Source organism: Vicugna pacos, chromosome X (assembly GCF_048564905.1).
Source record: "Vicugna pacos chromosome X, VicPac4, whole genome shotgun sequence".
NCBI lineage: Eukaryota > Metazoa > Chordata > Mammalia > Artiodactyla > Camelidae > Vicugna > Vicugna pacos.
The window spans coordinates 47,046,464-47,118,552 of record NC_133023.1 but is presented as its reverse complement, the minus strand read 5'-3'; the positions used below and the strand labels follow the sequence as shown (position 1 = coordinate 47,118,552).

The 72,089-nt window shown below is 46.4% G+C and overlaps 1 protein-coding gene across 4 annotated transcripts; it reads right to left on the bottom strand.

Annotated features, from left to right (window-relative positions):
• Nucleotides 1-21,376: 21,376 nt before the first annotated feature.
• On the bottom strand, nt 21,377-46,778 carry LOC140691968 (GDP-fucose protein O-fucosyltransferase 2-like). Of its 4 annotated transcripts, XR_012067574.1 has the most exons (4): nt 46,675-46,778; nt 44,996-45,246; nt 44,641-44,848; nt 41,898-42,506 (listed from the first exon to the last, which is right to left on the bottom strand). XR_012067574.1 is itself a non-coding variant. In XM_072956543.1 (3 exons), the coding sequence occupies exons 1-3, from the start codon at nt 46,710-46,712 to the stop codon at nt 21,392-21,394; spliced, it is 339 nt and encodes a 112-aa protein (XP_072812644.1). In that variant the 5' UTR covers nt 46,713-46,778; the 3' UTR covers nt 21,377-21,391. The 4 variants fall into 4 exon arrangements, 3 of the variants coding, with proteins under 3 accessions (XP_072812644.1, XP_072812645.1, XP_072812647.1); XM_072956543.1 differs by lacking the exons at nt 41,898-42,506; nt 44,641-44,848 and adding an exon at nt 21,377-21,441; XM_072956544.1 differs by lacking the exon at nt 44,641-44,848.
• Between the last annotated feature and the right edge of the window lie 25,311 nt (nt 46,779-72,089).

Below are 72,089 nucleotides of genomic sequence, written 5' to 3'. Positions count from 1 at the left end.
GTATTATTATCCCCATTTTATTGATGAGGAACTTGATAAACACAGAGGCTTAATAACTTTCACAAGGTCTACAGCGAGAAAACAGCACAGGTGTTCCAGCCTGAGTCTAAGCTCTTGGCCACTTTCCTGTTTTTTTTTTTTTTTTTTTGGTGGCGGGGAGATAATAAGCTAAATCTGGTGGGGTGTGGGGAGGTAATTAGGGTTATTTGTCTATTTTAGAGGAGGTGTTGGGGGCTGAACCCAGGACCTTATGCGTGCTAAGCGGGCACCCCATCACTTGAGATGTACCCTTCCATCTCGAGTCTATGCTCTTAGCTGCTAATCCGCACTGCCCCACATGGTAACTCTGGGGGAACTACAGTTCATTCATTCACTCACTCATTTAAACTCGGCCTTCTCGGTGCCTGGGATTCAGCAGTGAACACGACAACATGGTTCCAGCCCTAAATGAGCTTGTCGCCTCCTGACATTTCATTTCTTCATTTCACCCAGGAAGAAACAAGGTCAAGAAAATTAGCCCTTTCCTGTTAATACTAGAGGATACATGAGGTGCTTTATTTCATTTTGGCCATTTGATTTACACCATGGGGAGGGAAAGCTGCCTTGCAGATCCCAGAGCTCACAAGGCTGTTAATCCTGAATTTTTTAACACTGTCCCTTACTTGATACTTGATCTGAGAAAGGATAAAGTAAACCTAAAAAGATTCTAAAAGAGACTGTGTGTAGTTTATACAGGGTAACTAACCAGCCACTATTTACTATCCTAACAGGAATCTGTAGGCATATTTCTTTTCTTTCTCTTTTTTCATTTTTATGGGCAGCTTTTAAAAACCAAACCAAACCAACCAAACCAAATCACTGATAATTCAACAGCAGGTTCTGAATCACCCCCAAGACAGCAGCTAAACTCGGTTTAGACTTACAATGCGGCTTCTGGTGGCTGGATTGAAGAATGTATCTCTATCATGAATATAAAAGTCATTCACGCAGCTCTTCTCAAATAGGGCAGTGAAAAACTCTTGCTCTGGGTTGATGATACTTTCATCCACTTGGAGGACTTTCATAAAACAGCTGAAATTATCAAAGGCTGAGGACCTGGTTTTCAGATCATTGGGCTTCAGAGGCAATTTTATGTGCAGTATCTCAGCGTATGTACACAGCACCTCCCACAGGCTGTGTACTTTAGCAAATACAAGCTTGTCATCCAAAACCTATATTGGGAGAATGAAAACACAAACCAGGAAACTATCTTCACTTTTTTTAGTACACAGATTTTTCTTACATTGCTGGTAGTGAAAGCACGTGTGCAAACACAGACACATATGACACTGGTAAAAGTGAAGATATAATAAAAATAGATTTGCAAACCATCATACATTTTTGCCTTAAAGATAATTTCTTTGTTGAAATTACTAAAGTTATTTAAAATCCTTACAGTTCATTCATAAAATGACCAATGTTTTAGATGAAGAAAAGCAAACTTGTTAATTTTTAGTCCAAATTAGTAACTAAAAATAAAAACACTAAAATATTCTTTGCAGTGGTATTGTAATGACAATTTTTTAAATTTCTCAAACGTAGGACTATTTACATATTGGTTCAATATAGTGTTAAACAGCCTTTAAAAAGGATTTAAAAGAATTATTTTTATTGATGTGGAATATCTAATAAAAAGAAAAAGCAATAAAATGTGAAATAATAATTTCCATTTTGGAAAGGAAAAATATCCACATTTGGTCAAAAAAAGAGTTTAGAAGAATTTTAAGTGTCTTTATGGATAATTAAGGCATAGATGACTTTTAATTCCACTATTCTTACATTTTCAATTTTAGGGGTAAATTTTTATAATAAAAAATCTTTAAAAAGGTTCTTGCAGAAACACATTAATAGATATATTTATGACTACATTCTCTGGCTATTAAAAAAGATCTCCTAGCTTTGAATCTGAAACATACATTCCATAATGCAGATTCTGACTGACTCCCCTTCCAGCCCACAGAGAATGTGTGGCTGGGGTGACATGTTCCAAATGTCATTCCAGGTAACATGCAGGCTCCCAGTCAATGGCTGCAAAGGGACTGACACTGATCTGGTTGCTCCCAGCTGCAGACCATCACAGATGAAGTTAGATTCATAGGCTCATGTTTCTCTCTGTCAAAAGAAATCAGAAAATGTTAGGCTTTTAAATTTCACCAAGGGAACAAGAAGTGGTTTGATATTTTTTATGCAAAAAAATAACAACAAACCAATTTGAACCTGATGAAAAGACATTTGCTCAAAACAGCACAGTAGCAATGAATGTGCTCTGGCTGGCAGGGACGTGTTGGATCCCTGTGGGTGCTGGATTTCTCACATGGAATTCCCTTGGCACTCCAGAAGGCCTGTGGTTGTCCCCATGGGTTTGTGGCCATTTTTGTTGCACAAAAGTCTCTGGCTTTCCCACAATTTCAAAGCCTTTATTGACTTATGAAAGGTTTTGCACTCAAATGGAGTTTTCTTGAGTCCCACTCACTGATGTCATTTTCCAGAGTTATAGTCCAGATCTGACATTCTAGACTTTTAAAATCTTGCAGACATTCAAATAGTTCAGGTTTGGATGTGTATTCACCTCTGCAGGCCTGGACCAAATTCGATAAAACCACCCAGACAAGTTAAGCAAAATGCAAATAAATTTTTCTCTCTGCAAGACTGAAATGTTTGTGAAGCTATAAAAATTTCTACATCTACAAATATAGGGAACCAACTCATCAGTAACATATCTATCCATATTGCATGGCCATTTAAAAAAATACTGTATTTACTGCTATTAAATTCTATCTGGCTTTTGCCAAATTGTGTCCTAAACTGTAAGGAAAGTATATAAAGGTAGAGACTTTTTGACCTTTTAAGAGAAAAAGGAACCCTCCTACACGGTTGGTGGGAATGAAAATTGGTGCAGCCAATATGGAGGACAGTATAGAGATTCCTTAAAAAACTAAAAATAGACTTCCGTTTGATCCAGCAATCCCATTCGTGGACATATGCCTGGAGAAAATTATAATTCAAAAAGACACATGCACCCCAATGTTCATAGCAGCACTATTTACAATAGCCAAGACAGAGATACAACCCAAATGTTCACTGACAGATGACTGGATAAAGATGGTGTGGTATATTTTATTTATATATACATATATATATATATATATATATATATATATATATATATATACATACACACACACACACACATATAAACACATGCAAACACACACAATGGAAAACTGCTCAGCCACAAAAAATAAAATAATGCCATTTGCAATAACATGAATGGACCTACAGTATATTATGCTAAGTGAAGTAAGTCAGAGAAAGAAAAACAAATATTCTATGTATTAACTTATATGTATATCTAAAAAGTCAAATTAATAACTATAACAAAACAGATATAGACTCACAGGTACACAGAACAGACTAGCGGTTACCAATGAGGAGAAGGAGGAGAGGGGAGGCACGATGGGGGTAGGGGATTGAGAGGTAAAAAGTACTGCGTATAAAATGGATAGGTTACAGGGATGTATCGTACAGCACAGGGAAATATAGCCATTATTTTATAGTGACTTTAAATGGAATATAATCTGTAAAAATGTTGAGCCTCTGTGTTGTACACCTGAAACTAATATGATGTAAATCAACTATTCGATTACAAAATTTTTAATCAAAGTTTTCTTTTCATATTATTTGCAATAAGTTAGAAGCCAGCACTGTCCAATAGAAATATAATGCATCTCACAATTTTCCAGTAATCCCATTTATAAAATAGAAAGGAACAAGTGAATTTAATTCCAGTATTAATTATATTTATCCCAAAATATCCAATAAACTATCATTTCAAAAGTGTGATTAACACTTTTAAAACTTATTAATAAATATTTTACATTATTTTTGTTGTATGAAGTCTTGAAAATCTATTATGTATTTTCCACTTATAGAACATCTCAATTCACAATAGCCACATGTGGCTGGTGGCTACCATACTAGACACAGCAGATTACACCATTCACACTTCTGACAAATTACCTGCTCTTGCTTATTTAAAAAACTTGCAGAAAAGGCTTTAGATATTCCCTATATCAAACAAGACAACCTTCATGGGTGGGGAATATCTTCATTATAAAATGAAAAATAAAGGTAAGAGAGCCATGGTTACATGCATGTTAAAGTAAAAATACCTGTTAATTCCTTCAGGACTTTATAATATTTCTTCATATGCCAAGGATTTACTGTCACTGGGCAATGTTTTTCAGTATTATCATCTTTGGAACTGAGAGGCTTCTGATGACCCTTCTTTGTGCATCTGTACATAAAAGAAAATAACAAAACAGAGAAAAAGACCTTATTAAAGATAATTTAGTGGGGAGGGTATAGCTCAAGTGAAAGAGCATATTCTTAGCATGCACAAGGGCCTGGGTTCAATCCCCAGTACTTCTTCTAAAAATAAGATAAATAAATAAAAACCTAATTACCACCCCCTGCAAAAAAATAATTAAATTACTTTAATTAAAAGTTAAAAAAAGATAATTTAGTGCAGGCTTATCAGGCTACAAGAGCTACAATGAGTGTCCCTCCCCCATTCATTTAGAGGATTGTCTCACAGTATATCCCAACATAAAGGCTAAAATATAACTCAACAATTTCTGATGGTCAGCATGATTTTAACATAAAAGTAGATAATTAACTCCCTGGTGTCAAAGCTGTCAGAGATGGGCACAGAAAATTTAGTAAAAATGGCTTTGCAACTACCTTTGAAAGAAATGCTGAGAAATGATCTTTTCTGTTGGAAATTAACCTGCTTTTACATTCTGCAGTACGCATACATATTTACAAACCAGGAAGGAACTGGATCGTATTTTATACATACTTTAGAAATTTAGAAAGTGATTTGGATTTTGCTTTCTACCTGCAAGGCTGTTATTTAGGTAATAACATAAGCTGGCCACTATACTAAATTATGTTTCCCTGTTTGCTTAATCCTCACAACAACTCTGTAAGCTGCTTTTATTACCCCCATATAACAGATAAAGAGCTTGAGGCACAAAATAATTTGGGTAACTGGGTAAATGGTGGAGCTGGGTACAAATGCCGCCAGCCTGACACTCAAGTCCATTCTTCTCACCAATGTCTAATACATTCAGCAATGACAGTTGATTTCATATTTAAGTGTGTCATTTCTAAAAGTGCAAAGCTATATTAGTACTGCTGTGTAAATTATTCTTTTGAGATGTGGTTGTCAAAAAAAAAAAACAAATAAAATCAGGGTGCCACTGAGGGGAGGGCTAACTGCATACGGACAGACACAACGGGACGTTTTGAGGACACAGTTACACAACTCTAGAAGTAGCTAAAATGACAGACTTGTACAATTATAATGTGTGAATTTTATGGCCTGTAAATTATACCTTAATACAACTATTAAATTAAGAAACTGGGATACCAAATTAAGCCTAAAGAAACATATATATATCACAAAAAGAACAACAGGCAAATATCATTATTTACTGCACCATTTTCCTTCATGCAGCTTCCTTTCCTCACCCGTTCCTGAAAGGATGATTCATTTTTAAAATAGTCTTTTAATTTATTCAGCAAATAATTTTTGACTGCCTACTATGTACCCAGGACTGGTCTAGGCACTTGGAATAGATCAATAAACAAAACAAAAGTCCTGTCCTCATGGAGCTTGGCTGGAGTCTGGCTGGGGCTGGGGGTGGAGGTTACAATTCACACAACAGAGCAGCAGAGGAGGTGGCAAGTTAGGAAAGAGGAACCATGGAAAAAAGAAAAAAGGGCAAGGTAAAGAGAGTTGAGAGTATGGGATGAGGGTGATGTTGTATTAAATATCAGAGCAGGCCAACCTGAGGACTGAGGTTAGAACTAGGACTAAGAGGTGAGAAGGCCCAGGAGGACTGAATAACCAACACCAAGGCCAGCATGCACCTCGCATGTTCCAGGATGGGTGCAGGGCTAGGGCTGCGGGGAGGGGGCAGTGCAGATCCTGTACGGCCTTGAAGGACATTGTAAGGACTGTGGCTTTTACCAGGAGTGAAATGGGGAGGCTCAGCAGAAGGATGACACAATCTAACTTAGGTTTTCAAAGGCTCACTTGACTGCCGGGTGAGAATAGTCCATACAGGTCAGATATGAAAGGAGGGAAGCCTCTGAGAAGGGCTGTGCAGGAGGAGAGGACAGTGGCTCAGGGCAGGGAAGCATCAGTGGAGGCAGGAGCCATGGTGAGAAGTGGCTGGGTTCTGGATATGTTTTAAAGTCAGTGTTAAACCAGATCTGTTGACAGAATGCATGGTTTATGTCAGTGAGAGTCAGAATAACCCCAGGTTTTTTGACCCAAGCAGCTGGAAGGGTTAAGTTTCCACTAACTGAATGGGGGAGGCTGCAGAAAGGACCAGTTTAGGGGGTAGGAGGACCAAGAGCTCAGTTTTCACACATGTTGGTTTTAAGATATCAGAGTTTCAAGTGAAGATGTCAAATCAGCAGAAGATTTTAAGAGTCCAGAGTTGGAGAGAAAAAGTCTAGAGGGAGACGGAAATGTGGGAATAATGGGTCACACAGGTGGTAGAGGAAGACATGAAACCCAAGTACTCAAATATTAAGATAACCTGACATTAAGCATAGAAGTTAACCTTGCTCATGTCCCCAGGCCCAGAATCAACACTAATTGAGAGACACCTGATCCCTTGAGGGCCTGCCTACTCATTGTGGATATCAGCCCAGTTTCCCAACCACTGGAGTTTTTAAAGGGAACTTACAAATGAATTAGTGCAAGACATTGCCTCCAGTGGGTAGGTCCAGAGCTGGAGTGGGAGAAATGGATGGTACACGCTACTCCTTACGGCCGTGTGTGTGTGTGTGTGTGTGTGTGTGTGTGTGTGCGCGCGTGCACAGGGGGATGAGTTACACCTGGCTGAAGAAAAAGAGCTAGTAAGTCTAGAAGCCGAAAGATGAAAGAACATCCAGATCTGGTAGAGTTAACAGGGGAAACACTGTGTACTGTAAGACATATCCCCATAATGCCATTTCCCACCATCCTTTCATCAGGAACACAGTTGGAAAGGGGGGAATTATGTAGATACGTGTGATGTACACAAACTTTCTGACTATGTAACACTGAATATCTACATAAGTAGCAAGTTAATGATATTTATATCTGCTTCAAGTTTAATAAGTTAAGTTCACAACAGAGGGAAAATAAAATATTGAGGACTGGTAGAACTATCATAGAGGGCCTTTCAATGCTCAGAATGGAAGCAAAAGCAGCTCTGCCCTACAAAGAATGTCATTAAGTGTCAAGAATGTTTATATTTGCTTAAGAAATTGAGAGCTACAACTTCTGGCTTTAACGAATTAACTTTAAGACACATACCATACAATAAGCAACGTCTATACTGGTGCTTTCTTAAAGCTATTATTAGTTCCTGCTTTTTCTTATGTACTCCAGAAACTCTGCAAAGAAAAGCTTCTATTCAAAAGCTTAAAGGAATAAAGAAGAAATAACACTGCATTCTTTTAAGTGTTCTCTGTACTGAGTCACTTGCAAATGCAGCACCCTGCCACAGGTCTACATTTTTAACAATAAACCCCTTTGTATAATTTTTCAATTGCTATGTGAGTTTGTGTCAGTCTCAGTCAGAAGCAGAATGGAGTACCAGAAAATGACACAACACGTCTAAAACTACAGATGTGGAAAATGAACATACACCAGGAAACACCCAAGTGGGGGGTAAGGTTTAACTTTTAAGTTACCGTAAGTGAAGTTACACCTTCTCCCTGCTTCCCCTGTGAAGAGTTTGTCTTATGTAGAAAAGCTCTCATTCTAAGAACTGTTTTCTTTAAAGTATTTGGAGATTCTTTATTAATATTTTTATTTATTTATTATTGCATTATTTAATTATTTTTACTTTGGCAGGGCATAGGTAATTAAGTTTATTTTTGGAGGAGGTACTGGGGGTTGAACCCAGGACCTTGTGCATGCTAAGCATCAGCTCTACCAATTGAACTATACCCTCCCCAGGAGATTCTTTTTTGAAGTTCTTTTACTTTTAAGTCTTTCCCAACTCTACATCCCATAATCAGTATTAAAATTATCCAATAGCCTATTGTTACAGAACATACTCTACAAGAGCTGAGGTTTCCCAGGGTTTGGATCCCAGAACTCTGCTACCAGATAATCCTAAAGCCTTCCTTCCATAATCGACTCCTGCCAATTCCCAGCTGCAGGCAAGGTCGGCTTCTCAGACCAGGTAACTTTGTAACTCTGCCTAAGAACACTCTACTGCCAGTAATGGAACTCTCAAACAGGAAGCAAATAAAGCCCTTAATGAGGGCTGCCTCCTTCAAACAATCAAGATGCCATCACCAAGCAAAGATTTAAACCTACTGCAAAACTTCTGAGGACACCTTAGAAATAACATAGTTTCTTTAGATGCATACTATTTGCTTTGGAATAGTGATTTCCAATGGAAGGAACAAAGGGCCACATGACCCAAGCAATTTTTTAAAACTACACATAACCATCCCTCTTCATGTGAGGATTCAGGAAAGCCCTTTTTACAGGTCTAGGTATAACTGAATGACAGCACCCCTAGGAGTAAGGTGAAAAGCAGCTAGATAGACTTTTAGTGAAAGTGGGTGATGTAATAGGCCCCATTATCCACTTACCTCCTACCACAGGACAATCATCTCAGATCAAGAACAAACATTTTAGGAAACAGAGGTTTTTATTTTTTTTTTTGGTTTTCAGGTGGAAATAATGCCCTGAGTCATGTGAAGTTGTGGCTGCAAAATTGAACAGGGGACCAGACATTTTCACATTCAGAACACAAATACTCAGCTCCCAGGTGGCCACCATATCTGCTCTCCCCTTTGCCTGTTCACCCCAAAATCTGCAGGTCTCCCCTGCTTGCAATGAGTCACCCACCACTTCTCACAAATTCCTACCAAGTTCATGTCAGTAGCTGGTGGTGTCAAAGTCACCATTGTACTGCTATGAAGTCCCTCCATTACTTTATATCCCTTCTATTTTCTCTGTTGTCTTCCTAGCTACACTTGCATTCAGAAGCTGGTTATCGCACTAACATTGCCTCTGTAATCAGTCCAGGATATAGGAAGTAGAGATTCAACTGTAACCAGTCCCAGAATACTTGTCATGCCACTCTACTATCCCAACAAAATACTGTGTCATCCCTCATCTCACCCAAAGAACCACCGCATTACTTAGAGGTTGTAAAAGTAGAGGGCTTTCTCCACTGGAAACACTGTGGCTTGTGGAAGAGTTGTGTTTTCAGTGTTTGCAACTAATTACAGGCAAAAAGACATGTTCTGTAGTTTCTTCAAGTGTTTGGAATTTAAACTTTAATTGGATACAGAGCCGGCAGACTTACTGTAATCTATGAACATATGGTCATATTACCAAATAATGTTCATGTCTGCCCTACAGACATGTAAGAACTTGAATTACACCTGCAGCCTGTAGGCCTTTAGAATTGCAGGTGAAGCATCCTGTGAGATAAAAAACCTCCTATCCAGTCACAGGACACCTTACAGACAACATCACATTAATGCCACTGAATACATTAGTATAGTCCATGTATGGCTAAAAGTTACATCTCCAATTTCTCAGAGCTGGAAAGGAGATGTCTAGAAAAGCTGGAAAAGCCCAATTACCAAAATGGCTCAACAGTTAAAGCAAACCCCTGCACCTCCCAGAGCGGAGGGTAGAGGAGGCATTGCCCACCACCCTGTCCTCCCCGAGGATGTGGCATGTCGGGAAGCAGGCAAGAGGGGGTGGCTGGGACTCAGAGGTGGAGAGGTGATGAAAGCAGAAGTGGAACTGCTCTGATCGTAGAACAACAGAGCTGTAGAAAGCTCAGCTTCAGTTCAACCTGCTCCCTCTCCCACTTTCCCTCCCACCTACGTGACAAAGAGAGCACAGTCAGGCACTTTCTGTCCCTGACAGTGACTACTAGCAGGAAAGGGAACAGGGCAAAATCATGTCCTATAAAACATCAGTCTCATTTTAAAGACTATGTTATAAACAATGAATAGCACTGTCAGAGTGGGACACTTGTGAGGAGCTCAAATAGGGAGGAGGAGGTTGAGGATCCATTTCCAGCACTTCCATGTCTTTTATCACTCCTATTTCTGACCTTTCTTTGGCCACTTTTTGTAGCAGTGCCATCACTGGCAGGTAAGGGGGCAGCAAAACTACTTGGCCATTTGGCTGATGGGGCTACATTTCCCAGCAGTGGAGTGAAAAGGCATTGGAAGAGGATCAGCTGGAAGATGGGAACTGCAGTCCTGGCCTGTGCCCCGCACTAAACAGGTGACTCTAGGTTAGGCTCTTACTATCTCTGTGCTTCCGGCTGTGTATTTATAAAAGAAGGTTTTGTCATTCCACAAATATATCCAATATGAAACGTAATGTGAAAATCAAACATAATAACATCTCATCTGCTTGCCTCAGGGAACTGTACAAGCACTGAACACTATGTGAATGTAAACACAGAGTTTAGAAAACTGTTGAGGTAAAGCACTAAACTGAACATGATAAATTTTTATGGATTTTCTTGAATTTCTTATTAATTGCAACACTGAATTAAAAGTTATTAGCTATACTCCACACCACCACCCCTGCGAATAAATAAAGTAGGTAAGCACTGCCTGGATGCCTGCTATTGCCTGATGCTAAGCAGGGTGAGGGGTATAAAGGAGGCTGAACAAGGGAGTCTTCTCCAGTTACTAGCTAACAAAGGAGGCACACTGGAAACCACCCGGGAATGGCACCAAGTCAGTACTCAAAGCCAAGATTATGGGCTACCAGTCATAAACAGTGCAGGAATACAAAGGGGAGCTAGAAGTAGTTGGAGTAAATAGGGAAGACTCTATGAAGGGGACGGGGTTCCAACTAGTTCTCAGGGCAATTCTAAACTGTTTTAACTCAGGACTGGATAGGAAAAGGCTGGAGACTCCTGGATTTTGATAAAGCACAGGTTACACAAGGAGGCTAAGGCACATAATGATTGGAACACATAAGGTAAGGCCAAAATGATGGAGGGCTGAGACTACCTGGCTGAGAGATCCTTTTGTGGTAAGTCTTTGACATGACTCTACACGTTGGAAGGTCAAACTGTAGGTAGACAGGTGGGGAGAGAATATCCAAGAGTTCAACAAAAGGAAACATTCAAGTATCAGGGATGAAAGCTCTTCATCAGAGTATCAGGAATCAGAATAGACACTTGAAACCAAAATCATACAGTTCCAGAAGCTGACAAAATGTGGAGGGTGGTGACAGAAAGATAAATCAAAGACCATTCCAAGCCTTTTGGTGTTCAGGACTGGAAGAATGATTATCTCACTGAATAAGTGGAGGTGCTGCAAGAAAAAGATTATGAAACCAGCTTTAGACATGTTGAATCTGACATATGAGCTAAGAGCAGGTGTTCTCTAAGAAGCTCGAAATTCAAAACTGAAGCACAGATCTAGAGTACAGGCTTAAGATGCAGATGGACAAGACATGATAAATCTCCTAAAAGAAAACATAGGCAAAACATTATCTGACATAAATCTTAGCAACATTCTCCTAGGGCAATCTACCAAGACAATGGAAATAAGAGCAAAAATAAAGAAATGGGACATAATTAAACTCATAAGTTTCTTCACAGCAAAGGCAACCATAAGTAAAACAATACAACAACCTACAAATGGGAGAAAATATTTGCAAATGATATTACTAACAAAGGCTTAATTTCCAGAATATATAAACAGCTCATACAACTTAATAACAAAAAAAACCCCAAAAAACTCAATCCAAAAATGGGCAGAAGACCTAAACAAGCATTTCTCCAATGAAGACATACAAATGGCCAATAGGCACCTGAAAAAATGCTCAATATCACTAATTAACAGAGAAATGGAAATCAACACTACAATGAGGTATCAGCTCACACCAGTCAGAATGGCCATCTTTCAAAAATCCACAAATGACAAATGCTGGAGAAGCTGTGGAGAAAAGGGAACCCTCTTACACTGCTGGTGGGAATGTGGTTTGGTGTAGTCATTATGGAAAACATGGAAATCCCTCAAAATAATAAAAGTAGAATTACCCTATGATCCAGCAATTCCACTTCTGGGTATATAACTGGAGGGAACTCCAATGTGAATGCTGTACCCCAGTATTCATAGCACCACTGTATACAATAGCTGAGACATGGAGGCAACCTAAATGTAGCAACAGATGACTGGATAAAGAAGTTGTGGTATATTTATATGCTGGAATACTAATCTATCATGAAAAGGACAAAATAACACCATTTGCAGCAACATGGATGGATCTAGAGATCGTCATTCTAAGTGAAGGGAGCCAGAAACAGAAAAATAACAAATGATATCACTCATATTTTCAACCTAAAAAAAGAAAGAAAAAGACACTCTGAACTCATCTACAAAACAGCAACAGACTTGCAGACTTACTAAACAATCTTAAGGTTACCAGGGAAAGGGGATGGGAAGGGATAAATTTGGGAGTTTGAGATTTACAAATGTTAGCCACTATATATAAAAAGAGATTTTAAATAAAACTTCTTCTGTATAGCACAGAAACCTATGTTCATTATCCAGCAATAACCTATAATGAAAAAGTTGATACAGCCACCAACTGAGGAAGCAAGAGAAGAAAGGGGAGTTAGTTATACTGGGCTAGATACCACTTCTAAAGTCCCTGTCAGCCACTGAGGCTGCCCCAAGTACACTGAGCCCTCCTCCAAGGAACAGGCTGACATGACATGCATTCTGTGAACCTGGGGCAGCAGAGGCCATCCCCAGGTCTGGCCCTGGGGGAGATGGGAGCAAGTCCACCCTCCCCCTGGGGCAGCACCCCTCCCCGCAGTCCCCGCCTCGTGACCACACGAGCCTGCCTCCCAGGAGCCCACTGACTTGGAAACAAGTGATCCGCGAACCTGGGGCTGCAGCGGGGAGAGGGGAGATGCCCATTGCAAGCTGGTCGATATGCCCCTATCTCCCCCATGGCCTGTCCTGCGCTCAGCCTCTGCTGCCCCTGGCATGGTCCCCAGGTCAGCCTGCTCCCAGGAGGAGGGCGCGGTGTGGTCAAAGGCAGCGGCGGATTATGGGGTCTGCCCATGGGAGCCTGTGGATTTGCTTCAAACTCCCCAACGCATGGCCTTGGCTTGGCCTCTACTGCCCTAGGTTCATGGAACTCAGGTTACAGGTCATCCTGTTCCTGGAAGGCAGGCGCTGTGCTGTCAGGGGATGGCGGCGGCTGCGATGGCGAGATTGGGGTTGCCTTGTGAGAGCGCGGGGGTTTGCTACCATTTCCCGCTGTTGCTGCAGCCAACCCCGCACACTGACCACACCGTGCCCACCTCCCAGTAGCAGACTGACCTGTAACCTGAGTCCCGCAAACCTGGGGCTTTAGAGGCCGCCTCCAAGGTCAGGCCGTGGGGCAGATGGGAGCAAATTCAGGGGCTCTCATGGGGCAGCCCTCATCCCATCCGAGGCCCAGAGATCGCACTGCACCCGCCTCCCGGGAGCAGGCCATGGTCTGAGGGCAGTTGCAGATGCTCCGGGGACTTCCGGTGCCCTCCCACCTTCCGGGGCTGTACCTGCTATCCTAAACTGGGATATAAGCGGCGGCAAAAACGCGGGGTTCAGGGACTACTAATGTGGTGGGGGTGCGCCGCGAACCACAGCAGCGGCCGGGACCTGCCTCGAGGTCCTAACGGAAGTGCTGCCTGGACCTCACCTACGCACCCCTCCCTGTGCGCCTTCACAACTGCATAGCCCAGGCGTCACCTGCTGGCTCCACGACCAGCGCGGCCCCACCAGCGCCCACCAGCAGAGCCGAGGGCAAGCGGCGGCCCAGACCCCAGGCCGTGTTCCTCTTCCAGGAGCTGGTCCAGGAGCAACCGGCTCCTGCCAGCCTCCACGCCTTCTGGGCTGGTTCCGGCGTCAGTGCGTCTGTGCGTCTGCGCGTGCGCGCCCCTCCTCCTCCCGCCCGCAGCGCAAACTGCTCAGGTGGGTCTCCTGCTTTACCGGACCTGGCCACTGGGGCCGGGAGGAGCCAAGTGGGGCCCCTCCGGCTTGTCCCACCGGGTCACCATCCCCAACGCCCCCATCCCGCCACCGACTGGGTCCTGGTACTGAATTAGAACCACAACCGCCCTGGGCCAGGCCACACCCCGCCAGCCCCAATCCCCCTGCTCACCTTCTCCTCCTTGTTACTACCCTCCCACCCATGGCCAGACCCAGTCTCCCACCAGACCTTGAAGACAGGGCTCCTTCTCCTCATGCTGAGGTCCCTGCCCCGACACTTCATCCTGCTAGGTCTTAACCTATGGCCCCTACACCCCCAAACTTACCCCTCATGCCTCATTGCAGGACCCCCACCATCTTGAGATTGTCCCCCTCACCTCTCAGCCAGGTCAGTTCCACTCTGAGCGGGCCCCTCACCCCTCAACCTGTATCCCCTCACCACGTGATCCCCTTCACTCAGAGTGCACCCCTATGCTGAGCTGACTCCCTCACCCCTCACCCTGTGGTTGGTGCAGGGATATCTGGGCTCCAGTAATGATGACTACTGCCACCAGCAGGGGATCCGGCCTAGTGTGCACCTGCATAGTTAGTGTCTGAGGCTACTGGGTGAGGCAGGCTGGGCTGGAGGCTGTTCCAACTCCTGCCCTGGCACCCTGATCCCCACGCCCTGCGCCTCAACTGAGCCTACGAGTCAGGGTGATCCCGGGTAGCCCGAAACTGGCCTGTGGGCCTTGGGTGGTTAATGGTCCTGATGGTGATCTGGACCCCTTAGGTGGAGGCACTGGGCATGTGGACCTTTGGGGGTGGGGGAGTTCAGAGGGTGCACTTGAGCCCAGGGGTAGACAGCAGATGGTGGGCTGTGTGTATGGGGCTGTGTGCGTGGCTTGGGCTCAGCCCAGGTGGGTGCAGTGACCTTGTTCATTCACACCAGGCCAGAGGGAAGAGGGATGGGAGCTTTGAAAGTGTCAAAGTTAGGAAGCCAAGACTGGAGAGCAAAGCAGGCAGCTGCACTGGCCAGGCCACCTTGGAGCCCGCCACGATGCTGGTCCCTTGCATCAGGGGAGATGGACAGTTGACTGGCTAATGAAACATCCCCTGCTGTGGTATAGTTCACAGGTAATTGAAGGGATTTTGACAGGTAATTTTAATCCAATAATTGTTACTTCCTCTGTGGGAGATCAGGTCCACAGTCATGGTGAATCTGGCAGGGCTCCTGCCTGAACCCCAGCCTGGGACAGTGGAGGACCCACCCAGGAAACATCCTCTTAGCTCTGACCCAAAGGCACTGTAATGGAAAAGAACAAATCTGACTCCATATTAGATCTGTTCCTTTTCCTTTAAACCTGTGCCCTGTTTTCTAGACTTAGTCTTGCTAGCTCTCCACGTTTTGTAAAACAATGTTGCCTTTAGACTTAAATAAACAGTAGAGCCTATTCTCAAGGCTCTGGCCTTTAGGGATATTAACAGTTTTGCCCTCCTATAAAGATAACAAGTTGCAGAATAGAAAATAACTGATTTCTTGTTAGGGGTTTTACAGGGACACCATGATCTGACCCACGTGGACAGCTGCAAATGATGCCAAGAACAAAGAAATCCTACACCAAGAAGTTTGCACCAACCAACCACAGCCCTTGCCCTTTTTATTAAAAAAAAAGAGCCTAAAGTCTGACTTGGGGAAGATGGTTCTCCAGGACATTAGTCTGCCATTATCTTGGTCTGCAACTGTCTACGTGGATCAGGTCATAGTGCCTCCGTAAAACCTCTAACAAGACAAAAGTTATTCTCTATTCTACAACTTGTTGTCTTTATATCAGTGGAAAAGTGTTAATATCCTTAAAGATCAGAGCCTTGAGAATAGGCTCTCCAGGCTAAAGGCAACATTGTTTTACAAAAGGAGCACAGCTAGTAAGACTAAGCCTAGAAAAGAGGGCACAGGGTTAAAGCCAAAAGAACAGATCTAATATGGAGTCAGATTTATTCTTTTCTAATATAGTATATTCTATTTTTATATTTTAAGTTTATAAAAATAAAGTTTAGCCTTTTCCCATTTTAAATTGTGCAATTAAGGTGCATTAGGTGCATTCACAATGCTGTGAGACCAACACCACTGGTTTCAGACTATTTCCTTCCTCAAAGTAAAAGCTCATATCCAAAGCACATCCCACATCCTCCCTCCCCCAGCCTGTGATAAGCCCTAATCCCATTTCTCTTTCTGTGTCTTTACCTATCCTGGAGGTCTCCTATCAATGAAATCATAAAAATGGTGGGGTTTTTTTTTGTCTGCCCATATATCTTAAGCAGAGATGGGTGAATTTTTTTTGTTTTTTATGTGAAATAGCATTTTTGTATTTTGAGAGGAAAATCCAGGTGGATTAAAGATGAGACATACTAAATGAAGCCCTTTTAGTAACTCTGTGCATAATCTCGTGGTAGGCACTGCTGTTCATAGTGTGAAACCAGAGCCAGAAGGGAGATGCTTAGCTCTTCCTGTAGCAAAATAAAACCAAACAAAACCAGAAAACAAAGGTCAAGAAAGACAGCTGGAAAGACAAACCACAACCTGGAAAAAGCGTTCCTCATGACCCAAGGTCAGAGAAAGGCTTCACATCCCTGTGGTCCAAAAACCTCTTGAAACCCCGTGTTCTGAAAAGAAACAAAACACACACAGTCAGTTCCAATGAGAGGCAGTGCAGGTGGCCAGTGTGTGTCAGGTGAGGACACAGGCAGACGGACACACTGTGGAGACAGCATTGGCCACCATCAGACTGGCAGGTCTTTAGCCTGGTGACAACAAGCTCTGGTGACAATGTGTGGAGGCAGAGGACCCAGCAGATTGCCTGGAAGGAAGAGCAAATGGACGCTCCTCTCTGGGAGAACAGGGTACAGGACACATAAAAGTGCCACAGGTGCATCCCTTCCCCAGTAGGGCTGATCCTTAGGGCTGATCCCATTAAAGTTCTTGCATAACTTTAAAAGATGATTTTTCTTCAGTAACATGAATTCAAAATAATTAATATGTCATCAAGGCATTTTTAGAAGTGACCTTCCCTGGGCCCTAACAATACACACATATAAATACACACATATACACATAAATATATACACACATAGACACATAAATATATACACACATACATCCAGGAAAACAGAGAAGCAGAGGGAGACAGAGAAACAGAGAGAGAGACAAGACAGAGAGAGAGGCACTGAGAGACAGACAGAGAAAATGAACACTGGAGCTGGGAATGAGTGGAACTCACGCACATTTTTCACAAGTCAGTCTACGTGTCAGAACCTGGTCCCAATGTCCATCCACCCTCCAGGGGAGGGTGTGGGGATCACACAAGGACGTGTGACCAGAAGGCAAAAAACAGGAAGACATTGTGGGGCAGCCCACCACAGAGGCCGAGGTGGGACACTGGGCCTGTATGTCAACATGACAGAATGACCTAGGAGGTTGTATGCCAGAGCGGATGATGTCAGAGTTGTATTTAATTTCAATCCCACCACCGGGAGCTGGGAAGCAAGCAGCAAGGAAAGTGACTTTCTCCAGACCCCAGGGCAGACCCCGGTCTGTGTGGCATGTGCTCTGCCCTCCGCCAGGCCTCTGTGGGGTCCTTCCTTCGCTGAGTCTGTGCACGAGCTCCCTGTGATGCCAGCCCGTGGGGGTGACAGGTGCAGTAGGTGTTTCTTGGTCTACAGACAGGATGGCTTCTCTAGGAAGCAGGGGCCAGAATGATCCCCACTGTGCAGACGGGGGATTGGGGAGACCCTGAGTGGGACGTGGCTTGTCCAGGCTGACAACACTGCTGAGTTTGGGGAGCAGGGTCTGAACCCTGCTGTGTCCTGAGACCTGTGGCCCTGGCTGCATCCAGGACTCCCCAGGGCTATTGGGTGGGGGGCTGAGTTGGTGTCGCTGTGTGAGGACTTGACATGGGCTGGGAAGTGAGCCATTGGCAGCCCAGAATGTACCTTGTGGAGCTTTGTTTAAGGAGAGAGCCTGGGGAAGGGGACCCAAGAAGTGACCTCACTTCCCTGGCAATAGAGCACAACACCTTGGAACCGAGGTCACCAGGCACCCACTCTGTAGGGAAGCCCCTACTCAGCTCACTTGGTTGGAGACAGAGACATGTTCTGCTGCATGTCAACATCCTGAAGCCGTGGCCTTCAGAAAGCCTGCACCAAGGAGCTTTAACAATGGTGCCAACACTGGGTCTGGTCTCACCCCAGGCGTCTCTGGCCTTTTGGCCAGAGATACCCAAAGGTAACACAAGGAGGCCCAGGGCAGGCCCACCCAGGCCGGGCCACCACTCAAATCCCACCCAGGTGGCCCCACGGCCCCATCCTGGCTGGTGGAGGTGGGGCAGTCATGTTGGGGATGGGTTTCTGCCTCAAGCAAGAGCAGATCAGAGGCCTGGGAGGCCGGTCACATCCACAACCCAGGTCAAAGCTGGCTGGCTGGGATGTGGAGAGCCAGGGCAGGGCCCTGCTGCCTGAGGTGGAGCCCATGTTGTCTGGGTATGTCTCTTCCCTCCCGGGTGACTGAGATGAACAAGGTCCCAGTCTGATCTGGCAGCAGAGGGTCGAGTGGACAGAAGCAGGAGTGTTTCTGGCCGGGCAGGGATCTGAGAATTCCAGGCTGGACCAGCTGCTGGTCAGTCATTGCAGAGCCAGACACCACATATTGAACAGGAGCTGATGGATAAGAACACCCACGCCACCTCCCCAAGTGAGGGGCTGGTGTGCCACACTTCTGAGGGCCAGTGCAGGCTCCAGGTGAGTCTAGATATGGAGGGGTCCCCACCACGACGGCCCAGAAATGAATGAGGCAGGCCTCCAACCCAGACATCACCCAGGGCTCTCCCAAGGGACCTGCCCGGGGCTGACGGGCAGCTCAGCACACCCGGCTCTGGCCTGGAGCACCGTGCCCACCTTGCTGCAAGTCAGGTGGAGGACCAGGAGCCCCCGAAGCAGAGCCTGAAGGTGAGAAAGGCAGGGCTGGTGCATGTGTGTAGGTGAGGGAGGTGAGAAGTTTGGGTCACACAGGGAGGCGTCCCCAGAGGCTACTCTTCAGACCAGAGCAAAGAATGGCCTCAGACCACCTTTCTGGAAGAATTCAGTCACAGAACAAATCCTGTGGTCACTTTCTGGGTGGGAGCAGTCTGGAAAGCTCTGGGAAGATTTCCGTCTTTGAAGAGGCACATGAAAGGGAGGCACGTGGGTAAGTTTTTCCTCTCTCACAGCATAAGCACTTCCATAAGACTTAAAACTCTCTCCACTTCCAACAGTTACAGATCCAGAGCAGGCGGGGGCAGGGGAAGATGTCAGAGACCAAAAAAAGGATGATCTAGATCAAGCAGGAGACCCCAAGCTCCCTCCTGCAGCTCCTGCAGCTCCTCCTGAACCTTCACCTGCACCTGCACCTGGACTGCTAGGCAACGGAGAACCAGTTCAGGCATCATCACCCCCTGAGGCTGAGCCCCCTCTGCACCCACCCACACCTTCTTCTCCAAAATCCCATCAGTCCTCTCCCCCACCCAAACTTGACTTCCCTTCTGCTGGAGATGTTTTTGTTTGGTTTTTCTTTGCTTTCCTTTGTTTGTTTCACATTTTACTTTTCTTTTTAAAGTTTCCTGTAATAAAATATAGACTTTCTCCCTTTTAAATTGTGCAATTCAGGAGCATTAGTTGCATTCACACTGATGTGCGACCATCACTACCATCTAGTTTCACTCTATTTCTTTCCTCAAAGTAAAACCCTGGAGCCAGAGCGTGCACTTCCCTTCCTCCCTCCCCCAGCCCCTGACAACCCCAAGTCCTCTTACTCTCTGGGTGTCTTTACCTTTTCTGGGTGTTCCCTGTCAATGAAACTTTATGAAAGGTGTCTTTTTGTGCCTGCCCACATGTTTTAAGTTGGGGCTGGTGATTTTTTTGTTTGTTTGCTTTCACTTGAAATAACATTTTTATTATTTTAAAGGGAAATACAGGGGGATTAAAGATGTGGTGTACAAAATGAAGCCCTTTTAGTAACTCTGTGCATAATCTCAGGGTAGACACTGCTGTTCACCCAGTGACACCACAGCCAGAAGACAGAAAGGAGATTCTTAGCTCTTCCTGTGGCAAAAACAAAACCAAACAAATCAAAAAAACAAGCAAAAGCCCAGAAAAAAAGCTGGAAAGACAAACCACAACCTGGAAAAAGCGCTTCTCATAACCCAAGGTTGGAGAAAGTTTTCACATCTCTGTAGCCCAAAAATCTCTCGAAATCCAGTGTTCTAAACAGGAACAGAACAGACATGGGCAGTTCCAACGAGAGGCAGTGTAGGTGGCCAGTGTGTGTTAGAGATGCTTGATCTCTTAGGTGAGGACACAGGCAGATGGATACACTATGGAAACAACACTTGTCACCATCACACTGACAGGCATTTAGTCAGGTGACAACCAGCCCTGGTGACAATGTGAGCAAGCAGAGGCTCCAGCAGATACCCTGGAGGAAAGAGTGAACGGACACTCCTCTCTGGGAGAACAGGGTTCAGCACGCATCAAAGGGCCACAGGTGCATCCCTTCCCCAGGAACTTTAGAGTTCATTCCACAAAAGTCCTTGCACACCTATTCAAAGATGTCTTTTCAAGGGTGTTCAGCACAGCACTGGTCGAAATAGTTGGAATTAAAGCAACACTAAGGTAAATGGAGAGGGGATGGGGCCCATTTGTTCTGGTTCACGTAGATGAATGAATGCTGTGCAGTTGGAAAAGTGGGTGCTTGGTCTCAACCCAATGCCAAGGGAGGCCTCAGGGTGGAAGTATGCAGACCCAGCGTCTGCATCCAGGGTCCCATCTGCACGACCACATATGTGTGAAATCAACATAGATGTAAATGAATCTGATTGTGAGTGTGTGAGAGACAGAGATGGAGAGAGACATACTGAGAGACACAGAGACTGAGAGATAAGCACCAAATCATTCATGACAGTCACCTCTGTGGGTGGGATATACAAATCTCTTCTCTTTAAGGTAATAATTCTTTTTTTTTGTAATGCGTCTGTATTACTCTACTAATTCTAAAAGGATTAAAATCCTATGTTAATGTAAACCATTCATTACTCATTTATTGAGTAAAGTACATTAATCCTATTTTTAAAAGATTTATTATGAGGAAAATAAGCATTTATGAGAGTAAAATATGAATTCTACAGGAGTTAAGAATCCGTAAAGAACAAATCCTTCTCAGGACCCAGTTCCATGTTAGCTCCGTGGCAGCAGAGGTTCTCCAGGAGGTCGTGTCTGTTATGTATCAGCATCCAATAGAGGTGAGGAAGAAGTACCAGACTTGGACACTGAAGCCTACAATAGATGAGAGATTCTGTTGAGAGAAATTAAGACCTACATTCACAGAAATTAATCCCATATTCATGGAGCAGAAGGCTTCATTCTACTAAGATGACAGTAGTCCACGAATAGATCTAAGGATTCAAAGTATGCCTACCCAAATCCCAGGTGGTGTTTTGCAGGAATTGACAATCAACATAAAATTCACATGGAAAATCCAGGGGCTCAGAATACATGAGTGAATCTTGAAAAAGAAGAACAAAGTTCGAGGAGTGGAAAGTCAGATGGAACCCATGGTTAATACAAAAGCACTTTAAGCTGAAGATACATGAGATTCAATGGATGTTGAAGAAAACCTGTCATGGAAGCCAATTCTCTCCTCTCCCTTTGCCCTATCAAGTTAGGTTGATAAAAAAAGCCTTTAACTTTCACCATTTAACATGGTAGTTACTTTTCTGGTTGGCTCCTGCGTGTGTATAAATAAACCGTTTCTCTTGTTCATCTCCTCTTTACTTCTGTGGGCTCTTTGGGAGGGACTCTGGTTGATGGGGACCTGCTCTTTTCTCACCTTCTTTAATGACATCTTTTGTCCATGGTGAAGTGCTTAAAAAAAAGAAAAGGCTCATTGGTTTTCGGTCAGAATTGGAACATGTATACCTTTGGAGACCCCATGGAGGAACAAGGGGGTTCAATACTGCTGGGAGAATTTACTTGTCCAAATGCCTAAAAAGACGCTATATGCAAGGTTTTTTTTATTTTTTTTAAGATTCTACCCCTAAAACAAATATCCTATCTAAACATCTTGGATGATCAAATAGAAAGAAAAAGGAGAATCATGTCTGGCCTAAGAACACTTCTTTAACAAAACGGAGGGACAGAATCAGATTCAGAGCAAAAATTAAAATCCATTTATACCATCAACCCTCCCACTCTTTTGTACACTGTCCTCATGTATTCTGCCAGATGGCGCCCTGGAGAAGGCCCTTTGCCTGGAACTCGTGCTCATTTTCAGAGCTCGGCCAAGCGGGAGGTTGGTCCCCAGGGCCTGAGAGGGGCTATTTGTGAAATCTTCTCTGCTGAGACCCAGCGGACTGAAGGGAACTGTGTGCTCTGAGGGAGAGAGAGCACACCGAGCCTCTGTAGAGGCATCTCTGAGATCATCCCAAAGGCACACAGCTCTAACCCTGGACACGGGAATTTTTGATTGGCATCTTAGCTGGAAATCTACTCCTGGATAGAAAGAAGCAGATTCAAGATGTTGCAATTGGATGGGCAGGTCGGCCTCTCGAATTTGTCGATGAGGAGGACACGCAATTCTCTGCAGAAGTAGGAACACCCATCCCTGCTCTGCTGACTTCATCTACAGAGAAACAGAGACGCGGCTCTAAAGGGAATTCAACACCCACCAACACTTCTTACCGACATCAACGTCCCCACTTTATTCTCCTGTCAGGTCTCTGCACAAAAACTGTGACTCAGCCCCAAATATCACATACCCATCACCCTGAACCACTCTGTGTCTGTGTCCAACTCGAGCATTAAGGCCTGTGACCGTTCCTGTCAAATCGTGTCCCACTTTCAGCCCGTCTCCTGCCATCATCCCAGCCCAATCTCGGTGTCTCTCTCCAGGTCAGCAGCACACTTCCCATTGGCTTCCCATCAGTTTACTTTGCCCTGCTTCCATTGCTTATTCCCCATATGTTACCCACAGCGGTCTCATTACAGTATGAATCAGATCAAGTTGTTCCGCTTTGCAAAATACTCTCATGATTTTCCATTGTATCCAGAAGGATATCCAGAGTCCCTACCAAGGCCCTGTGTGATCCGGACCCTCACCCGTCTCTGCAGCCTCAGTTCTCACCATTCTGCTCCAGCCCATCTTCACCGACTAGATGGTCCCCACCAGGACAGCTGTGTTTGTAACTCCAAGTCTCGTACTTACACTTCTCCCGGCCTGGGAGGCTTTTCTTGTCTGTTACCTATGTGGCTTATTCTTTTGCTTCATTCAGAACTTTGTTCAAATTATTTTACCTTCAGAGAGGTCTTATCTGACCACATTATTTAAAATAGCACACACATATTTCCTATTCAAACATTTTCTCTCCTAATATGCTTTATGTTTCTTTGTGGCAATTATTAGTACCTGGCAGTACATCATATATTTATTTGCTTACTGGTTTATTGTCTGTTTTTCTTACTAGACCTATATTCATGGAACCACAAATAACTGTTTTAACCAATAACATTGAAACCGCCTTTAAATGAATTCTTTTATAAGATGAGAATTTCAGAGGCTTCCACGGGTTGCTTAGGGGAAAAAAGAGAAAGGATTCAGGTTGAACTAGGTTATTAAGGACCTGGGAGTTGGTTATTTATTTTATACATACTAGTGTGTATCTGTTAATCCCAAACTCCTAATCTAGCAAAAGACCGAGCTGACTAATATTTTTAAAAGACTTTCTTTTCTTTTTGAACTTGGGTTGTTTGAGATCTCTTTTCTTCTTTGTTCTTTTTCTTTTTTTTTAAAGAATTTATCTTATTATTTTCCTACATTGAGGTATAGCGACTTGAACCCATCACGTACTCTACCCCTTGAACTATACCATCCCCTCCAAAGACAATTATTTTTATACTTTGACAATACCATATTGAATTAAATTTTTTTGTTCCATTTTCCCTTCATAGAGTTTGTAACTAAGGGAGAGACAGAGGAAGCCCTGGGCCATCCCTTCCTTCTCAGCGGGTTACTACACAGCAGAGGAGCTAGGCTGTCGCCAGGCCCAGCACACCTTTCTGCTCTGAGGGCCGACTCAGGCCACTTCTCTAAACAGAGGTGTGTTAGAAGCAGCAGAAAGCCAACTAGCGAGCAACAATGAAAAACCTGACCCACATGCAGTTGGACATCATCTGCTCTGAAACGAACCTCTTAAAGCTCTTCTTCCTATTAGTGGATGGTTTTCAAAAATGTTCCCAAGGAGATGAATCTCACTCCATTTCTCTGGATTTCTTTGGCCTTCTATGACTTTAACTGCAGGCTTGATTTTCTGCAGAACGTCTGCAGGGAAGCCAGGCAGAACACGTGAACAGACCCTGCAGGCCATGGCTGAGGCCTCCGGTCAAATCATCCTTGTTGTGCAGAGCCTATGTTCATGGGACCATTTTCATGACTGCTGGAATTAGTTCTCTTCCAAGTGTCCCTCCGAAAATGTTTCTAGATAGAAGGTGGCCTGACGCAGATGAGCAGTGGGGATGTGGGATGCAGATGGCAGACAGACTGGAAGGAGATAAGGGAAATGTTTCTTCAGGTTTCAGTTTGGAAGATTTCTGATTTTTATATGAACATTAATCTTGGTCAGGCTGAAGCACCGTTTGCTGTAAGACAGGGTGATGTACACGTATCCCTACAACTTCTAAAAAATATGTTGACAGCCTAGGGGACAGACAGCTTAGAGTGACACCTACGTTCCAGGATGCCTATGATCTCGGGCTCACAAAGAGGAAAAGAATACACATATTTTGCCTGTGTAGTTGTATGTGACATTATTTTGACCCTTGCCGGATGGTGTAAGATCAGAGATAATGTAGTCTTTCTTACGTTGCAAAGACGACAATTCTTCTTGATGAGTCAGCAGACTGTTTCCAATGGCCCGGGGTCTGTGCCAGACATTAGCTGTCTAGACAAATACCACACAGCCCCCATCCCTCAAGGAGATCACAGTGTGTCGTGGAAGAGACAAATTTAAATAGGTTTTCAAAACAATATGGCAAGAGTCACTTGGCATCATGTATACTGAATGTTCAGAGGGGCTCTTGCACTGCCTGGGGCAGGGTTCTAGAAGGTAGGGAAGGTGTCAGAAAGGAAATGCTTTCTGCACTGACATCTGATGGATTCCAGCAAATCTCCAGACCAGAAGACTGCATGGTGGGGACGGGATTCTCCGCAGCTTGTGTGTCTCGTCCAGAGATCTGGTCGTGTCTAAGAGCACTTTGCACTTAGGGGTGGAAGGTCAGTGAGGCTAGAGGCTGTGAGGAACTAATGGAAGCTGAGGCTGAAAAAAAGCAGCAACTAGGTGATGAGAAAGTGTAACGTTAAATCATGGAGCTTGGATTTCCTCACATACGCAGCGGGGAGTTCTTTGGGGTTTTAAGGAGGAAAGTGACACAGATTAGCCATTAAAAGTGAGAAAAGTGGGTTGTTCACTCTAAAGAACAGCACTGGGGAGACTAGCAAGGGGTGTGAATTAATGCTGTGGGGAGCGAGGAGCAGGGACTTAGTTGGGGGACATTAAGTAATAGAAGTGTAGTACTGATGGGGGTGAGGGAGTGGAAAAGTAAAGGAAAACTCTCAGATGTATGTCACGGAAAACAGATGGGATAGTGATGCCATTGTTTGAAAAAGTAAACCTAGTTCTGAGCGAGTGTAAATTCAAACATACAGAGCTTGAGATTTTTATGGGCTAATCAAGTGGGGATGTCTACTTGTCAATTATAAGTATATTTCTGGGACTGAAATGAGGTGTCCATGCTGGAAAAGACTTGACAGTTAATCAGTGGACAGAGAGCAGTTGAAGCCAAGGGAAAAAATGCCACCCACTGACAGTTTACCAAAGAAAAGGGAAGGAGGGCACTTCTGGTTCAGAAAATATGGCAGACCAGAAACTTGAAGACCCACTCACTGAAGACACATAAAAACATAGGACACAATGCCGCCAATCTTTTCTTGTTTTTTTACAGGCACCTTTACTGTGGTATGATTCCTGTACAGTAAAATACACATATTTCACATGTACTATTTGATGGATTTGATAGATGTCTACAGCCAGAAAACCATCACCATGATCAAGATAGCTAACATTTCCATCACTCCGCAAGGGGGGCACTTTTCGAATTCCCATATTTATCCCTTCCCATCCCCTTCTCTCGCTGGTACCATAAGTTTGTTTCTCTATGTCTGTGGGTCTGTTTCTCTTTTGTAGTTAAGTTCATTTGTGTCTTTTCTTAGATTCCACATATAAATAATATCATATGGCATTTTTCTCTTTTTCTGGCTTACTTCACTTAGAATGAATATCTCTACGTCCATCCATGTTGCTGCAAATGACATTATTTTGTTTTTTCATGGCTGAGTAGTATTCCATTGTATAAATATACTACTACTTCTTTATCCAGTCAGCTGTCAATGGACATTTGGGTTGTTGCCATGACCTGGCTATTATAAATAATGCTGCTGTGAGCATTGAGGTGCATGAGACTTTTTGAATTAGAGTTTTCTTCTGACATATGCCCAGGAGTGGGAAGGCTGGATCATGAGTTAAGTCCATTTTCAGGTTTTAAAGGAAATTCCACACTGTCTTCTCTAGTGACAATGCAATCCGTTTTGTGACAGCAGAGCCATGCTCAGAATGTAACGGTTATTTTGGGGGCCAGACATGAAGTGCAGTGAGTGTGGCCTGTTCAAGAATCAGAGGGCAGTCTGCCAGGGCTGGAGGAGAGTGACAAGGAAAGTGTGGTACAGGTAGGATTCAGACCACGTAGGGACGTGACAGGCTGGGATAAGGAGCCTGGACTTCCAGTCATCCTTTGGTAACCATGGGGCACTGGTTCCAGGACTCCCCCCAGACGTCAACATTCATGGATGCTGACGCCTCTTGTATAAAATGACATAGGACTTGCATGGAACTCATGTACATTCTCCCATGTACTTTTTTTTTATATATACAAACTTTTTTTAATGAGTTATAGTCATTTTACAATGTTGCATCACATTCCAGCATACAGCACAAGTTTTCAGTTATACATGAATATACACATATATTCGTTGTCACTTTCTGTTTCACTGTGTCCTCCTGTGTACTTTAAATTATCTCTAGATTACTCATGGTATCTAATACAACATGAATGCTATGTAAGTAGTTGCCAGTATATGGCAAATTCAAGTGTTGCTTTTTGAAACTTTGCTTTTTCCTGAATATTTTCAATCCACAGTTAGTTGAATCTGCTGGATAGGGAGCCCCTAGATATGGAAAACCCCCAAGCTCTTCCTTTCCACCTCCTAAATACCCACTGCAAGCACTAAAGTGGTCCAAACATAGAAGAGCACCATCTACCTGCTGGAAACGCTGAGGAATCCCTTCAGTGTATGTAGCACAGGAGAGAAGGCTTAGGGCCAACTAGGGGGAAGGAGGGCCTGCCTGGAGAGGAAGGAGGAAGGACCGCAGTGGAAACCAGATCATACCCTTCCTGGAGCTAGGTGATAGCAGAGAGTGATGCCAAGGAACTGGGGACACGTCACATTGGGGGCAATCCTGGCCGCCAGGTGCAGGGTTCACATAGCTGGGACCCAGTTTGCGAGATCAAAATAACAAGGAGGGAGAGGGGCTGGCTCAGCCCCGGGATCCTGACCACGGCCACAGCGCTGTGACCTCAGCTAATGCGGCTCCCCTAGTAAGCCAGAAAAAGGAAAGTCTGAGCCAAGATATTGCAGATTCCACCGCAGCCACAAGGATAACTAGATCTCTAACTTGACAAAATGTAACCACCAGAAACAGGAATCTTCCCTTTTCTCTTCTTTGGACCTTTGGACAGGGAGCCACACATCTCCGATTGGAACCACCTTTAATACGATAGAGAGCTCACTTTTTCAGGAATAAGCATGGAGAAAAAGAGTGGGGTTATGGTTTAAAGCGAAAGTCAAAGCGGAAGCCCATCTGAGAAATGGTAAAAATATGCTTCTCAATGAATTCGACTTATGGCGAAAAGAAGGAGTAAGGTTAAGGAAAGCTCTATTAATATCCATTCACCATACAAGACTAGCCAGCCATAAAAAGACAGCACCTTAAATTAAGGAATTTTTTTTTTTGGTGATGAAAAACAATGCCTTATATTAAAACAAGCCTTGGGCCAACAACAACACTCTGAGAGAGAGAGACGGAGAAGATGGCGGATTAGAAGGACGCTCGTAAGTCACCCTCTCCCACAAATACACCAAGACCCACATCTACAGACCCACTCAGCCAACCAGAGCACCTGCGGAACTCCGACAGAACATCGCCCTCTTCAAAAGATAAAGACGCCAAAAATCTGGTAGGAGAAAAGGAAAAAAGAACAAAAGGCAAATCTGCGCGAGACGGGTCCCGCGGGGAGGGAGCGGCAAAGGAGGACTGGCGCTCGCTCGCTGGGTCTCCCCTCTCCAACTGAGAGGCCAGCGGGACTGAGGGGGAGCCTCCGAGGCTCGGATCTCTACAGAGTGGCCCTTGTCTGACAGAACTAAGTTAAACGGGCAGAGAGCGTCCCCCCGACACCCAGCCTGAGACGCGGGCCGGCAGCGGCGGGCAGGGCCAGGCTGCACAAGCCGGGCGGAGGACGGGGGCAGCTGCACGGAGGCAGCCCCAGGGGACTGCAAGGGGCTGGGCGCCGTGGCTGTGGGCGCACAGGGCAGAACAACCTGGGCCCTCCATAAAACAGCAAGGTTGATGTGCTCTCGGGGGAAGGGTGCATACCCCATTTTTGAAAACCCTAGGAAACTTTTCAGGGAAAGAGAGGCGGGGCTCAGGCACAGCCGCCATATCCTCCAGTGCTGAGCACCCAGGCGGGGACGAAATCTGCATCCGCACTGAAGGGCTCAGCAGCCTGAAAGGCCAGACTGAGACGGGCCTACAGCCCGGGGCAGATAGGATCCTTTCATCCTGGTCCCTCAGAGAACTTGCTCCACAAAGACAAACAAGGAGCTGGGTTTTGGCTCCGAGCAGGGACAAGGCTGTCCCTCGGTCTTTCCCGAGCCCACCTGCGGAGCGCCGACCAGGGCGGAGCGCCGACCAGGGCGGAGCACACAGCCGCACAGAGCAGCGGAGCTACCAGCGGTGCAGGTACTGGGAGAGCGGGCCCCCCCCGCCTTTCAAGCAGGAACACAGCCCCTGACCGAGGTGCTGGGAGGGGGCACGACCCGCCTCCTATCTGGCCAGTCTGCAACAACTGACTGCGGCATCCGGAGGGGCAGTGACCGCCCGCCCATAGCAGAGGAGAGCTGCACCTGATCCAGTGTTAGGAGGAGGTGCGATCTGCTTGCCAACAGATGCTGGGAGCAGCACAGAAGAGGGCGCCAATGGAGGACCTCTGAAAACCACAAGCTGAGCTTCCAAAACAGGACGAAGACAGAAATACTTCACATTAAAAGCACACAGACTCCAGAAGAACACCGAAGCCCCCCCTTTTTTTTTAATCTGTTTTTACCTGTTCTATTTTCTATTACTCTCTTAATTTTTACTTCTTAATTCATTTTTATTTCTCTTGGGTTTTGATGTCCTGTTATTGATTAGACACAGGTTTCAAATACATCTATTCATCTCCCCACCTCCCCTTTTTTTTAAAAGGTTTTAAAAGGACGTCTCAACCCGATTAATACTCTGCTTCAACTCGCTCTTCTATTGTTCATTATACACTGTTTTCAAACCCTCTTTCTCCCTTTTTTTAAAATTCTTTCTCTCTCTCTTATTTTTTTCTTTTTTTTCTTAGTTCTATTCCTAAATAGGCATTAGATAGATAAAATTTTTAAGATCCAAAATAGACAACTGATATTCCATAAACCACAGTGCCAGAGAGGTATGAGCAAGATGAAGAAACAGAGAAACCTTTCCCAATTAAAAGAACAAGAGGAATCCCCTGAAAGAAAGATCAATGAAATAGACATCAATAGCCTACTAGATCAAGATTTCAAAAAAGGAGTGATCAAATTGCTGAAGGAATTAAAAGATAGTGTTTAGAGATATAAAATATGTCAAAAATGAAATTGAAGCTATAAAGAAGAGCCAAGTAGAATGGGGAAACCCATTGACAGAGATGAGGAATGATCTAATAGCTGTGCACAGCCGACAAGATAATGCAGAGGAACAAATTAGTGATCTAGAAAACAGGACATTTGAAAGAACTCATTCAGAAGAACTACAAGATAAGCAAATAAAAAATAATGAAAATAGCATAAGGGACCTATGGGATAATATACAGTGTCCCAATCTTCACATACTAGGGGTCCCAGAAGGGGAAGAAGGATCAAAGGGGATTGAAAAGGTTTTTGAAGAAATCATGACTGAAAACTTCCCCAAGTTAAGGAAGGAATCAGATATCCAAGTACAGGAAGCTCAGAGGGTCCCAAACAGGAAGAATCCAAATAGACCCACACCAAGACATATCATCATCAAGATGGCCAGAGTCAAGGATAAATAAATGATCCTAAAGGCAGCAAGAGAAAAGCAAAGAGTGAATTACAAGGGAACCCCCATAAGGCTCTCAGCTGATTTCTCTACACAAACACTACAGGCCAGAAGGGAGTGGCAAGATATATTCAAAGCCCTGAATGAAAAAAAAGATGCAGCCTAGGATACTTTATCCAGCAAGGCTATCCTTACGGATAGAAGGAGAAATAAAGAGTTTCACAGACAAAAAAAAAAAGCTGCAGGAATTTAGCAACACTAAACTCACGCTAAAGGAAATATTGAAAGGGCTATTCTAAATAGAAAAGCAGCAGGATGCTACAGAAATGAGAAACTCACAACTGGAAAGGTGATAACTCATGAATTACAAATAAAGAAAACACGAAATTATAAAAGAAGATATACAAATCACTGAGAGTGGGAGAGGAAGGCAGGGAAATATAGAATATTGATTTCTTTCCTTTTTAAATTTTTTTAAAAGTAGGATGGGTAAGAGATCATGTTACTATCAGTTTAATAAAAACAGTTGTAGTAATGGGTTAATAGATTTACAAAAAAGGGTAACCACAAGTCAAAAATTTACAAGGGAGTCCAAAAATTAAATAAAATCCATGATAATACAAAGGAAAATTACCAAACCACAAAAGGAAGAAGAAAGGAACAAAACGATATATCAATTCAACTGCAAAGATAAGTTCAGAATGGCAATAAACATACATCTATCATTAATTACTCTAAAGGTTAATGGACTAAATGCTCCAGTCAAAAGACATAGAGTGGCAGAATGGATAAAAAAGCAAGAACCTTCAATATGCTGCATACAAGAGACCCACTTTAGGGAGAAGGACACATATAGATTGAGAGTGAAAGGATGGAAAAGGATATTCCATGCAAATGGAAAAGCCAAAAAGCAGGTGTTGCAGTACTAATTTCAGACAAAATAGACTTTAAAACAAAGGCTGTAAAGAAAGATAAAGAAGGACATTTTATAATGATTAAAGGAGTGATAAAAGATGAAGATATTACACTCGTTAATATATATGCACCCAATATAGGAGCACCTAAGTACATACAAGAATTACTAACAGAGATAAAGGGGGATATTGATGGGAATACAATCATAGTTGGAGATTTTAACACTGCATTAACATCACTAGACAGATCTTCCAGACAGAAAATAAACAAGGCAACAGAGAAATTAAAAACTACAATAGAAAAACTAGACTTGGTGAATATTTTCAGGGCATTAAACCCCCCAAAAATAGAATATATATTCTTTTCAAGTGCACATGGAACATTTTCCAGGATCGATCATGTACTTGGGCACAAAAGAAACCTGAACAATTTTAAGAAGATAGAAATTATCTCAAGCATCTTTACTGACCACAATGCCATGAAACTGGAAATCAACAACAGAGAAACAAAGGAGAAAAAAAGGAAAGCATGGAGATTAAACAATATGTTATTGAAAAAACAATGGATCAATGAGGAAATCAAAGCTGAAATTAAAAAATACCTTGAGACAAATGATAATGAAAGCACAACCACTCAAAACCTATGGGACACAGCAAAGGCAGTGCTAGGAGGGAAGTTTATAGCGATACAGGCCTTCCTCAAAAAAGAAGAAAAATCTCTAATAAACAAGTTAACCCACCACCTGAATGAATTGGAAAACAAGAACAAAAACCCCAAAAAGCAGGAGAAGGAAGGAAATAATAAAGATCAGAAATGAACTAAATACAATAGAGATTAACAAGACCATAGAAAAAAATTAACCAAACCGAAAGCTTGTTTTTTGAAAAAGTAAATAAAATTGACAAACCTCTGGCCAAACTCACAAAGAAGAAAAAAGAGAGAGCACAAATTAACAAAATAAGAAAGGATAATGGAGAAATTACAACAAACAAAATAGAAATACAGAATATCACACGAGAATATTATGAAAAACTATATGGAAACAAACTGGATATCCTAGAGGAGATGGACAAGTTTCTGAAAACATACTGTTCACCAAAACTGAATCAAGAAGAAACTGAACACTTGAATAATCCAATGACTAGAAAGGAAATAGAAATAGCAATTAAAACCTGCCTACAAATAAAAGTCCAGGACCGGATGGCTTCACCGGGGAATTCTACCAAACATACAAAGAAGAACTCATACCAGTCCTTCTCAAACTCTTCCAGACGATTGAAAAGGAGGGAATATTCACAAACCCATTCTATGAAGCCACCATCACCCTGATAGCAAAACCAGGCAAAGACACTACAAAAAGAGAGAATTATAGGCCAATATCACTGATGAACATAGACGCCAAAATCCTCACCAAAATTTTAGCAAATAGAATCCAACAACACATAGAAATGATTATACATCATGACCAAGAGGGATTCATCCCAGGGACACAAGGCTGGTTCAACATACGCAAATCAATCATTGTAATACATCACATCTACAAGACAAAGGACAAAAACCACATGATCATCTCAATCTATGCAGAAAAATCATTTGATAAAATTCAACATTCATTTATGATAAAAACACTTGCCAAAGTGGGTATAGAGGGAACATATCTCAACATAATAAATGCTACATATGACAAACCTACAGCCAGCATAGTACTCAATGGTGAAAAACTCAAAAGCTTCCCACTAAAATCTGGGACAAGACAAGGATGCCCACTATCACCCCTCCTATTCAACATAGTATTGGAAATCCTACCCACAGCAGTCAGGCAAGAGAAAGAAATAAAAGTGATCCAAATTTGAAAAGAAGAGGTAAAAGTGTCATTATATGCTGATGACAAGTTACTATATATAGAAAACAATAAAGGTCCACACAAAAGCTACTGGAGCTGATTGAAGAATTCAGCAAGGTAGCATGTTACAAAATTAACGTTCAAAAATCACTTGCATTTCTTTACACTAATGATAAATTAACAGAAAAAAGAAAGTAAAGAAACAATCCCCTTTAAAATAGCACACAAAGTAATAAAATGTCTGGGAATAAATCTAACCAAGGAGGTGAAAGAATTATACACAGAAATCTATAAACCATTGATGAAGGAAATTAAAGAAGACTTTTAAAAATGTAAAGACATTTCATGCTCCTAGATTGGAAGAGTCAATATTGTTAAAATGGTCACACTGCCCAAGGCAATCTACAGATTTAACGCAATCCCTATCCAATTACCCAGGACATATTTCACAGAACTAGAACAAATCATAATACAATTTATATGGAACCATCAAAGAACTAGAATTGCCAAAGCATTACTGAAGTGAAAGAAAGAGGCTGGAAGAATAACCCTCCCTGACTTCAGACAATACTATAGAGCTACAGTCATCAAGACAGCATGGTATTGGTACCAAAACAGACATATAGACCAATGGAACAGAATACAGAGCCCAGAAATGAACCCACAAACTTTTGGTCAACTCATCTTCGACAATGAGGCAAGAGTATTCAATGGAACAAAGACAGTCTCTTCAGCAAATGGTGTTGGGAAAACTGGAAGGCAGCATGTAAAACAATGAAGCTAGAATACTCCCTTACACCATATACAAAAATCAACTCAAAATGGATTAAAGACTTAAACATAAGACAAGATACAATAAACCTCCTAGAGGAAAACATAGGCAAAACATTATCTGACATACATTTCAAAAATTTTCTCCTAGAAGAAATAAAAGCAAGAATAAACAAATGGGACCTAATGAAACTTACAAGCTTCCGCAGAGCAAAGGAAACAAGAAGTAAAACAAGAAGAAAACCTACGGAATGGGAGAAAATTTTTGCAAGTGAAACCGACAAAGGCTTGATGTCCAGAATATATAAGCAGCTCATGTGACTCAATAAGAAAATAATAAACAACCCAATCCAAAATTTGGCAGAAGACCTAAACAAGCAATTCTCCAAGGAAGACATACAAATGATCATAAAGCACATGAAAAAATGCTCAATATCACTAATTATCAGAGAAATGCAAATCAAAACTACAATGAAGTATCACCTCACACCAGTCAGAATGGCCATCTTTCAAAAATCCACAAATGACAAATGCTGTAGAGGCTGTGGAGAAAGGGGAACCCTCCTGCACTGCTGGTGGGAATGCAGTTTGGTGCAGACACTATGGAAAACAGTGTGGAGATTCCTCAAAAGACTGGGAATAGACTTACCATATGACCCAGGAATCCCACTCCTGGGCTTGTATCCCTAAGGAACCCTACTTCAGGATGACACCTGCACCCCAATGTTCATAGGAGCACTATTTACAATAGCCAAAACATGGAAACAGCCTAAATGTCCATCAACAGGTGACTGGATAAAGAAGAAGTGGTATATTTATACAATGGAATACTACTCAGCCATAAAAACCGACAACATAATGCCATTTGCAGCAACATGGATGCTCCTATAGAATGTCATTCTAAGTGAAGTAAGCCAGAAAGAGAAAGAAAAATACCATATGAGATTGCTCATATGTGGAATCTAAAAAACAAAAACAAAAACAAACAAACAAACAAAAGCAAAGCATAAATACAGGACAGAAATAGAGTCATGGACAGAGAATACAGGTTTGTGGTTACCAGGGGGGTGTAGGGTGGGAAAGGATAGACTGGGATTTCAGAATTGTAGATCAGATAAACAAGATTTCACTGTATAGCACAGGGAAGTATTCACAAAATATTATGATAAATCGCAGAGAAGAAAAATGTGACAATGAGTGTGTATATGTCCATGAATGACTGAAAATTGTGCTGAACACTGTAATTTGACACAACATTGTAAAATGAGTATAAATCAATAAAAAATGTAAAAAAAAAACAACCCGCTGAGAGTTGTTGATGAGGAGAACATAAATCTGCATATAGATATGTAAGTGTTCCAAGTTCCCTGCTCGAAAAAAATTAGTCAATCAAGTGTCCAGTTGATTGGGAAATCCCGACAAGTAAATAACTGAATAGTGGGAAAGACATGGGATTAAATAGTGGTAGTGAGCAATGTAATCCAAGATGTTTATTCCTACATTTTCTTTGTTAATATAACAAACTTAAAGCAACTGTCTAAAAAGTAGTAAATGGAGCACACAAACACACACACACACACACAATCTGGAACAGCAGAGAGGTAAAATAAGCTAAATTTATCATTAATGAGGAACAGGATCTATTAGATTATTTCATTTTTGTGACACTTTTAGGAATACTGGTCCAATTGCATATAAAGTTATGAACTTAGAGATGATTTATACAAATTTAGAGAGAATTTTCATTAAGAGGCAATATAGATTCCAAATCACTGAAGAGAAAATTAACAATAAAAAAATTCAATCCAGCTTATATGGAGTAACAGAGACCATATTTACCATCCTAAAATAAACCACAAAATGGATACAATATATGAAGCAATGATTTTTAAGACACGTGAAAATGATCATCCACTAGGATCTCATCCTGCCACCTCTATACCAAGGCTGCTAGGCCTCCTACTGCCATCACCAAGGATGTCCACCTGGAGGCGGCATTTCCTTCCTCTGCTCCTACTGCAGAGCCTGTCCTGAGCAGTCCTTCTCCAGGTTTTGGCAGGCAGCTCCCAGAAGTGCTCTCGTGGGCCTTTGTCCCTTTTAGCCACCAGCAAAGGGATCAAGGATGAACAATGAGCCTCCTTCCTCATCCAAGACCCAGGAACCTATCTGACTCTTGTCTGCTGTCTGGTACTCTCCGCCCGGCTTCCCGAGTCCCCAGCTTGGGCAGCCTGCATGCTGGCCACAGCCAATCAGAATCTGTTTCCCCGCCAAGAGGCCACGCGTGATCATGAGCAGGGCTCCAGGCCTCTGGAGCAGCGCGGCTTGGACTGCGTCCTGGTCCTGGGCTCGTGAGCTTCATGCCCTTGGTTGAGTCAGTTAACATCTCTAAGCTACAGTTTCCTCATCAGTAAAATGAAGACATAATCAATATGGAAAAAAAATCAGAATCTGAGGGAGACTAAATTTCTGGTGATTGAAGATTATTTTAATTTTGAATTATACAGCAAAGGACATCATACAATTTTTACTACTTCATAATTCTAAAGGACAGCTTCTACTATTAAAACTAATGCATGCACGTACACACAAACACACGTGCAGACATACTGGCTCTGCTCCACATACATCCCCATGCGCACACACACATGGAGTCATGTACCACACACACACCATACACACAACCACACACGTCCTCAGGCGCACACACACACATAACATACAGAACCACATACATCCCCAGGCGCGCGTGCACGCACACACACACACACGCAGTCACAGTCATGTACCACACAAGTCCCCAGGTGCGCGCGTGCGCACACACACGTCATACACACTTTGGCGTTATTCTAAATCAATTTACAGTTGAGGGTCACAGTGTCCATTGTTTCATCCACTCAGAAAATCCTGACTTTGGAGCGTGAAGCAGGATCCCCTCCTCTCTGGAGATGGTCTTTACCACTTACAGTCTCAGTAGAGCCAACATAACTGCTCTGGACCTTTGGAAGTGCAGGGCCAGAGCATACCTGGGAGCTCACATCCTATACATGTAAACATGTTAAGTGCAGTAGGTTCTAAACTCCTGCCTTTACAAATATACATTCATTAAAAGAGGGAAGGCCAGGTTCAAATTTAGAATTCCCAGACACAGGGGAGTCCGGCAAAGAAAGTGAGCGTGTGGGGAGAGCTGATTCCCAGTCTCTGATCACTAGCCTGACCCTTTTCTTCCCAATGCTGGGTCCATCCCTTGCCACAAGTGGCCTTGGATGTGCACAGGGGGACACTCAGACTTCACGTCCGGGCTCTGCTCATACCCTCCATGCAAACAGCTGCCCTTTGGCCTCTCTGTGAGTCCTGGGAATCTGAACTCCGGGGAGAGCCAGTGCAGGCACTAGAAATGGGTCAGGGGCTGCTGAGGCAGGGCATTTGGGGTCCTGGGTTTCTAGAGCACGAGATGGAGCCAATGACCGTGTCCCCTTGGCCCTGCTGACTCCACCCCATGGAGGGAGTGGCCAGAGGAAGTGTCAGGGCCAGAGGGACCCTCTGTAGTACAGGACCCATGGCAGCGGGCCCCCTTGCCAGGGTCTAAGGGCAGAATCCCTAAGGAAAGTTCTGAGGAGGCTGTAAGGTATCTTCATTTCCATTAATTAAAAAAAATCTAAAAGCTTACCACAGTCGTGGGTAGAAAGGGTTTTGTTAGAACAAGGGAAGGCACTTGCCAAGGTCTGGCCATAGAGGGCTGGTGGGTTTGTCAGGTTGATGAGGAACCAAGAGGCCGTTAGTCTCCACTGGGTCTAAACACCTCCTGAATTCCTCCGGGTGACACTGAAATGCAGTGAGACACGGAACCCTCTTAAGTTGTTAAAATCTTCATGGTGAGCCATTCAACTCTCTCCTCATTCTTGGCTACGAAAGCATGATAAACACAGGCCAGAAACTCATCAGCCTGTTGGTTGGTTCACTATCCGTCTGGCGCCCCCTCTTGTAGGTGCCTTTATCACATCACCCAGGGCTGACCTGGCTCGGGATTACAGCTGATTTTCCACAGGTGGCATCTTGCTGGTGACAAGAAGGAGGCATGTTAGCCACCTCCCAAACACTGAGGCTCCTCCTGGGAGGAGCCTGCAGACCCCCAGTCCAACCTCTGCACCACGATGCTCCTTAGTGCCACTCCCGGCTTGCTGCCCTGGCCTCTAGCTCTGGCCAGAACCTCGCTGGATTGTTGATAAATGTCATCCATACATCACGTCTATGCTTGGGGTCCAGATGTGACCATGGTTCTTATTTTCTTCTCATCGATGGATTGTTTGATCTTTGTGTAATCGTGTTGGCAGGAAGGCCAGTACCGCCCTCTTGAGGCCTCCCCGAGCCGCCTCTGTCTATAACTGTCCTGGCGCCCCAGGGGATCGGGTCTGAAGCCTGGCACTCAGACACGACGACAGCTGGAGAGACAGGAATCCACTCCTGCTGTGGCTTCTGCTGAGGCTCGATGTGGCCATACAAACTGGTCCCACAGGCCCTGACGTCACTTGACTCGCTGCAGGGATGCTCCCACACTGCCCCATTCCCCCCAGAGACCGAGGGCTTTCTGCTTGTTCCCGAAGGCCCCACCCCCTAGGGGGCACTGGGTCCAGTGGAGCTTCCAGCCTGGTTCCCCGCCAGCCCTTAGGGCCTTGGTGGGGTCTGGAACATCAACTACCCTCCCCTTAGGGGCCCGTTTGTCCTTTCCAGCCAACAGACCTAGGTCATAAGCACTTTAACCCACCTGAGGGTGTTTTCCTCACTTCAGGGGCAGTGAGGACTGGGCTTCTTCACACTCCAAGTGCCCCCGGTCTGGATGCAGACAGCCTGGCTCTCCCCCAAGTCCTGCAGGTCCCGGCCACACCTGCTGCTGGTCACTGAGTCTGTGCTGTGTTCTCTTCCAGGACAAGAGGTGCCCTCTGCCCCCGCCCCGCCCCCACCAGCGGTGGCAGAGGCGGCGGACAGGCAGGTGAGCTGGGGCCTGAGACTGTGCCCGCAAATAAGCGCCCCAGAGGCCGCTGGTGACTAGAGGGACCACGGGGCAGAAGGCAGCATGGGAAGGGAGGAGGAGGAAGGTTCAGGATAAGGAGATGAAAGGGGGAACGGATAGCACTGTGAGGACCTCGGCCACGAAAGGGAAGAGAAAAGACAGTGACACTGGAGCGGTGTCGGTGTTAAAAGCTGCGGGCTTTTTTATTTAATTTTATTAATTACCATTACATATAGTGACATATTTTTTTTGATTAAAGATTATGTGCCATGTCATATAACAGGATATAGAATGTTATTATTTAATAAATAATACATACTAGTAGATATACTAGCATATTATGCTCTGTTTATTATCAGATAGTATATAATACATATGTAGGTATTTATATACATAATATATAATTCATGCATCTATAAAATATATAACACATAACAATGTAGGATTATGATTAATATATTTTATAACAAGATTACATAACAATAATGATGTAATATTACCCATTGTATGTCTTGGTTCATGACACATTCTCACCTTAGGTGCCTGTCAGAGGTATTTATGTATTAAAATTATTATTATAAGAAACAGTTGTGAAACTATCACCCAGCATCAGAACAGGACTATTGACAGTGACATACTGTGTCCTATCCTGCTCTTGGCCTCTTCTCACAGGAAGTAACCAGCATCCTGATTCCTGGCTTACCCTTGACTTGTGTTACTTTCACATACACAACATTTAAGATCAGTTAAAACAAATGAACTGCAGGTACATGCAACGAAATGGATGAATCATACACACTATGTTAAATTGAAAAAGTAAGACTTAGAAGGTTGCCATAGTGTGCTATGCTTTTAATTGTGTATATGTATGTCAACTAAAGTCACTAAATTAAGAACAAGTACAGCTAGAGTCCAGGTGGGAGAGGGACAGATAAAAGGCGAGGTGAGCAGATTTGCTGCAAGTGAGTGAGTTCCTTTCCAGTAACATGTCATTCTCTCTGAAGCAGGAGGCAAGGCCATCTGCTGGGAGTCAGGGAAGAGACAGAGGGAAGCTTAGAGGTGTGCAGAGAGCAGAGAATGTTGACATCACTGAGTGATAAGTGGGGAAATATGCTCACTAGAGAAATCCTGGAGGATTGCCTGGCAGTGGCAACATGGTGGGCATTGATTTGTAGTCTTAGAAATCTGTGCTGGGAGAGCCTGCTGCCTGCAGGCTCAGAACAAATAGAGCTGGGTGAACCAAGATGGAAGTTGTCCTGGTGAGGAACTGAAAAGATCAAGGGTCAAGGGGGTTTTGTTTGTCATAAAGAGAGTGCTGACTGTGGATGCAGAGCTGGAAGATGGGGAAGTGGAAGTAAGAGGAACGTGGACAGGCAGGAAAGCAGAGTCAGTGCTTGATGCCCCAGTGAGGGTGAAGGAGGGCCAGAGAGGTTGGTGGAGAAGCAGCTGGACGGCTAGAGTTGGGCACTTAAAGGAGAGAGGTTGGACCTGGGGTGGAGACACGCCTGGGTATGAGCCCAGGGGTAGGGTGAATGGGGGTGGCTGGCTCAGGCTTACGGAGAAGAAGACCCTAAAATGACCATACTGGGTGGTGGAGGGAGAATGAACTTTGACGTCTTGATGGTAGGAGGTGAGGCAATACAGAGCTGGTGGTCCAGGTGCTCCTGACTGAGGCAGATAAGCAGGGAGGCCAGGGTGGCAGGCACTACTAGGAATGGATCTGGGTTTTCCAGGTGCTCCCAAGAGAGGAGGAGCAATCATCTAAAGGGGGAAAGTGAGCACAAGGGGGCCAACCCAGGCTCCTGATCAAATGGGGGTGTGAGGGGGCAAAGTGTCAACTCCAGAGATGGTTGCCCAGGAAGCAGGGACCACGGGTGAAGTGAGGGGACACTCAGAGAAGAGAGGGAGAAGAGTCTTCTGGGTGTAGGGGGAAGAGAGGCCCCAGGACAAAGGAGCACAGAGGCACAGTGATGAGGATGGACTGGCTCTATGGTGACACTGCAGGGATGGCTGGATCTTTGCCCTGAGGGCTTAGCTTGGGGGGACTACTGGCCTCATGAGGACTCCCCTCTCAGCAGCCAGGACAGACTCTCCCGCTCCTGAGAGCTGTGTGGCCACCAAAGTTCCCGGAGGGTTTCTGCCTCCATCTTCTATCAGACTTTCCTGCCCAGCCCCCGACTGCCAGCTTGGGAGCCTGGGCCTCACAGCTGTTTGCCGTGGATGGACACAGGCTCCTTGGAGAAGCAGGCTGATCTTTCTTTTCTCCGTAACCCAGGACCTAACAAAGTGCCAGCCCATGTGTGGGTCATCTAGGGGCTCGGATACTTACTAAATTAACTCAAAGCAGTAGAATAGCAGAGCTGGAGGAAGTGACCACTGAGCTCATAGAGTTCACTGCCCACACCCACATTCTACAGATGAAGAAACAGAGACCAAGCGGTGAAGCAGCCTTGGCCAAGGTCACGCTGCTCCTTAATGCTGGCCTGTGTCAGGCGTGCCAAGTGATGAGCTGTAGTGCAGGCGCTGAGAGGGGGCTCTGGGGCCAGACAGCTTGGGTTCAAGTCCCAGCTCTGCCATTTACTAGCTGTGTGATTAATGACTGTCCTTCCTGTAAAGTGCCACCTCACTGGGTTGTCGTGAACACAGCGTTCCTGGAACAGCAGGACAGAGTTCTGTAGGGTTTGCTATTGCTTTGGTTACTATTATTATCACCAAGTGAACCCTGAAATGAAGAACAAAGACAGCAAGAATTTTTATTTTAAAGAATTTTAAAATCCGATGATGAATGTTTGATTTAATCTATTCAAGTTTGCATTTGACCCTTATTAACAACTACACAATGGATGACTTTTGAGGAAATGTTGCTTCATGTCTTTAATTCTCACTAATGACACAGGCTATTCAGCAAGAAGCAGTTTCTTTTCCAGGAAGAGGGACAAAATGTTAACAATATCTCGGTACCTCTCGGTTCCCAGTGAGTTGGTTGTGACCTGTCAACCCAACTTTGGGGAAGTGCCCCCTCCTCCCAGGCTCGCTGCACTGCCCCGCGGCCTCCAGGGGGTGCTGTACCCCCACACGAATCCAGTCTCTTGGTTCATATCTTTGCTTCAGATCCCTCAAGGACTGCCCATGTCCCAGGGCCCCATCTGCCCTGCCCGCCTCACCTGCTGGACTCCAGGACACTATCCTGGGTCTCAACCATCCTCTGTTTCTACGCCCGCCCCACTACTCTTCACTTTGTCCTTCAAGTGTGGGCTACCGTGGCTCGCCACACAGCAGGGGTCTCCCCGTCCTCCACCTCAGGTAGCTGCATCGTCCTTCACGGTGCCTAGCGAACCTGTGTGGAGGCAGGAAGAATAAAGAACAACAGGTGCTCAGAGGGGCTGCCTTTCCCACTGCAGGGGCCCTGGAGAGCTTTCTCCCGGCTGGTTATTCACAGGCGCTGAAACTGTGGAATCTCGATCACACCAATTTAAAGGGCATCATCGCTAATTACAAAAGCAATCATTTTTTCAGTAGCAAAAGGAGAAAAGACTTTGTGCCCCGCACTTCCAACTTTCTTCCTCCGCCTTCAGAGGTGATTCTCACTCTCCGGGCAAGGGTAGAAAGCAACACAGAATATTATTTTTCAAAGTTTTTTTTTCCCACTCTGAAGATTGCTTTCCCAGAACCGATGAAGGCTAGGATGGTTTGGCTTCCCTGGACTGAGGATTCAGAGGCGCAGGGGGGAGGGGGTGGGGAGATAATTCAGCATTATTGAACCAAACAGAGACATTAAAAAGCTCTACTCTAAACAGAAAGGAAGCAGGATGCTATAGAAACGGGAAAACCATAGTTGGAAATGAAATAACGAATTACAAGGGAATAAACATGAAGATGTAAAAAAAGAAAAAGTACATCAAAATACAAAAAGGTGGGAATGGGAGACGGTAGCAAGAAAAGATAGATATTTTCTCTTTCTTTTTTTTTCTCATTATTCTTAGGATGTGTTGGAGCCTACGTGATTATCATTCTAAAGGAAATAGATATAGTGATGGGTTGATATACTTGAAAAATAAGGTAACCACAAATCAAAAGCATACAATAGAGTCACAAAAAAAAAACACAAAAAGAAACAAACACAAAATGGCTTAAAGACTTAAGCATTAGACAAGACGCTATAAACCTCTCAGAAGGAAACATAGGCAAAACATTGACATACATCTCAGCAATGTTTTCCTAGGGCAATCCACCCAAGCAACAGAAATAAAAGCCAAAATAAACAAATGGGACCTAATTAAACCTATCAGCTTTTTCACAGCAATAGAAACCATAAGCAAAACAAAAAGACAACCTATGGAATGGGAGAAAATATTTGCAAAAGATGAGACTGAACATGGCTTAACTTCTAGACTATATAAATAGTTCATACAACTTAATAAGAAAAAAAATAAACAACCCAATCCAAAAATGGGAAGAACAACTAAACAAGCAATTCTCCAATGAAGATATACAAATGGCCAATTGACATATGAAAAAAAGGCTCAATATTGCTAATTATCAGAGAAATGCTAATCAAAGCTACAATAAGTTATCATCTCCCACCAGTCAGAATGGCCACCATTCAAAAATCTACCAACCATAAATGCTCGAGAGGCCTGTGGAGAAAAGGGAACCCTCCTACATTTTTGGTGGGAATGTAGTTTGGTGCAGCCACTGTGGAAAACAGTATGGAGATTCCTCAAAAGACAAAAAAAGACTTATCATTTGATCCAGCAATCCCACTCCTGGGCATATATCCAGAAGGAACCTTAATTCCAAAAGATATCTGCAACCCAAAGTACACAGCAGCATTGTTTACAATGGCCAAGACATAGAAGCAAACTAAATGCCCACTGACAGATGACTGGATAAAGATGCAGTATTTAGATATAAAAGAATATTACTCAGTCGTAACAAAGAAGGAAATAATGCCATTTACAGCAACATGGATGGACATGGAGATTATCACACTAAAGTGAAATAACTCAGACAGAGGAAGACAAGTATCATATGATATCACTTATATGTGGAATTTTCAGAAATGATACAAATGAACTTATTTATAAAACAAAAACAGACTCACAGACTTAGAAAACAAACAGGAGTTTGGGATTAACAATTACAAACTACTATATGTAAAACAGACAAACAACAAGGATTCACTGTAGAACACAGGGGAAAATATTCAGTATCTTGCAACCTATAATGGAAAAGAACCTGAAAAAGAAAAGACTATGTATACGTACAACTGAATCACTATGCTGTATACCTGAAACTAACAGCTGTATATCTGAAACTAACAAAACATTGTAAATCAACCACATTTCAATTAAAAAAATATAAGCTCTAAATACCTTTATTCAAAGAAAATCTTCAACACTTACCTCTTACAAAAAGTAAAATGGGAAGCTTGAGCAGGACCAAATTATACTGAATGAGAGGTTACATACCTTCTCCAGCACGTGGCCCATTCTACACACACATCGTGTTTTCCTTCACGTAAGAATGGCCCTTATTGCCCTGGGAGCGAGTCCTGCTGGGACAAGGCCTCTGTGGCAGTGGCCTCTTTGTCACCGCTCCATCTCACCAGGAGGCCAGGGTTTTCAGAGGGGAGGGAACACACAGCTCATACACTTCAGATGTATTTCCTGAGAAAAACTATGGAAAGACCAAATTCACCTGCAGTGCGGGAAACATGAGCAGGGCCCCTAAGTAGACCGACAAGCCCGAAGCAAGACGGCCCGATGTTCACACCAGAACCAGAACAACAACCGTCTGGCCCCAGTTAAACGATCACCATCTCACCTGCAATGAACTGTTCGTACTCAGTGTCAGGGATGTTTCTGTTGAGACTTGAGACATCAAAAAACTCAGACCAGGGAATCCGGACCTGGTGGATGTCCAGGCTCTGCCAATGGTAGAGGCAGCCCCAAGGGGGTAGCACCAGCACCGACTCCTCCATTTTCATCAGGGTCTTCAGGAGGAAGGCGATGTGGATACACACGGCCCTACGGAGGCTGAAGCCTTCTGGAGGGTTGACGTCACACAGAATGTACCTGGCAGGGAGCAAAGGAGGGCGGGTCTTCAGGGCCGGGCCTCTGCACAGGAATCTCGGCTTAGATAGAACAGATACAACGGGAATCCCTGCACAGCCCATGGCCTAGACTCAAGACACGTTCAGCAGCTTCTGGTTTGTAAACTGGAGGCACTGCCTACCCATCTCCACGTGGCCAATTACTTCGAGTCCGGGAGCAGTTGCGGAAGACATCTTGGCATCTGTCTGACAACGCTAAGCACCTGACTAGTACCTGAGCACCCGTTCTCCAGGGGCTGTCAAGCTTCTTGGTCTACAGACCCCGGTACACTCTTAATTACTGAGGACTCCAAAAGGCTGCTGTTTATGTGGGTTAAATCTATCAATGTGTTAGAAGTTAAATAAGAACTTTAAAAAATGCTTATGTGTTCACTTAAAAATAACAACTTACTACATGTTACCATTAATACTCTTAAGCAAAAAATAAGTATATTTTTCTAAACAAAAATCATTAATGAGAAGAATAGCAGTAATTTTAATTTCTGCAAATCTCTTTTGGACTGGAGACAGCTGAATTATATCTGCCTCTACATTCCCTGTTCTGTGATATCACAGACCAGGTTCTCCCTGGAAAACCCCACAGGTAACTCAGGAGTGCAAGAGTGTGCAAAAGGCAGGTGACATACCGGCGTTTCTACGAAAATAGTCTTGCATCTCAAGGGCCTCGGACACACTTTGATAACTGCTGTTCTACCCTAGGCAAGACTCTCCTACACAAGAGCCAGGCAAGGGTCCTGGCTTCTTTAATGAGTTACCGCAGCCACACCCCTCCCTTCTCTGTGTTAATGTTTCCCACAACCTCCATTACTGCAGATGAGGATGTAATCCTCAACTGGGGCCTCTTATCCCAGAAGACTGCCAACCTTGAGAGGGAGGGCCCATTTACCATCCCTACACCCCACACAGTCTATTTTGAGTCAAGCCCTAGATAACTGCTAATCGGCACTGACCCTTGTCTTATTCCTGAGGTTTATCAAAGGAGCCAACATCTGGATGGAACTGAAATTTCCCTGCCGATAAACAAGGCTGATAAACCACCCCATTCCAACATCTGATTCTGGGGCTCTTCAAAACCCAGGTAAGGCCCCGCTTCATAAAACACGGGTCCTCCACCTGCCCTTCCCAGGGGGTTCTGGGAGGCCGCGGCCACGCAGGGCTACCCGGACTCGCGGTCCCAGCCCCAGCGCCCGAGGGGGAGGAAAGCCTGAGGCTGTGCCCCAGCCCTGTTCCCCCCGCCCCAACCCGCTCCCCGGCAACACAGCCCCTCCCCGGCCGCCACACCAACCAGGATCCCACCCCGGTCCATGTCCACTGGCCCCGCCTACGGCGCGGCCGTACGTTTACCGTCTGTGGGACCCCGCCCCAGACAGGATGTTGGCCGCCGACTGACCAGGCTAGAACTAGTCGCCCGGTCGAGCAAGCCGCCATCCCCAGCAGCAAGCACCGCCATGGTCCCGGGCAGCTGCACACTTCCGGAGCCCGCTGCCCGCCCCAGAAGCGCACGCCGGCCAGCGCGGAGCGCGGCGCCTGTAGCCATGGCAACGCCGCGGGGCCCTCCCCTAGGGCTTGCGTCTGCGTCCTCCCGAGGCTAGACGTGCGAGGGCAGAACTTGCGGAGCCAATGGGAGCCAGGGCGCGGCGAGGACTGGGGTGGGGAGAGGCTTATGGGACAGCTGGGCGGGGCCGGCGCGGGCGGGGCCTCGCGGACATCCTCACCTGCAGGTGGCGCCGGCCGGAGGCTGGGGCGGTGCTGCCACCAGTGGGCGGGGCAGCGGGGCAGCGGGGCAGCGGGGCAGCGGGGCAGCGGGGCAGCGGGGCAGCGGGGCAGCGGGGCAGCGGGGTGTGGGCACCCTCACCTGTCTGTGTGCGGGGCTCAGCCTGGGCTCCGCGGCCTCCGCTTGCCCCGGACGTGGACCCAGGCTATCGGTGGGCAAGATAGAGGACTGAGCCCAGGCACGCACAGCTGGCTAGGTAGGGCACCTGAAGTGCAGATCCGCCAGGCCCACTGCAGGCCTTGAATTCGCGCTGCTGGGCAGTTTCCAAGAAGACGGGATCTGTCCCAAGAGGGGAGGTAGGGCAGGGTTGCCAGATGCCGGGTTGGGTGCGGTCTTACAGGAGAGCCACAGTGAGAGGGCACAGAGCGGCCCTTGTGTAGGTGGGGATAGGAATTTGGGGTATGGGGTGGGGATGGTTTGTGTCTTCCTCTGTGGTCTCCCCAAGAACTCTTACCCCCAAGCAAGGGACCCTGCTCCCTCCACCCTTCACTGCATCCCCTGCCTTCCCCAGCACCACCGCCCCTGCCCCCAGAGTGTCCCATGACTTCTCCCCACACAGGGCACTGTCCCTGTTACAGGTAATGAGCTCCTGGTGGTTCCAGCCCGAGGGTGGGGGCTGTATCTAACCTGTTAGGATGCCTGGAGCCTTTGTATGAAACCTCAGACCATAATGTAGGCATGCACAGAGGCCCCTCAAACAGCATTTCCTGCATGGCCCTCCCCACCACGCACCCACATCGCAGCTGCCACACTGGGCCAAGCCTGTCGGAGGACCCCTGGTTCCTCTCCTCCTGTCCCTGATCAAGAGTGCACCGCCCACACTGCTGGGTATTTAGGGGGCCTTAGAAGAGCAGCTGGTATTTTCATGGGCAAATATTTGCTCTTTTGGGAAGATTTGAGTGCAAAGGGATCTAGGGTATGCTTTTTCTGTTGCCCTGGAACTGGTGACTAGGATGCAAACTATAGTCAAAGCAGTTTTTACAGAGAGCCGCAAAATATCTAACCCAAAGATCACTGTTCCCCAACAAAGGCAACACCTCCTGGCCGGTGGGGGCCTGGCCCCTCTTTCTGGAGGTTGGAGTTTGCACCCTCCAGCTGTGACAGAGCCCGAAACAGCTCTGAACACGCTGCAACAGGCTTTCCCAGGACAAACTGCCTTTATTTTGAATCTGGGTGAAGGAACCAGCTGAGAAATCTGGGTAAATCTTCCCGGGTGTAACCATGCCTTTTATGCTGAATGAAAGAGCGGCTCTCCACACGCTAACATCTTAGAACTGAATGTGCGTCGAAGCCTTCATGCATGTAGCATGTTGGGAACAGCGTTTCATGGTGAGAGGAACTATATAACTTACATGTGTATGGGGAAGCCCTCACTCCAACAGGCTTTTCCTGCGCAAACTGCCTTTATTTCAAAATTGGCTCTTGCTGAGAAATCTTGGTAAGCGTTCCTAGGTGTAACCATGCCCATTATGCTGGGTGAAAGAGCGGCTCTACACTTGTTCACATCTCAGAAATGAATGTGTGTTGAAGCCGTCATTCATGTAGCTTGTTGGGAACACAGAATTTCGTGGTGAGAAGAACTATGTAAATTACATGTCTATGATGAAGCACTCGCTCGAACTGGGTATTCCAGCGCATACTGCCTTTATTTCGAACCTGGCTTCTCAGAAGACCTGTGGTCTCCACTGCAGGTCTGTCTCCAAGCCCAGGGCCAGCATGGTGACTCGCTCCCCCTGTCTATTCTGGGAGGTAAAGATGTCCTCCATGGCCCTTCCACCATTGTTTCTTTTGGAAACACCCCGCAGATGAAATGGACCTGAGAACAGGAGAGCTGGATGCCAGCAGCCACTGCCCAGTGTGTGGCTCCTGGGAGGGGCATCTCCTCTCTGTGGGCTCTGATCTCCCCTCCTCTCTCCCCCACCCCCACCCCTCTCCTCCTGAATTTCCTGATTGATCCCTGGATAATGGTCCATACCAGGAATGACCTGGGAGAGGTTTTATGAGACTTTAAGGAAAAAAAAAAAACTTTAGACAAATTACTGAAAGTAACTTCCAGCTTTCCCTGGAAAGTCCTCTTTCCAATGTTTAAGGCTAGTTGACGTGGTGTCAAATTGCCTAACCACTCACATCTGAGCAAGTGCTACCTCTCTCTCCAGCTCCCCGCAGCATCCACCTGTGGCAACTTGGCCACAAGAGGGCAAGAAAGCTCTTTCCCCACGCCAGCGCCAGCATGGCTCTGGGGGCAGTGGAGGCTGAGAGAAAGGGCCCCCCCCTTGAGGTTTGGGGGGCCTCCAGCCACAGCCAGAGGAGCGGGGGTTTTCAAAGTGGCCCAGCAGGGAAACCAGGCAAGGCCGCCTGGCCCAAGTCTTCCCTGCCCAGAGAGCCCCATGAACTGCTTTGGGCCCCACTCCCCATTTGGGCCCCCTGCAAAAAGTTACCACGGGATCCACACCTTAGAAGTCAGAAGGACGGCCTTTTGGCCTGGGGTCCCAGCAGGTGTGTCCTGTGAGACTTGTGGCCACATATCTTCCTTGTTTCTCCAGGTCACTGGAGGTTCTGTGCTGGGCACCTTGGTGGTCAGGGACATGGGAAAAACTCTAAACTCTGAAGAAAGACAGAGAGACTCTTCCTGGAAGCAAGGATTCCAGGGAGACGCCTTGCCCAGAACTGGGGGACTGTGTCCTGAGTAGACCCCTGGGAGGCAGTGTGGGGCTGTGGGGTCCTCTTCAGAGAAGGGAGCAGGTGTGATTTCCGGGGGTGGGGTCCTGCTTTGTCCAGTCATGTCCTTGTGTAAGACTCATTTACAAACACCTCCCAGTCCACCTATGGGTGTCCCCGGGGGGGGGGGTAGAGGAGGAGAATGAAGGGTGCAGACTTAGGGCCCCCTGACCCACACAGGGAGCCAAGGGTCAGTGGGAACATCTTGGGAGTCTAGTTCAGGGGTGGAGGAAGAGCACTAAGAACATGGCAAGTCATGCAATAAAGTGACCCGTGACCACGAGACACAGGTGTCCGTACACCAAAGGAGGGAGATAGAAATTTAGACCCAGGCTCTGAGAACCTTGAGAGGGGCTGGAAGGTCCCAGGAGCCCTCAGGAACAGCTCTTCTAGGGGCACAGATATTCCAATACACTCATTTCTCATGGATGCTTTTTGGGGTGCAGAGTGAGTTACCATGATCCTGAACTTAGTATGGAATCCCAAACCCTTGTTCATCACGGTTCCTGGCAATAAATTGCTGTCATTTGTCCCTGGACATGCACAGGAGAGCTGACTGCTGTGGGGGTCACTGCAGGACAAGAATCTTGTGTGTGGGCACTGTGACCACAGAAACCCAGGGGGATTCCTTAACGTGAGCACCTGGAGACCATGCATGCAAGGACCACCCTCATGGGATGGCCAAGGAGCCCGTGGTACCCAGGTCACCAAGTGACGAAGTTGTGAGGTTGCCTGGGGTATGGTGGGGGCATGTAGATTTCTGTGGTCAGCACATGGGCCCAGCACTGCGGGTTGGTCTGCACAAAGAGGGGCCTGCCCTTCTGATGATGGCTCCTAACACCTGCAGGGAAACTGCTCCCAGAGCTCCTGGAGGTCCATATTGAGAGTGTCCTGCCAGCCATGTAGGGTCACCTTCCCCTGATGCAGAGGCAGACCTCTCCCCCTAAAGACCCACGGGACACCTGGCTCCGGTCCCACCTGTGTGCCCTGGACACGTAGAGCCCCAGAGCTCTGGCACAGCCTGGGGTGTGGTCGTGTCGGACCAGGAAAGGCCCAGGGAAGGGGCTCATTCAGGGGCATAGGCCACTCTGCAGGGATGCTGGACCAGGCAGCGATGCACTGCTTCAGAACTCCCCTGGGCTGGGTTTCCAAGCTGTGGGATGGAAGGGCCTCTCCTTCCTGCGGTGCAGTGGGAGGAAATAGATCCATCATTAATGTCAGCCCTGAAAATGGAGGCTGCGCTACCTCCATTCCTGGGAAGAAAAATCAGGCCCCTCCAGTCCAGGTGACCCAGAAAGTCATTCAGCAATGTTCGGGGTCCCCATGTTAGGCTTTGAATTAGAGCTGAACGGCTCAGGAGGCCAGATCTTTGTCCGTGGCTCCAGGAGTAGTCTTTCTGCTGGGGGACAGGATCCTCACAAACACCTGTGTCTTTGTGGGTCACTCCCCTCTGACCAGCTGGGAGGCAGGGTGCAGTTGTGGGAAATCGTGTTTCCATGAGGAGAGGGCCACCAAGTGTTGGGGGCACAGGAGACTGTGAGAATGAGTCCCACAGCCTTTCTGGAATCAAAACACTGGCAAATGTGAAAAAGTGCATAATTTATTTTATTGAACAGGCTGCTTATGTAAGTTTGGAGGGCCAAGTTCAAGGACTCTGCATCCCTCAGGAAAATAGCCTCAAGAGAAGAACAGACAGAGCAGGAGGAGATCTGGAGTTTCTCCCAGGAATGAGGCGGAACAGGGATTTCTGCAGATTTGCAAGGAGACCCAAACCACTGAGTACGGGATTACAACCCCACGTGACCCCTGTCGTGTTTGGCTTGGGCTCTGGGTCTGGCCTGATCATGTATTCTTCCAGATGAGTTCTAGAAACTCAGAGGGTGGACTTAGAGGGGTTGCATTTGGAACCTAGTGAGGAGGTGGAGGGTCCTTTATATTGAGTCCCTTCAGCCTAATCACCATAGCTGAAGCCCAACACCCCCCCAGGCCCCTAGGGTGGCCGTGGAGGGAGAGCAAACCTGGCAGGCGACCTAGGGGTCCCACTGCTGTGTCCCTCCCTTGTCTTCGTTCCCGTTCACCCCGGAAGGTGTAATTGTCTCGTGTCATGGTGGCCACCGCAGTGTCCCTCCCAGCAATCTCTCTTCTCCGTCAGGTGGGGTTCCCACCCCCGCTCAGCCTTCTCTCTGCATGGATGCTGAAGGTCCAGGCACACCTGAAGTTCTGAGCTTGAGCAGTAAGGTGGAAACAAAGAAACCAATGGAAAAAAAGAAGCAAGTGATTGTGGCAAAGCTCCCCACCACAGAGAAGCTGCCCTGAGTGGAAGGGAGGGTGTGGGCATGCCCATTTGTTTCCTGTCTCCCAGTGCTCTTCGCTTTCTTATTGCAGACCTGCATGGTTACAACAAAATGATCTGCAAAACTGAAAATATTTTCTCTCTGGCTTTTACAGAAAAGGCTGGCCAGCCTCTGGTCCCGGTACCAGGCAAGTGATTGGAGTTCCTTTCCAGTTTGGAATCATCTTGGCAGGCTCAGGTTTGCAAAGGTCTTTAAGAGTAGTTATGGAGTTTTGCTTCTAAAATTTTTTACGGCTGTGTATACTTCTGAGATGCGGTTGTGCTGTGTAATTCTGAGCCGGGATTTTCTCAAACTGTTTCTCACTTCTTATTCCAGACATTCCTAAATTTCAAGGGGAACTGTATATTAAGGAAGCCATGGAATTTAGGAAAAGGATACAGATCTCATTTCCTTTTAAGCATCGGTGTACCTCCATCATGGCAGTATTGGTTATGTGTTATTGATAGGGGAACTAAATAGTAACCAGATTAATAGAAAATAGGGGATTTTAGGCACACAGTTTCATCTTTTCAACATTTTTTGTAATGTTTGCAGTTTAAGATGAACATTCCTGAGAAACAGGCAGCCTCTTAGAATGAAATAGCATTTCCTCTGAACCATACTTAATTTTTATTTCGTAGACAGCAGGAAGGGTAATCACACATCACACACTTGGGGACGTCAAAGAGAAAATGTAACTTTCTGGGAGCGCACTCCCCCATCTCCCCCTGCTCTTTTCACTGTCCCATTCTCCCTAAAGGCTCTTTCTTATCTTCTGCTCACGGCTCCAGTAACTCTTTCTTCCTCCTCTTTCCTCAGCTGGTAATGCTACTTTTCTACTTTGAACAAGCAAACAAGCCAACAGAAGAGAAATTTCACCAGCAACTCCCAGCACATCCGCTCGCCTTCTGATGTCTGTGACCTCACTCTCGGTGCCCCACCTGTTATTACAAGTGGCAACGAAAGCCAGATCCTCCAAAAGTCCCCGGGGCCCCATCCCTCCCATCTTCTCTGGTTTGTCACTCCCAAAACCATCCTCTCTTTCACTACCTCATCTATTTTGTTCTCCTGCTAGTTGGCTCCTATCAGCATATAAACGTCCATCCTCTTAAAAGTAACAAACAGCACTCCTTGACCCTAATTCACCCCCATCAATTGCCACCCTGTGTCTTTGCAGCAAATCTTTAAGGAGTTGTTTAAACTCACTGTCTGCATCTTCTCTTGAGCCATCCCGTTTTACACCCACTCTGGCTTTTCCCTGATCCCTTGCTCTATGGAAACTTCCCTGTCAAGGCCATCAGTGACCCCACGTTGCTAAATATAGTGGTCAATTTTCAGTCCTCATCATGCATGGCCCCTCGGCAGCATTTGACCCAGCTCTTCCATCTCTCCTCCCCCCTGTTCCTGCTTCACTCAACCTCCAGCCCATTGCTCTGTCTGTTTTCTGCTTTTGGTCTACTGGCTGGTCCTTTGCCAATATCTCCACTTCTTTCCAAACATATACTGTGGGTGTGCCCCAGGGTTGGTTCCTGGGCCTCTCCTCTCTCTTTCTGCTATTTCTTTGTGGAAGGAACTCAGCCTTGCAAATTGGCATGCCATAAATTTCTCGAATTCTCCAAAACTCCCTGATTTGCCCTTTCCATCTGGATCTTTATCCCTGAGACTCACATTCTTTTTCTTTCATTCATCTTGCTTTCACATTCATACATATGTTCTACTATGTAATTACTTTTCCAAATTTTGAATCAGTACATATATATCATGTAAAAAGCTCAAATCTTTATTATTTCCACTAAGATGCTTATTCTACCTTAGAACATTTCTGCATTTCTGTATTTATGTGAATAAAGCGAATAGTATTTCTACAAGCCTCATAGTTAAACAGTGTGTTTGTTTGGGGCTATTACATAACATGAAATAATGATACATCAACATAGTCCTTTTTCATTTAATTTTATGTAACACCGAGAAGAGGTTTTTGCACTGAAGACTGGTTTTATTGCAATTTTACCTACGTTAAGGACAGTCAGTTTATGTGAAAGCCCTCATTTCTCCCCTTTTCTGATATATTTTCCATTTGGCTATATATAACATATACCTTGGCATGAAATAAAATTCCCAAATCATTCACATAATACAATTATTTCATTTAAATTATATTTATTAAATGTTAAAAAGGAAAAGAAAACAGACTCCTGTCCCTATTAAGCATGTCTGTGGCAATATGTAATACACTCCTTAACCATGACATTGAAGAACTGAGGTGATTCCAGCCCCTTTCCACCTGCTCAGCCCCACCTCGTCCCATACCCTGTGGATGGAGAGGACATCCCTCCCATTGTCCAGGTCCAGATGTTGGAACCATGTCCTTTCTCTCTCTTTCTCTTGCACACACAGACAGAAAATCCAGCTTGTTAGAAAATTCTGGATACTCTGTCTTCATTAAACACCTGCTCCCTGCTCCCGGCCCTCCTAAGAGCCACCTTCAGCCCTCCTGGACACCAATAGCCTCCTGTTTCCATCTTTGCTTTCCTACAATCTCTCATCCACACAGAGTCAGAGGGAGCCTGTAAAAGCATACATTGAAGGGGTGGGTGTAGCTCAGTGGTAGGGCGCATGCTTAGCATGCGTGAGATCCTGGGTTCAATCCCCAGCATCTTCATTAAAATAAATAAATTACCTCCCCCCCAAAACACACAAACACAAAAGCATAAGTTGGACTACATCACCCCTCCCCTCAAAACTCACTAAACGGGTCACCATTTCATTAGGAGCCAAAGTCGTCACAAAGGCCTCAGGACCCGGCGTGCTCTGCCTCTCTGCCCACACTCTCCCCCTCACTCTGGGGGCCTCTGGCTCCGGCTCTTCCTTCTTCCTCTGGATTTATTCTGCTTCAAGTTCATTACTCCGTGAGATCTGCCAGGATTGCCTTATTCCCTCCTGCCTGCCTTCCACCCCACTGCCATCACCCGAGTTTGCTCATATGACTTTTTTTTTAATTTTTCCAAGCTCTTGCTACCCCTAACATGCTGCCTGTTTCCTCTGCTAAAACTCTGAGCCCCTAGTGATGGGGAGTCATGTCTATTTTGTGGACTGATAAAGCCCGAGAACCTTGGGAACGGGTATAGTTAGGAGATTCCCGTATGTAGTAGGAGCTTATACACATGTGCTGAATGAATATAGATGCCCTGGTCCAATCCGATGGAGCACTTCTGTGTACTTTTCAAAGAATAACTCTCCTTTCCACCTGAGAGGGGGTGACAACTTCCTTGGCGATCAAAGGTAAAATCTTTTTGCTTTACGCTGTTAAGCTTAGGCGGGGAGACTAGGGGATCTTCATATATATTTTTAAATTTGGTTCATTCTGCAGTTTGTCTTTGGTCTCTGTATAATTTTGAGAAACTCTTTATGAGTGATCATTCTTCCATCAGATTGAACAGTGTCCAGGGGTTAGGACCAAACCTGTCCCATCGGCCATGCTGTGTGTCATGTCCTGGGACCCAGTGGATGCTCAGCACGTAAGTGAACCGACAGGAGTGAGTGAAGAGATGGGAGCATCTCCTTATTGTGGTGGCTGTTCTCTGTCCGATGCCTTGAGATTTGGAAAAGGGTTTACAAGTGCGGAGGGGAGAGATCAGGTACTCTGTGCTCTTCCTGAGTGCCCTGTCCTTACCCATTCCCCCAGCCCCCCCTGGGCAGCGAAGTCGAGGAGCTGGGCAACCGGGGGTTGTGCTGATCAATAATCCACCTTCACCCCAAGTCCGGGGGCTAGGTAGACCAGGCTGTAGACTCTGGAGTCAGGTCCTTGGAGGAATTCCTCACCGAACTATGTTTTGGACCTTTTACTTTTCTCTATAACCTCCAGCTGAAGAAGAAGTTTGTCTTAGACACATGAAATTTGAGGACGCCTACAGTCCCCTCGGAACCCAGGTGGGGCTGGGAGTCTGCTGTTTGTACAGCCGGTGGGCTCGTGTTGCTTTGGGCATCCCTGTGCCTGAATTCCTGCAGTACACTCGGTGGTAAGGACAGGGGATCCTGGCAGGGAGGGAAGCGGGTCGGGAGACTACACAGCTGGGGAGATGTTAACCTGGAGTGAGCGGGAGCCTGCTGATGCATGGCATGTCAGTGCAGGGAACTCTCCACACTCATAGGGGTTCCCACTCCCGCAGGGGTCTTTTGATCAGGGTGCTGGGCTGTCAGGGGACCGCAGGGGTCCCAGTGAGGATTATGGTGCCTTCAGGCGGTGGGAAGTGAGGGGTCCAGTGGCACTTAAATTAACTGTGGACCCAAAACCAGCCCCCACCTCTTTCAGCCTGTTTCCTAATCTGCAAAACTGGAATGATATTAACCATCCCACGGGGTCGTTGATGGGCTGGGACACACTAGACAGCCAGGAGCTGGAATTCCTCTGTCCCCTGACTGTTTTCCTACTTTCTGACTATTTGCTCTCACAAGCTCAGTCTCTCTGTCTCTCTCTCTTTCACTTCTAACTTTCTCTAATGCTCTGATTTCATTTGATTTCCAACCACCGCCCCTCCCCCTCACCAATCCCCAGATGAGTGAACTGGATTTCTGTGTGTCAGTACCAAATTCCCAGGGAAGATGCTCTGTCTCCCTCTGAATCTGTTATCCAACCCATCAGTTGTGGCCAGAGGAGCGAGTCCGTCTGGGACCAGCGGAGGGTCTCTGCCCAGCCCCCCAGCCGCCACTGTGGGGACACATTGCTCTCCGAGGAGGAGGTGCTGGCTGTGATCTTGTGTCAGTCAATATGAATCTATGTCTCCTCTTGCCCCACATTCATCTCCTAAACAAAGATGAAAATTAAACACTCCCAAGATTTGTGTCATGGAACACTCAGGGTTGGGGCTAAGGGGGCTGGAATCTCTGCTGTATTTAAGGGGCTACAGTGAATCCCCAACGAGAGCCTGCAAAGGGAACACCACTGGCCCCACCCGGCACTTAGGGGGCTGAGTCTGCGTGACATTGAGCCAGGCTGCTGACCACAGCTCAGGGGTCTGGTCTGACCAGATAGCCTTTGAAACCAACTAGCTTTGGATTCCTCAATCCCTCCCTGAGGTTTTACCTGAACCACCAGCTTCTGTATCTCTGAAGACAGATGATGAGGACCCTTCACGTAAGCCGTTCTCACAGCCCTGTGCAGGCCTTTGTGCTGCATGGTCTGCCCTGCGAGCTGACCGAGGTTGGTATTTCTGATGTCAGAAATAGTTTGGTTTCCCGATGCACTGTTTCTCTGAACAAGCAACAGAAGCCACTTCTCGCTGATAAAAGCAAAAAAGGGACTTAATGAAAAGATACTGGGAGGGTGTGTGGAGTGGCCAGGACCGGAGCCAAGCCAGGAGCTGTAGGAGGTGTTAGGGAGCCCCAGGCACCAGGCCGGGCGGGGTGCTACCGGGCCCCCTGCCACCCCAGTGTTACGGAAATGACAGGTCAGCCAAGAAACAAGCACCACTCGGAGGGTTGGAGTACTCAGATTTATTACCCCGGCGGGCTCAGAGGGGCTTCTTCTCCAAACCTCTGAGCACCTCCAAGACGTGTGCATGGGGTTTTATAGGGTTAATTAAAAGCTTGGGGTATTTGGCCAATAGGCATGGAACAGCTTTAGCAACATCATTATCACAAAAGTAGAGGCAGGGAGGCAGCAAACCAACATTTCAAGGCCAGATATTTCTCTTTGAAAATCCAGCAGGCTAGCAAAAAAACATGAACAGGGAATCAGCAAAACAACAATAATTAACTCAGATTTACAAGTTAACCCAGCAGAACTCAGATCAGTAATCCGACACTTGTTGCACTTAGATTTGTGAGTTAGCTTGTTAGCCCAGCTGGGCTTTTCCTTCACATTCCCCCCTCTTGATGCTTTCACAACCCTTGTTGGAGTAAGCATCATCATTTACCTGTTGCAGGGGCTCATAATTGGAGGCTAACATCTGAAGTTTTATAGCCTCTATCCACTCACTGACAAAGTGGGTCAGGAAGTTTAGGACACAGGGCCCAAACAGCAGAACTGCAAAAATCAGGAGTAAGGGACCTATGAACGGTGCCAGCCAGGAGGTCCAGCCCCAGGGTCCTGTCCATGGGCTCTTATCAAAAATATGTTTTCTTTTTTTCACTCGGTCTTGTAACTCTTGAACCATTCCTCTGACAATTTCTATTTGATTGGCATAAAAACATCACTCTTCGTTTAGGAAGAGGCATAGTCCCCCCTCTTTGGCCGTGAGTTAAGTCCATACCCCTCCTGTTTTGTAAGACCACCTCGGCGAGAGAGTCAGTCTAATTTTGCAGAGTTCCCAGTGTTTCTACTATTTGTTGGAGATCGTGGCTGAATTCACCTGTAAGCTGATAACAGTAATAAGAGGAAGAGGTGATGCCCCCAATTCCTGTGCCTACCCCTGCTGCCACTCCGAGCCCCACTTGGAAGGGGATCAATTGTATAGCTCGTTTTATTCTCCGTGGATGCTGGTGAGTTATGACAGGGATGGGCAGACTTTGATTATTAGGCATAATGTCTATTCAGTGAGTGAGATAAGCCAAAGCACATAATCCAGCCCATCTGGCAGGGAGGCACCGTAGGCAAATTCGCCACATACAAAATAAGTCCCGTTATTAGAACACCATCCTTGTGTGGGTTGGCACCCTAGTCCCATACAGTGAGTGGTTTTAATACATTGATTTATAGTTAGATTGCCTTCTAAAGGATTAGTTCCATTGTTGAAATAACATTCTGGTGCCTTGTAGGCGAGCTGTACCCAGTTCAGCCTGGAACTCCTAGTGGAAGAAACGGCATCGCTATGAGTTGTGGTGAAAGTCTTATTGAGGCTTGTCAAAGGTAAAGCCAGGTGCTGGATGGGGCCAGGACACAAGCATAGCCAGCAATCTTTAGCCAGGTCTGGATTGGAATGTTTGAGAATCCCATGGACTGCGGCAAACAGCCCATTTATTTGTGGATCCAGATCCCGAGGCTCGGCTAAAGATGGAAGTTTTATTGGCTTCCATGTAGGTAATAACTTCTAGTGTTGCCTCTGGACTGCTTGTTGAACAGCTTGCTGGCATGCCTAGTCCTGTACCCCTCCTCCATCACTCATCCCATAATGTGTTTGCTTGGTCCAGCACACCAGCTTGCAGGGTGTGCCATAGCATTTGATGCTAGATACATAAGAAGCCTTAATTGTGCCAATCCAGTAGGATTTTCCCTGATATGTGCACTCTGAAGCGCAGTCATAGCATTGACTCGGCTGATAAGTATAAGCTGAAAATACAGGCCGGTACATGGACCACCTGTCACCCGGTTCCATGCAGGTGCATTGTACAGCCAAGGAGAGTGAGGGTATTAGCGTCAGTAACATCAGACTTATGATTATCTTAGACATGATGCTGCGGTGATGGCACTAATTAAAAGAAGATATAAAATAGCTATCAGGATTCTATGGCCTATGTTCCAGTCAGGTGGGGCGGCACTAGCTAGCCCCACTGCTAGTACGCAGACTGGTATAGAAAACAAGGAAAGAGGCAAGGGAGCACAAAAAAATACATTTAACAGCTGCGTTGAGCTTTCCTCAAGCTTCAGCCGTGCGTTGACTAGCCAGCTTCCGGGTGTGGCTAGAGCAGGGCTCGTCGATCCTTTTCTGGTCCCTCTTGATCTTGATCTTGAGCGGGTCTCCCGGGACACTCTCAATTTTCCAGGCACCCTCTGTCTGAGGTGCAGTCGCTCTCTTGACCCTGGAGTGGTGGATCCAAGGGATGATTCCTGCAACTTTAACAGCTGTAGGAGTAGTTAATACCACTAAATATGGTCCCTTCCATGTTGGTTTGAGAGGTTCCTTTTTCCAATCCTTCACCCATACCTGGTCACCTGGTTTATGGGGATGCACTTGAACCCCTAATGAAATGGGGGTTTTCTCTATCACCCAACCCCAAAATTCTCGTAGTACTTTTCCTAGTTCCAACAGTTTTTGGTGGATCCCTAAATTTCCTATTTCTGGGGTGGGATTTCTCATCCTGACTAAAGGTGGTGGTCGCCCATAGAGGATTTCATAGGGAGAGTACCCAATATTAAATCTTGGGGTGCATCTAATTCGCAACAGAGCCAGGGTAGAATGTCCACCCAGGGGAGTTGGGTTTCTTGGCTGATTTTAGCTATAATTTGTTTTAGAGTTCTGTTCATTTGTTCCACCTTCCCTGAGCTTCGAGGCCAGTATGCTGTGTGCAGGTTTCAGCGGATGCTCAGTGCCTTTGCCACTTGCTGTACAATTTCTGACACAAAGGCATGTCCATTGTCAGACCCGATGGAGGTAGGCACTCCAAATCGAGGGATAACATCCCTGAGGAGAGCCTTTGTCACTTTTCTTGCTTTCTCTGTCCTGGTGGGGTAGGCCTCTACCCACCCTGTGAAGGTGCAGACGAAAACCAGCAGGTACTTATATCCCTTACTGGGCCCAAGTTCAGTAAAGTCCACTTCTAAATCTTCAAAGGGAGCCAATCCACATCGTTGTATTCCCATTGGCCCAGTGAGCCCTTGTTTTGGATTGTTTTGTGCACAGAGCAAGCAGCGTTGGGAAACTGATGCACATAGAGTAGGGAGACGAGAAATTAGGAAATATCGCTTTAAGAGGGCCTCCAAAGCCGTTTTTCCCATATGTGTGGCTTCGTGTTGTTGTTGGACTAAATGATAAGCTAGTCATTCTGGGGTGAAAACCCTTCCATCCATCATGATCCACCATCCGTCCTTTCCTTTCTCCCCTCGTTCAGCCTGTGCCCACTTGTTTTCTTCGTGACTATATTCTGGAGCAGTGGGTAGCTCTGGCGCTGCCATAACTTTAATTGCTGAGTGTTCCCAGGCGGCTGCTTCTCTTGCCTTTTTATCAGCTAGCCTGTTCCCCTGGCTCACAGGGTCATTTCCTCTTTGGTGTCCCTTACAGTGAAAAACAGCCACTTCCTTTGGATCCCATACTGTCTCCAGTAACTGTAAAATTTCTTCTTTGTTTTTGATTTCTTTTCCCCTGCAGTCAAAAGTCCTCTCTCCTTATAGATGGCTCCATGTACATGCAAGTTTGCAAATGCATATTTGGAATCAGTGTATATATTGATTTGCTTTTCTTTCCCTTCCCTTAGTGCCTGGAACAGTGCCCAGATCTCTGCTCGCTGAGCAGACCATCCTGGGGGAAGGGACACTACCTTTATTACCTCTCGGGTTGTAGTTACAGCATAACCTGCACGCCGTTGTCCAACTTGCATGTAACACCTGCCGTCTCTGAAAAGTTCCAGGTCTGGGTTTTGCAGGGGCTTGTCGGTTAGATTGTGAATGAAAAGCCCAGGTGGACTAACATGCTAACTCACAAATCTATGTGTAACAAGTGTCGGATTACCGATCTGAGTTCTGCTGGGCTAACTTGTAAACCTGAGTTAATTATTGTTGGTTTGCTGATTCCCTGTTCATGTTTTATTTTTTCCTAGCCAGCTGGATGTTCACAGAGAAATATCTGGCCTTGAAATGTTGGTTTGCTGCCTCCCTGCCTCTACTTTGGTGATAATGATGTTGCTAAAGCTGTTCATGCCTATTGGCCAAATACCCTAAGCTTGTAATTAACCCTATAAAACCTCATTGCACACGTCTTGGAGGTGCTCAGAGCTTCGGAGCAGAAGCACCTCTGAGCCCGCCAGCGTAATAAATCTGAGTGATACAACCCTCCGAGTAGTGCTTGTTTCTAGGCTGGCCTGTCATTTCCATAACATTTCTGGAGGCCCCAGCGAGATACTACCATGCCGAATTTTGAGCCGCTGGACTGGTGGCTCCGGCCGACCGGGGGACGGATCTCAGGCAGCGAACGGAGGTGGCGCAGACCGACGGTATTCAGGGTTCGCTTTCGTGAAGGCAACTCGGCCCCCCGGTTGGCTGGGCTACAACCAGAGCCAGACTCCGTGGAGGACGGACAGACTCACCAGGTGGCCGTCCAGACAAGGTAGGATCCCCTGGGAGGAATCAGGTCCTGTCCCATTGGACACAACAGGAGGCTGATCCCCTCCTACAGGCTCTCCGTCTGATGGTATTTCAGACGGGGAAATCAGGAATCAGGTCAGGAATCAGGTCCTGTCCCAGTGGACAGAAGAGGAGGCTGATCCACTCCTACAGGAAACAGGATATTGGAATTGGTGGGAGGACTGTTGTTAACCTGTGTGTGTGCGTGTGTGAGGGAATGAGAGGCCTGTGAATCATGCGATCAGGCTCGAGTTTGTAGCTCCATGGCATTCTTCTACGGAGTTCGAGAGAGTCCCAACCTGCGGTTCCGTGGTGACCTCATATGGCTCAGGGAGCTATCGGTCCCTCAGGGTCCCCATCGGGGTCAGCGGCTTATACTGACCCGCCAAAGCTAAGAGGCACCTTCGTCCCCACGAGGGGAGCGGCCAGGAGGATGCAACGAAAACCCTCCCTTGTCATGTCTGCGACACCGGCACAGGGTGGCTACACTGGGAGGGAAAAGGATATAGACAGCCAATGAGTCAACGCCCCTGTGCCCTCGGAGGCTAGGATGCTATTTCTTTGAGAAAGTCTCCTACCTGTCCCTGTCACAGAACACCCAAGTCTTAGTGTTCCCCTACTGAACTGAACCAAGTCGTGCCCCTTTTGCCTAGCATCAGACCATCAGGATTCAAGTTAAGAAGACGAATTCCTTTAGGACCGGGCTTGCCCGGCCCTGAAGGTCCCTTTTCTAGTCCATTTGTTTTACCATCTGCCGACAGGCAAACGCCCCTGATACGTTAGTTCAGAATGTAGAGAGGATTTAATGAAGAAAGTCCCTGAAACTGCTTGAGGCCTTGAGATCCAGAGACATTAGCTGTGACTGGAATCCAGAGTCCCTGAACAAGTTAGCCTAAAAACAAATCATAGACCCAGCAAGAGAGCAGTCTCTCTGGGAACTCCGGTGTTTTGAAGAGTGAAGAAGAAAAAGATATAAAGGCTACCTTCCCAAACATCTAAAGCAAAAGAACTATTATCCTTAAACATCTAAAAGACTGGGAGGCCCTAAGTGAAAACCCACCACTCTAGACTGCATGATAAAGAATTTCAAAACGGGGTTCTCGGGAGACTGTGGAATTCGAATGACCCCTGGCAGGCTCCGCACTTTGTGTGAGCTTGAATGGACTGCCTTTGGAGTCGGGTGGCCCTCAGGAGGAACTCTGGACCTAGCAACAGTGCCAGCAGTCTATCAAATAATCACTGGAACCCCAGGCCACCCAGATCAATTCCCTTGCATTGACTCCTGGCTGAATATCGCCCACAATCTACCCCCATGGTTTCGGTTTTGCTAAAATGGACCTGGACAATGCAAGATATTAGCAGCTCAGCCGGTGCAGACCAAAAAGACAGACAGAAAGAAGCCGATTTTCTAGGGAGATGCAGAAGACGAGATGTGCCTGCCCCCTCCATATGCCCCCAAGGCACAAACACCTCCAGTCCCATTGGAGAACCACCACCCTCTGTGTCACCACCTCCCCAAACTGAGGACCCAGAGGCAGAGCCCAGCCCCCAGCCTGAGCCGGTAGGGAGGAGACTCCGCTCAGCACAAGCCGAGAAGCCAGCACCACCGGCCCTCCAAATGCAGCTGCCGGAGACACAAGGGCCGCAGCAAGTTGGGGAAGACGGGACTGTTCAGCCCGGGCACCCCGTACACTACTACCAACCTTTTAGCACCACAGACCTTCTCAATTGGCGCCATCACACTCCTTCCTACTCTGAAAAGCCGCAGGCTATGATTGACCTCATAGAGTCTATCTTCCATTCTCACCGGCCCACCTGGGAAGATGTCCGCCAGCTGCTTCTGACTCTTTTCAATACAGAGGAAAGGAGACGCATTCTCACTGAAGCACGAAAATGGCTGCAGGGCCCAGCACCTGGGGACACAATGGATGTTGAACTGTGGGCCATGACACGTGCCCCTGACACCAGACCACATTGGGACTTTAATACCCAAGAAGGAAGAGAAGCACTACGTGAAAACTGGGAGGCCATCCTACAAGGGCTAAAAGCAGGAGCCAAGAAGCCAACTAACATGTCTAAAGCGACCACGGTGACCCAGAGGCCAGACGAAACCCCCACTGACTTCTATGAGAGACTATGTGAAGCATTCCGAGTCTACACTCCTTTTGATCCTGAGGCCCAAGAAAACCAACGGATGGTCAACGCTGCCTTCGTAGCCCAATCATACCCAGATATACGCCGGAAACTCCAAAAACTGGATGGATTCGCAGGGATGAACACTACACAGCTGCTGGAAGTAGCAAACAAAGTTTTTGTAAACCGAGAACGGGAATCCCAACCAGAAGCAGACCAGCGAATGAAGCAGAAAGCCGCGCTCCTTGCAGCAGCCCTGGGGAAAGCAAGCTTCAGCCAGAATCCTGCACCACTTCGGAACAGGGGACCCCAACCAAGGATGCCTCTGGGCCGAGACCAGTGTGCATACTGCCGGGAGACAGGGCACTGGAAGAACGAGTGCCCAAACAGAAAGGATAGAAAGAGAGCACTCCCTAAAAGGCCTACTTATCAGCTGGAGCCACCAGCCAGTAATCACATCGGACTGGCTGGGATTAACTCAGAATAGGAGAGACCGGGCTCCCTGCCCCTGGGCCCCCGGGAGCCCAAGGTCAAGATGTTTATAGGGGGCCAACCAATGACTTTTATGGTAGACACAGGAGCAGAGTATTCTGTGGTGACCCAAACTGTAGCCCCCCTGACCAAGAAAAAGGCGACTATTATTGGGGCTACTGGGGACTCAACTGCCCGCCATTTCTGCCAACCACGATCCTGTCAAGTAGGGGGCCATCTAGTGACACATGAATTTTCATATTTGCCTGAATGCCCAATACCATTGCTCGGAAGAGACCTTCTGTCTAAATTGGGGGCACAAATTACCTTTGTCCCCGGGAAACAGGCACATCTGACCCTACAGGGAGAGTCTATGATTCTAGCCATCTCAGTTCCCCGAGAAGAAGAGTGGCGTCTGTATGAGAGGAGAGAACTCCAGGAAAATCCTTGTAAACTCCTAGAAGAGTTTCCACTAGTCTGGGCTGAAAATGGACCACCAGGCTTGGCACATAATCAGGTACCACTGGTGATTGACCTCAAACCTGGAGCCAGCTCAGTCAGACAGAAGCAATACCCCATGCCTCGAGAGGCCCACCTAGAAATCCAGAAGCATATACAGCGTCTCAGACAAGAGGGAATCCTAACTGAGTGTAGATCTCCTTGGAACACACCGTTGCTCCCAGTGAAGAAAGCAGAAGGAACAGATTATAGGCCAGTGCAGGACTTAGAAAAGTAAATGAAGTAGTCACTACAATACATCCAGCAGTGCCAAATCCATACACTCTTCTGGGCCTCATTCCGGCAGATGCCAAATGGTTTACATGCCTAGACCTTAAAGATGCTTTCTTCTGTCTTCCACTCTCACCTGTGAGCCAGCCCATATTCGCATTTGAATGGGAGGATCCCCACACAGGAGGAAAAACTCAACTGACATGGACACGTCTCCCCCAAGGCTTTAAAAACTCGCCCACCTTGTTCGGAGAGGCACTAGCCGCAGACCTTGTAAAATTCCCTAGGAAAACATTAAACTGTACTCTGCTCCAGTATGTGGATGACTTGCTGTTAGCCAGCCCCAGTGAAGAGGACTGTTGGAAAGAACTCGAGCCCTCCTAGGGTTACTCCAAACAACTGGGTACAAGGTCTCGTGGAAAAAGGCCCAGATCTGCATAAAGACAGTCAAATACTTGGGATTTATTATCTCAGAGGGACACCGAGCCCTAGGACCAGAACGAAAGCAAGTTATCTGCACCATACCCATACCGAGTGGAGAAAAGAAAACATATTTTAGATAAGAGCCCATGGACAGGACCCTGGGGCTTGACCTCCTGGCTGGCACCGTTCATAGGTCCCTAACTCCTGATTTTTGTAGTTCTGCTGTTTAGGCCCTGTGTCCTAAAATTCCTGAACCACTTTGTCAGTGAGCAGATAGAGACTGTAAAACTTCAGAAGTTAAAATCCAATTATGAGCCCCTGCAACAGGTAAATGATGATGCTTACTCCAACAAGGGTTGTGAAAGCATCAAGAGGGGGGAATGTGAAGGAAAAGCCCAGCTGGGCTAACAAGCTAACTCACAAATCTAAGTGCAACAAGTGTCGGATTACTGATCTGAGTTCTGCTGGGCTAACTTGTAATTCTGAGTTAATTATTGTTGGTTTGCTGATTCCCTGTTCATGTTTCTTTTTGCTAGCCAGCTGGATGTTCAAAGAGAAATATCTGGCCTTGAAATGTTGGTTTGCTGCCTCCCTGCCTCTACTTTTGTGATAATGATGTTGCTAAAGCTGTTCCATGCCTATTGGCCAAATACCCCAAGCTTGTATTAAACCCTATAAAACCTCATGCACACGTCTTGGAGGTGCTCAGAGCTTCGGAGCAGAAGCCCCTCTGAGACTGCTGGGGTAATAAATCTGAATACTCCAACCCTCCGAGTGGTGCTTGTTTCTTGGCTGGCCTGTCATTTCCATAACAAGGTCAGGCCTGCTTGTATACACCTCTTCAATGATTCCTTCGCAGTTGTGGTCAGTCTGCCCTTACCCCTCAGGCAAATGTGTGTCTGGGTTTAAGGTTTGCACAGTCTCTAGACGGATTCTTGGATTTTCACATAGAAGCCACTGGTAGTGAGTCATCCTTGTGTTAGTTATCCCTTTGTAACCTGGGCCATTCATCAGGGCCACCACAGAATTGGGCACTTTTGCATATAAATTCTGTCCCAGTGTGAGTTTGTCTGCCTCATTGACCAGGAGGGCTGTGGCATCCAGGGCCCATAAACAGGGTGGCCATCCTGATGCTACAGGGTCCAGTTTTTTAGATAAATAGGCCACAGGGCGCTGCCATGGCCCCACATTCTGAGTTAGGACTCCAAGAGCAGTTTGGTCTCTTTCATGTACAAACAAATTAAACTCTCGTGTTTCATCTGGTAAGTCTAGTGGTAGGGATAGAGTTAGTAGTTTCTTTAATTGCCTAAAGGCATTTTCTTGTTTAGTTTCCCATTTGAGGGTTTCTTTTCCTGATCCAGCAGTTGCTTCGTAGAGGGGCTTGGCTGTTCTTGAAAACCCGGGGATCCAGATCCCTCAAAACCCAGCTGCGACCAGGAACCCTCGCAGTTTTCTTTTTGTTTCTGGTGTGGGTATGGCGTAAATAACTTGCTTTCGTTCTGGTCCTAGGGCTCGGTGTCCCTCTGAGATAATAAATCCCAAGTATTTGACTGTCTTTATGCAGATCTGGGCCTTTTTCCACGAGACCTTGTACCCAGTTGTTTGGAGTAACCCTAGGAGGGCTCGAGTTCCTTTCCAACAGTCCTCTTCACTGGGGCTGGCTAACAGCAAGTCATCCACATACTGGAGCAGAGTACAGTTTAATGTTTTCCTAGGGAATTTTACAAGGTCTGCGGCTAGTGCCTCTCCGAACAAGGTAGGCGAGTTTTAAAGCCTTGGGGGAGACGTGTCCATGTCAGTTGAGTTTTTCCTCCTGTGTGGGGATCCTCCCATTCAAATGCGAATATGGGCTGGCTCACAGGTGAGAGTGGAAGACAGAAGAAAGCATCTTTAAGGTCTAGGCATGTAAACCATTTGGCATCTGCCGGAATGAGGCCCAGAAGAGTGTATGGATTTGGCACTGCTGGATGTATTGTAGTGACTACTTCATTTACTTTTCTAAGTCCTGCACTGGCCTATAATCTGTTCCTTCTGCTTTCTTCACTGGGAGCAACGGTGTGTTCCAAGGAGATCTACACTCAGTTAGGATTCCCTCTTGTCTGAGACGCTGTATATGCTTCTGGATTTCTAGGTGGGCCTCTCGAGGCATGGGGTATTGCTTCTGTCTGACTGAGCTGGCTCCAGGTTTGAGGTCAATCACCAGTGGTACCTGATTATGTGCCAAGCCTGGTGGTCCATTTTCAGCCCAGACTAGTGGAAACTCTTCTAGGAGTTTACAAGGATTTTCCTGGAGTTCTCTCCTCTCATACAGACGCCACTCTTCTTCTCGGGGAACTGAGATGGCTAGAATCATAGACTCTCCCTGTAGGGTCAGATGTGCCTGTTTCCCGGGGACAAAGGTAATTTGTGCCCCCAATTTAGACAGAAGGTCTCTTCCGAGCAATGGTATTGGGCATTCAGGCAAATATGAAAATTCATGTGTCACTAGATGGCCCCCTACTTGACAGGATCGTGGTTGGCAGAAATGGCGGGCAGTTGAGTCCCCAGTAGCCCCAATAATAGTCGCCTTTTTCTTGGTCAGGGGGGCTACAGTTTGGGTCACCACAGAATACTCTGCTCCTGTGTCTACCATAAAAGTCATTGGTTGGCCCCCTATAAACATCTTGACCTTGGGCTCCCGGGGGCCCAGGGGCAGGGAGCCCGGTCTCTCCTATTCTGAGTTAATCCCAGCCAGTCCGATGTGATTACTGGCTGGTGGCTCCAGCTGATAAGTAGGCCTTTTAGGGAGTGCTCTCTTTCTATCCTTTCTGTTTGGGCACTCGTTCTTCCAGTGCCCTGTCTCCCGGCAGTATGCACACTGGTCTCGGCCCAGAGGCATCCTTGGTTGGGGTCCCCTGTTCCGAAGTGGTGCAGGATTCTGGCTGAAGCTTGCTTTCCCCAGGGCTGCTGCAAGGAGCGCGGCTTTCTGCTTCATTCGCTGGTCTGCTTCTGGTTGGGATTCCCGTTCTCGGTTTACAAAAACTTTGTTTGCTACTTCCAGCAGCTGTGTAGTGTTCATCCCTGCGAATCCATCCAGTTTTTGGAGTTTCCGGCGTATATCTGGGTATGATTGGGCTACGAAGGCAGCGTTGACCATCCGTTGGTTTTCTTGGGCCTCAGGATCAAAAGGAGTGTAGACTCGGAATGCTTCACATAGTCTCTCATAGAAGTCAGTGGGGGTTTCGTCTGGCCTCTGGGTCACCGTGGTCGCTTTAGACATGTTAGTTGGCTTCTTGGCTCCTGCTTTTAGCCCTTGTAGGATGGCCTCCCAGTTTTCACGTAGTGCTTCTCTTCCTTCTTGGGTATTAAAGTCCCAATGTGGTCTGGTGTCAGGGGCACGTGTCATGGCCCACAGTTCAACATCCATTGTGTCCCCAGGTGCTGGGCCCTGCAGCCATTTTCGTGCTTCAGTGAGAATGCGTCTCCTTTCCTCTGTATTGAAAAGAGTCAGAAGCAGCTGGCGGACATCTTCCCAGGTGGGCCGGTGAGAATGGAAGATAGACTCTATGAGGTCAATCATAGCCTGCGGCTTTTCAGAGTAGGAAGGAGTGTGATGGCGCCAATTGAGAAGGTCTGTGGTGCTAAAAGGTTGGTAGTAGTGTACGGGGTGCCCGGGCTGAACAGTCCCGTCTTCCCCAACTTGCTGCGGCCCTTGTGTCTCCGGCAGCTGCATTTGGAGGGCCGGTGGTGCTGGCTTCTCGGCTTGTGCTGAGCGGAGTCTCCTCCCTACCGGCTCAGGCTGGGGGCTGGGCTCTGCCTCTGGGTCCTCAGTTTGGGGAGGTGGTGACACAGAGGGTGGTGGTTCTCCAATGGGACTGGAGGTGTTTGTGCCTTGGGGGCATATGGAGGGGGCAGGCACATCTCGTCTTCTGCATCTCCCTAGAAAATCGGCTTCTTTCTGTCTGTCTTTTTGGTCTGCACCGGCTGAGCTGCTAATATCTTGCATTGTCCAGGTCCATTTTAGCAAAACCGAAACCATGGGGGTAGATTGTGGGCGATATTCAGCCAGGAGTCAATGCAAGGGAATTGATCTGGGTGGCCTGGGGTTCCAGTGATTATTTGATAGACTGCTGGCACTGTTGCTAGGTCCAGAGTTCCTCCTGAGGGCCACCCGACTCCAAAGGCAGTCCATTCAAGCTCACACAAAGTGCGGAGCCTGCCAGGGGTCATTCGAATTCCACAGTCTCCCGAGAACCCCGTTTTGAAATTCTTTATCATGCAGTCTAGAGTGGTGGGTTTTCACTTAGGGCCTCCCAGTCTTTTAGATGTTTAAGGATAATAGTTCTTTTGCTTTAGATGTTTGGGAAGGTAGCCTTTATATCTTTTTCTTCTTCACTCTTCAAAACACCGGAGTTCCCAGAGAGACTGCTCTCTTGCTGGGTCTATGATTTGTTTTTAGGCTAACTTGTTCAGGGACTCTGGATTCCAGTCACAGCTAATGTCTCTGGATCTCAAGGCCTCAAGCAGTTTCAGGGACTTTCTTCATTAAATCCTCTCTACATTCTGAACTAACGTATCAGGGGCGTTTGCCTGTCGGCAGATGGTAAAACAAATGGACTAGAAAAGGGACCTTCAGGGCCGGGCAAGCCCGGTCCTAAAGGAATTCGTCTTCTTAACTTGAATCCTGATGGTCTGATGCTAGGCAAAAGGGGCACGACTTGGTTCAGTTCAGTAGGGGAACACTAAGACTTGGGTGTTCTGTGACAGGGACAGGTAGGAGACTTTCTCAAAGAAATAGCATCCTAGCCTCCGAGGGCACAGGGGCGTTGACTCATTGGCTGTCTATATCCTTTTCCCTCCCAGTGTAGCCACCCTGTGCCGGTGTCGCAGACATGACAAGGGAGGGTTTTCGTTGCATCCTCCTGGCCGCTCCCCTCGTGGGGACGAAGGTGCCTCTTAGCTTTGGCGGGTCAGTATAAGCCGCTGACCCCGATGGGGACCCTGAGGGACCGATAGCTCCCTGAGCCATATGAGGTCACCACGGAACCGCAGGTTGGGACTCTCTCGAACTCCGTAGAAGAATGCCATGGAGCTACAAACTCGAGCCTGATCGCATGATTCACAGGCCTCTCATTCCCTCACACACGCACACACACAGGTTAACAACAGTCCTCCCACCAATTCCAATATCCTGTTTCCTGTAGGAGTGGATCAGCCTCCTCTTCTGTCCACTGGGACAGGACCTGATTCCTGACCTGATTCCTGATTTCCCCGTCTGAAATACCATCAGACGGAGAGCCTGTAGGAGGGGATCAGCCTCCTGTTGTGTCCAATGGGACAGGACCTGATTCCTCCCAGGGGATCCTACCTTGTCCGGACGGCCACCTGGTGAGTCTGTCCGTCCTCCACGGAGTCTGGCTCTGGTTGTAGCCCAGCCAACCGGGGGGCCGAGTTGCCTTCACGAAAGCGAACCCTGAATACCGTCGGTCTGCGCCACCTCCGTTCGCTGCCTGAGATCCGTCCCCCGGTCGGCCAGAGCCACCAGTCCAGCGGCTCAAAATTCGGCATGGTAGTATCTCGCTGGGGCCTCCAGAAATGTTATGGAAATGACAGGCCAGCCTAGAAACAAGCACTACTCGGAGGGTTGTATCACTCAGATTTATTACGCTGGCGGGCTCAGAGGTGCTTCTGCTCCGAAGCTCTGAGCACCTCCAAGACATGTGCATGAGGTTTTATATAGTTAATTACAAGCTCAGGGTATTTGGCCAATAGGCATGAACAGCTTTAGCAACATCATTATCACCAAAGTAGAGGCAGGGAGGCAGCAAACCAACATTTCAAGGCCAGATATTTCTCTGTGAACATCCAGCTGGCTAGGAAAAAATAAAACATGAACAGGGAATCAGCAAACCAACAATAATTAACTCAGATTTACAAGTTAGCCCAACAGACCTCTGGTTAGTAATCCGACACTTGTTAAATTTAGATTTGTGAGTTAGCTTATTAGCCCAGCTGGGCTTTTCCTTCACACCAAAAGGGACCCCCCTCCACCCGACCCTCCAACTCAATCACTGCAGGTTCATATCCCGGCTTAGGCAGGTCACACTGAAGCCACCAGCACAAACCTCAATCGGTGTGTTGTCCCCGTCTCAGCTGAGGGCGTGTCTGGTGTGGGATGAGGCCCAGTTTGAGGAAGGCTGTTCCCCTACTGTTCCGATTTAACATGCAATTCAGTGCCCATCACTCAGGAG

Excerpts from the sequence above, each read along its gene's own strand:
- LOC140691968 (XM_072956543.1), bottom strand. The coding sequence starts at position 46,712 with ATGGCGGCTTGCTCGACCGGGCGACTAGTTCTAGCCTG. Across the intron at positions 45,247-46,674 it reads GGGCGACTAGTTCTAGCCTG|GTACATTCTGTGTGACGTCA; the intron begins GTCAGTCGGCGG and ends GCTCCCTGCCAG. Across the intron at positions 21,442-44,995 it reads GTACGAACAGTTCATTGCAG|GCTTCAGTGTCCAAGTCTGG; the intron begins GTGAGATGGTGA and ends CATCTATTGTAG.